This window comes from Rattus norvegicus, chromosome 1 (genome assembly GCF_036323735.1).
Source record: "Rattus norvegicus strain BN/NHsdMcwi chromosome 1, GRCr8, whole genome shotgun sequence".
NCBI classification, from domain to species: domain Eukaryota; kingdom Metazoa; phylum Chordata; class Mammalia; order Rodentia; family Muridae; genus Rattus; species Rattus norvegicus.
In genome coordinates, this window is record NC_086019.1 from 85,711,286 (window position 1) to 85,766,472 (window position 55,187).

At 47.8% G+C, this 55,187-nt stretch overlaps 4 protein-coding genes, 1 long non-coding RNA gene, 1 other non-coding gene and 2 pseudogenes across 7 annotated transcripts; 4 read left to right on the top strand and 4 right to left on the bottom strand.

Moving 5' to 3' along the window:
• Window positions 1–1,137: 1,137 nt before the first annotated feature.
• On the top strand, window positions 1,138–2,389 carry LOC134484887 (uncharacterized). The gene is made up of 2 exons (XR_010062687.1): window positions 1,138–1,257; window positions 2,061–2,389. It is a non-coding gene; the product is annotated as an uncharacterized LOC134484887 (long non-coding RNA).
• Window positions 2,390–3,095: 706 nt separating this feature from the next.
• On the top strand, window positions 3,096–7,065 carry Ass1-ps1 (argininosuccinate synthase 1, pseudogene 1; annotated as a pseudogene).
• A 9,280-nt stretch (window positions 7,066–16,345) lies between these two features.
• On the bottom strand, window positions 16,346–21,418 carry Selenow (selenoprotein W). The gene is made up of 6 exons (NM_013027.3): window positions 21,306–21,418; window positions 19,398–19,422; window positions 19,226–19,279; window positions 18,970–19,044; window positions 18,786–18,884; window positions 16,346–16,678 (listed from the first exon to the last, which is right to left on the bottom strand). The coding sequence occupies exons 1-5, from the start codon at window positions 21,332–21,334 to the stop codon at window positions 18,801–18,803; spliced, it is 267 nt and encodes an 88-aa protein (NP_037159.4). The 5' UTR covers window positions 21,335–21,418; the 3' UTR covers window positions 16,346–16,678; window positions 18,786–18,800.
• A 5,428-nt stretch (window positions 21,419–26,846) lies between these two features.
• Rps19l3 (ribosomal protein S19-like 3) lies at window positions 26,847–27,506 on the top strand. The gene has a single exon (XM_002728672.7). The coding sequence runs from the start codon at window positions 27,024–27,026 to the stop codon at window positions 27,459–27,461; it is 438 nt and encodes a 145-aa protein (XP_002728718.5). The 5' UTR covers window positions 26,847–27,023; the 3' UTR covers window positions 27,462–27,506.
• Window positions 27,507–33,453: 5,947 nt separating this feature from the next.
• On the top strand, window positions 33,454–33,980 carry LOC100364427 (ribosomal protein S12-like). The gene has a single exon (XM_039100817.2). It carries the CDS (start codon window positions 33,537–33,539, stop codon window positions 33,933–33,935), a length of 399 nt encoding a protein of 132 aa, XP_038956745.1. The 5' UTR covers window positions 33,454–33,536; the 3' UTR covers window positions 33,936–33,980.
• A 5,496-nt stretch (window positions 33,981–39,476) lies between these two features.
• On the bottom strand, window positions 39,477–40,181 carry Rpl9-ps30 (ribosomal protein L9, pseudogene 30; annotated as a pseudogene). Its single transcript, NR_176822.1, has one exon. The product of NR_176822.1 is annotated as a ribosomal protein L9, pseudogene 30 (transcript).
• A 5,804-nt stretch (window positions 40,182–45,985) lies between these two features.
• Nop53 (NOP53 ribosome biogenesis factor) lies at window positions 45,986–53,804 on the bottom strand. The gene is made up of 13 exons (NM_207591.2): window positions 53,550–53,804; window positions 52,990–53,054; window positions 51,023–51,131; window positions 50,395–50,594; window positions 49,974–50,044; window positions 48,297–48,392; window positions 47,870–47,974; window positions 47,602–47,796; window positions 47,230–47,405; window positions 47,050–47,116; window positions 46,478–46,554; window positions 46,306–46,362; window positions 45,986–46,042 (listed from the first exon to the last, which is right to left on the bottom strand). Exons 1-13 carry the CDS (start codon window positions 53,771–53,773, stop codon window positions 46,036–46,038), a joined length of 1,449 nt encoding a protein of 482 aa, NP_997474.1. The 5' UTR covers window positions 53,774–53,804; the 3' UTR covers window positions 45,986–46,035.
• Snord23 (small nucleolar RNA, C/D box 23) lies at window positions 46,900–47,008 on the bottom strand. The gene has a single exon (XR_005500209.1). It is a non-coding gene; the product is annotated as a small nucleolar RNA SNORD23 (small nucleolar RNA).
• Window positions 53,805–55,187: the final 1,383 nt, after the last annotated feature.

Below are 55,187 nucleotides of genomic sequence, written 5' to 3' on the forward strand. Positions count from 1 at the left end.
TCCCAGCTCAAAGTAGCTATTCAATAAAGACCTTGGAACCCTGGGAGGCAAAGCCTGCAGGGTTCAGAGGGCAGTGGCAGAAAGCAAATGAGTAGGAGGTGCTGTGGGTAGGAGGGGCCTAAATGGGTGGGCCCAGCATGGAAGTGGGATTTAAACTAAAATCCCCGAGTAGAGTCTCAAACTGAAGAACAGAACTTAAGTGTCCTGCAGTTATGGAAGTAACTGAGACAAAGACGAAGACAACGCCAAGTGTTGGTGAGTTTGGGCTTCAGGAAAATGTTTAGGTGCTGAATGATGGGCAGGGATGACTTCCTGGGACTTTGCATATCTGGTCTGGGTCTTTCAAAAGAGGACCAGCCTCTTGTAAAGGAACCTGGGCAGTAGAGTTTGATTAAGGACAGAAACGTGGATGGGCACTTGAATGTAGTGATTTGATCTCAACAAGGATGGGGTTATAGGCAGTCAGCTAAGGGGTAAAGAGGAGTGTAGGAATGTAGCCTTGGGTGACAGCCCAGTACCTGTGTGGTGGGTGAGTTTAACCAAATTACTATGTCTGGTTTTTCTTTTTTGTGATTTTTTTGAACTCCCATAACTCCTGGCCTCGCACAGGAGCGCTGAGAGTACAAGATCTAGGTACAACACCACAACAACTTGTAATTTTTGAAATAGCACCGCATTGATTACAAACTCCCCAGCCTCCTCTCTCAATTACAGCAGTGGCTACAGAGGCTTACCCTCTGTTGGTCAGTGCCTGGGCTAAAGAATGGACGGATCTTCCACAGGCCCCTTCAGTGTTTGGGTTCCACTGAGGGCTCTGAGAGCCTCAAGTGAGGAAGTGAGACCCTGAAGGGAAAGCTTCAAAAGACCATTCCCCACCCTTGTGATCAAGGTTTTAGGCTTTGAGCCATCATCCACCTAATTTAAAAAAAAAAAAAATGCTCGTGTGTGTGTGTGTGTGTGTGTGTGTGTGTGTGTGTGTGTGTGTGTGTAGGGTATGGTTTGGTTTCTAATTTCACATGGGTCCTTTGAATGCAGTTGAAGTGAGTGTGACAGGCATGCTCTTTAGAGACTCGCGGTCTAACACAGTTACCTGGGAGGAGAGGAAGAGTTGCTCTCAACTATTTTTTTTCCTCCTCAGTTCACACGGTTAATATATCTTCGTACATCTCGAGGCAGTTAAAGGAGCTACAAAAGGACCCTGAGGAGACTTTTGAGGCCTTGGATGATGCAATCCATCAGGCACGGGAAGCGATCATGGTGAGATTTCTCTTCCCAAACAAGATGGGTTGCACTCTTTCTCCAGTCCCAGAGACTTGCTGCATGGAGCTGGAGGCTCCTTGGGTGACCCCCATCCCTGTGCACCCAATATCATCAAGAGGGCTTAAACTACTGTGGTGACCCACATCTTTCTTATTAGAGGCAGACAGATCTCTGGAAGTTGAGAACAGCCTGCTCTATATAGCAAGTTACAGGTCAGCAAAGAGATGGAAAGTTGCACATAAGGAAGTCAAGGTTGTCACCTCCTGGCCTATATAATGTAATTGGGAGGTAGGCTGGGCTACTGTTTCTAAAAGAAAAAGAAAAATGAAAGTGGCGGTAGCACAGTGAAAAAAGCAAGTTGATATTTGAGACCAATCAGGCCTGGTCTACGGATTCCAAGTTCCAGGACAGCCAGGGGTACACAGAGAAACCCTATTTTGTTTCAAAACAAACAAAAAACCCCAGGAGCATTTGAAATGGAGATAGTTGTTTCAGGAGATCAAGATTATCCTGGGATCTGCAGCCAATGAAGGGTGGCCTGGGTCCATGGACCCTGTGTCCAAAACAAGCAACCCTGATTGTATGTAACCTTGGGAGTTCCAGACCTGAGCACCTGCCCAGACAACCCCCAACCCCTGCCCTAAATTACAAAACAAAAGCCTTAAGTAGGCAACCTCAGAATCCCTAGGTTACTGGCCTTGTCTTTAATGGTCTTTCCACTCCTTTCCCGAGCCTATGATCACAACCTGGACCAAGGTCCCATTTTGATATCTGTCTTCATGTTCTCTTTGTGTCTCCAGTGCTGGTTCTCCATGAGGGTGATTCGCAAGAGACAGACTATATCTACGACCCGGAAGAATTTCAAAATGTGCTGTTGCCGCTGTTCACAAAAAAGGTCCATCAGGCAGGACCCCAAGGAGTCCCCTCAAAATGACCCTGGACTCCCCGAAGCTTTGGAAGCCTTGAGGAATCTCAAGCTCTCTTCTGGGTACCAAAGCAGAGATGACACGTTATAGGGTTTCTGACCTTTCAACTTCCTTGTTGGGGTGTAGGGATCTATTGCTTGGGATTTGTGTCTTGTGTCTATGAAAGGTACATTCATTAATAATAAAGTTTGCATTCATAGAAACTAAAATGACTGCTTTTTTTTTTGGTTCTTTTTTTTTTTTTTTTTCGGAGCTGGGGACCGAACCCAGGCCTTTGCGCTTCCTAGGTAAGCGCTCTACCACTGAGCTAAATCCCCAGCCCCATGACTGCTTTAAAAAGAGAAAATTAGATCTTATTCCATAGCCCAGGAAGCAGTTTTTAATATCCTAGGATAGACTCAGAATGGGGATGTGTATCTTGAGGTTAGACATATTTTGGTTTCTGGTTTCACACCCTTGTGGATGGTTACCCTGGATGCCCTAAAACACTGGAAGCCTGAGGATAGCATACAGAAACAAGGTGTTGCCTGCCTTTAATCCCAGTATCCAGGAGGAGGAGGCAGGTGACTCTGAGTCCAAGGACAGCCTGACCTACAGGTTTTGAGTTCCAGGTCAGCCAGTGCAGTTATAGGGAGAAATCCTGCCTCTTCAAAAACCAAACAAATGAAAGTTTCCCTATGGCATTTCCACACATACTTTAGAGTGACCCAGACTCTAGAATTCTGCCCTGTCCCCTGCACAGACTCCCCTTTTCTCTTTCCCCTAATCAAATTTCAGATTGCATGGAGTCCAGTATCTTTTTTGTGCTCTGATCTTCTTTTTTTTTTCCTTTTTCGTAAACGTCTGGGTGTTTTGTACTGTTAGGTAGAGTAAAGCTTCTAATTATTATAAGTGCATATATGTGGAAGAATGCGTGGAAACCAAACAGTGAGGAAGGAACTGAAAAGAGGTAAGAATGGTGCAGGGTGAATCCCTAGGTGGGGCAGTCTCTGGATGGCCTTTGCTTCAGTCTCTGCTCCACACTTTGTCTCCATATTTCCTTCTTTGAGTATTTTGTTCCCCCTTCTAATAAGGACTGAAGCATCCACACTAGTTAGTCTTCTTGAGATTCATGTGGTCTGTGAATTGTATTGAGCTTGGATATTTGAGCTTTTGGACTAATATCCATTTTTCAGTGAGAGCATACTTACTGTGTGTGTTCTTTTGTGATTGGGTTACCTCTCAGGATATTTTCTAGTACCATCCATTTGCCTAAGAATTTCATGAAGTCATTGTTTTTAACAGCTGAGTAGTACTCCTTTGTGTAAATGTACCACATTTTCTGTATCCATCTGGGTTCTTTCCAGCTTCTGGCAATTATAAATAAGGTTGCTGGGCTGGAGAGATGGCTCAGTGGTTAAGAGGCCTGACTGCTCTTCCAGAGATCCTGAGTTCAAGTCCCAGCAACCACATGGTGGTTCACAACCATCTGTAATGAGATCCGATGCCCTCTCCTGGTGTGTCTGAAGACAGAGTGCCCACATACATGAAATAAATCTTTAAAGTTCAAAGCAACAGTTTTAAATGAATAAGGCTGCTATAAACATAGTGGAGCATGTGTCTTTGTTATATGTTGGCGCATCATTTGGGTATATGCCCAGGAGTGGTATAGCTGAGTCCTCAGGTAGTACTATGTCCAGTTTTCTGAGGAACCTCCAGACTGATTTCCAGAGTGGTTGTACCAGCTTGCAGTCCCACCAACAATGGAGGAGTGTTCTCTTTTTCCATATCCTCTCCAGCATCTGCTGTCACCTGAGTTTTTGATCTTATTCTGACTGGTGTGAGGTGAAATCCCATACACAGACACCAAACCCAGATACTATTGCAGATGCCAAGAAGTGTATGCTAACAGGAGCCTCATATAGCTGTCTCCTGAGAGACTTTGCCTGACAAATACAGAGGCAGATGCTCGAAGTCAACCATTGGACTGTGCACAGCTTCCTTAATGGAGTTAGAGAAAGGACTGAGGAGCTGAAGGTTTACAACTCAATAGGAAGAACAATACCAACCAACCAGACTCCCAGAACTCCCAGGGAATAAACCATCAACCGATGGGTACACATGGAAGGCTCCATGGCTCCAGCTGCATATGTAGCGGAGGACATCAATGAGAGGAGAGGCCCTTGGTCCTGGGAAGGCTGGATTCCCCAGTGTAGAGAAATGCCAGGATGGGGTGGGTGGGGGAGCTTCTCACAGAAGTAGGAGGAGGAAGGATGGAATAGGGGCTTTCCCGAGGGGAAATCGGAAAAGGGAATAACATTTGAAATACATTTGTCAGAGCCTCCTGGGTCCCCTGCAGTGTCTCACCCCCCTTGTCAGACCCTTCTCGGTCTCTTGCAGGGTTTGAGCCCTGCTGATGCACGTGGAGGCCTTTTGTTCCTAACAAAGGAGCAGGCCGGCCCGGTACCGACACACCTGGGCAATGGTCAATTTGTTCCTGTCTTTTGTCTGCCCAGTATTTTGTTTTTGAGATTGGGGTTGGTCTTCCTGGATTTCTCCCTAGTAAATTCAGGGCATGTAGGCGGTCTTTTGTTACCTAAGTCTCGAGCCGAGCCGGGGTTTCCCACTGTGCTTCCCAGACTTTTTCCACCTGGTCAACTTGGGGTATATATTCGGTGAATAAAGCTACAGGAGCCCCTTCCTTGCGTAACACGAATAACGTGTGTGTGTGTGTGTGTGTGTGTGTGTGTGTGTGTGTGTGTGTGTGTGTGTGTGTGTGTGTTCGTTCTTTAATGCAGGCTTTCGCCCGATTCTCGGTGCCCTGTCATCGGTGCAGGCATCGATATTTAATAAAAGAATGTTACAGGGGCTGGAGAGATGGCTCAGCAGTTAAGAGCTCTGACTGCTCTACCAAATGTCCTGAGTTCAATTCCCAGAAACTACATGGTGGCTCACAACCGTCTGTAATGAAATCTGATGCCCTCTGCTGGTGTGTCTGAAGACAGTTGCAGTGTACTCATACATAAATCTTTTTAAAAAAAAAAATGGTACAAGGGTTGGGCGTGGCTCAATGGTTAAGAGCCCTAGCTGCTCTTCCAGAGTACTCAGGTTCAAATCCCAGCACCTACATGGTGGCTTGCAACCACTCAGATGAACGGATGCCTTCACATGGAACATACACACACAGTCCCTTCTGAATAGCATACAGGGTAAACTGGGCCCTATGGTAGTTCTATATTTGTGAGAGAGCGCACATGCCACAGCAGCTTTCTGGAGGTCAGAAGATATCCTACAGTTTTCTCCTTTTAGTCAATATCTCTGGTTTGTCTATTTTTGAGTTGTTGGGTTCTCTTTGTAGCACTGTTGGGGCCCCGGAGCCCTCTCTGTGTGTCTCCCTCTGTTATCCCTAGTGACTATTCTTTAGTCTCTACAGCTGGTTTGTTCTGTTATCAGCCTCGTCTGTTTTAGCAAATACTCAATCCTCTTAAGCCACATGGCCTCAGCAAAACAGGACGCATTAGTGGGGATTTAGAAGAACCTATGACAGGCTGTGGAGAGGGTGGGGGCAGATACAATGTGACAAGGCTGCTTACTAAGGGTCTCCTGCTAGGGAAGATGGGGTGGGGTGGGAGTGGGGGAAACCATACAATTGTTGTGGAGACTTAGAGGACAAAGGGAGAAACCTGAGGTGTAGGAAACGTGTGTGTCTTTTTTGTTGAGTGTGGTGTTGAGACAGGTCTCTGTATAGACCAGGCTAGCCTGGAACTTAGCGATTTCCCCTGACTCTCCTGTATGAATACTGATATGAAAGTTTGGGGAGACTTCAAGGGTGTCTTTCTTTGTGTGTGTGTTGGGTGTGTGTGTGTGCACATGTAGATATCTTCAGAAGGCTGCATCCCTGGAGCTGAAGTTACACTCTTTTGTGTGGTCTACTGTGTGTCGCCTGCTAAAGGTTCTGGGAACTGAACTTGAGTCCTCTGGTGGTACATGTATACATACGCAGCTGCTGAGCTATCCCTCAGGTGCCAACCCCATCCCCGATTGTTTTTTCTTTTTTTAGAATGGTTCTCATACAGCTAGATGACCTGAACTTCTCGATCCTGCCTCCAGCACCCCAGTACTGGGATTCCATACTCCCACGGTGTAAAACCACCATGCAGGATTAGTAGACAGTCCTTACCTCTCTCACCATGCCCTGTGTAGCCCACAAACTGGTGGGAGCTATCCGGCTTGAGGGAGTCAAATATGTTTCTCATGAGACAGGAAAAGGGAACAATCAGATCTGCTTTGAGCTCACCTGCCACTCACTGCCCCACTCCCACTCTGGCCATTGCCCCTGGGGGATGCCGAAGTTTTACCACCCAGTTCAGGGCCACAATGATATATTCAAAGCAACATGGAATCATCCCCGTCATACCCACGTGCCCCTAAAGAATGGATGAGAACCCCAAGAACAAAGTACCTAGGATCCTTCCAAAGCTTCAAACAGCCCAGAGAGCCTTAAAATAGAATTTAAAAAAGGAGTCTCTGGGAAGGTAACCACATCATTAAAGCCCTTCATGTACCTGAACCCAGTTACAAGCAAGCACGAGTTGACATCATGGAGAACTGCTTCACTGGGATGAAATCCCAGTATAACTAAAAGACCCCAGCAGGGACCGTCCTTTAACCATCTCCTTTAGACATAGAGGCCTTTGCCATGGACCGGCCAGTGTGAGAAATGAAGCAGGACCTAGGCCTCAAATCCGCAGTTGTACACAGCTCTCTGGGTATTTGTCTGCCACTGCATTGCCAAGAACCAAAGTGGGCGGAAAGGAGGCTGTCTTCAAAGGCCAGGGGCAGCCAAGAGTCCTACTCTCTGTACAATGAAGAGCTGGAAATCAGGAACGAGCCTGGGTGATAATGACTCCACTGATGCCACTGGCTTTATCAACATCAACTACCTCAGGCTGAGGGATATACAGCAAGGCCTTCGAAGCAAGGTCACTGCCAAACAAGACTCTGACAGAGACGCCGGCCTCCTAGCTCTACAGCTCTCCCAGGCGTCAAGAACTAATTGTGGTAAATCGTGACTCATTCTCCCATCTTCTGGCTAAGGATGCTCACCACCACTACTACCTGGGAGTTCTTTGGTCCTTAGTCCCCTGTAGCCTGCTGAAGTGCTCACTGAGTAAAAGGGGAGCGTTGGGGGATGCCTGCAGAGAACAGTAAAATGACAATTTTTAAAAGTTACCTTAGTCTAAAACATGGAGGTAAGGAGCCTGCCAAGCCACTCGGGCTACATCTGAATTCAAGGCAATTACCTACCTCAGCCTCCATTGTGCTGGGATTACAGGCTGGCAACCCCAAACTTGGCTTCATAGAGCCATCCATCCTCCAACCCCCTTTCCTCATTAGCCTCTGGCAGGATGTCCAGATACCACATTTCCTTGGCCTTGACCCAGCCTCACTCATCACCTAGCTCAATCCTCTTAGAACCCTGCCAAGCCAGTGCAAAATCTCAGCCAGGTCACAGAACTGAAGGGGGCCTGGGGACACAGCAACAGATGGTGTGACAGCCATTCAGGAGTCACGTCCTCCTCTCCAGTCTTCCCAGCCTCTTTAAGGAGCTGTGAACAGTAGGTGGGCTCAGGCTCTCCTCTGCCCTCCACTCTGCCTGATGCAATTGCTCTCAAAGTGCTGCAGCGTATGTAGCGCGAGGACAGCTCAGTCTCCACATGGGTCCCCAGCAACCTGAGCAGAGTCTGTCCCCGAAGCTGCTGCCTAACTGGAATCCGGTCCCCAAAAGGGCGGCCTTGTCTGGCCTCAGTGAGACAGGGTGGGTGATACCCAGGGGACCATACCCTGTCAGAGGAAAGGGGAGGGGGGACGGGGACAGGGATTGTGGGAGAGGGAACAACAAAGGAAGGAAGGAAGGAAGGAAGGAAGGAAGGAAGGAAGGAAGGAAGGAAGGAAGGAAGGAAGGAAGGGCTGCAGAACATCTACACCAGTTTTCAACCCCTGGGTTGTGACCTCTTTGGGGTCGCAGATCAGACATTCTGCATATCAGATATTTCCATCATGATTTTCAACAGTAGCAAAATTTCAGTTATGAGGTAGCAAGGAAATAATTTTATGGTTTGGGGTTCACCACAGCATGAGGAACTGTATTAGAGAATCGCAGAATTGGGAAGGTTGAGAATTACGGGGCTATATACTCTGCCAGGTGTTTGATGAAGAGCCCATTTGTTTTTGTTTAAAGACAATGGGGACTAGGAAGGTTGTTCCAAGTATGAGGGCTTGCCCTGCAAGCACTGAGACCTAAGTTTGAATCCATAAGATCCATTTAAAATGTGGGGATAGTGGTGTGCGCCTGTAACCCTAGTACTAAGGAGGGGAGCAGAAGGAGGCTGGCCAGCCAGCCTAGCCAAAATGGTTGCTTCAGTGAAGAACTCTGTCTCAGAAGGTTGAGAACAGAGAAAGACACCAATATCCTACTCTGGCCTTTGCGTGTGCATGTGCACACACACACACACACAAATATATAGACATACAAATAAGACAGAGTGTATATATAGGAGGCAGATCTCAGTAAGTTCCAGGCCAGCCAAGACTACTTCAAAAACAAAAAAGCAAAACAACAACAAAGGTCTCATGTAGTCTCAAACTCACTAAAATTCTGTGTCCTAAATGCTGGGAACAGAGGCATGTACCACCATAATTTGCTTGTTCTTGCTTTATTCATTTATTTGTTTTATTTATTTATGGGCTTTGTTTTTTGTTTTTTATTTTTCAACTCAGGGTTACTCTATGTAGCCCTGACTGTCCTGGAACTCAGAGATCCACCTGCCTGCCTCTGCCCCTGCCCCTGCCCCTGCCCCTGCCCCTGCCCCTGCCCCTGCCCCTGCCCCTGCCCCTGCCCCTGCCCCTGCCCCTGCCCCTGCCCCTGCCCCTGCCTCCAGGTGCTGGGATTAAAGGCACGTGCCACAGCTTTTTGTCTGTCTGTTTGAGACAGGGTCTCTCTACATAGGTCTGGTTGTCCTGGAACTTGATATGCAGACAAGGATGGCCTTGAACAGAGATACACCTGCCTCAGCCATTTGCATGCTGGGATTAAAGGCGCTCGCCATTAGGCCTGGGCTTGCTTATGGTTTTTTGTTTGTTTGTTTGTTTTTGGTTTCGGTTTTTGGTTTTTGGGTTTTTTTTCTGTGAGTTCCTTTTAAAATCTTTTTTTTTTATCTTTATTAACTTGAGTATTTCTTATTAACACTTCGATTGTTATTCCCCTTCCCGATTTCTGGGCCAACATCCCCCTAGCCCCTCCCCTTCTATATGTGCTTCCCCTCCCCACCCTCCCCCCATTACCACCCTCCCCTCAACAATCACGTTCACTTTGCTTATGGTTTTTAAGATGGGTCTCATTATGTGTTCCTGGCTAGTGTGGAAGCTATATAAACCAGGTGACCTTGAATTTATAGAGATCTGACTGCCTCTATTCCCAGAGCTGAGATTAAAGGCATGTGCCACCATGCTCAGTTTAAAGTTGTTTATTTTTTTTAATTTTTAAACTTTCTAGGCACAATTGAGTGTAGTGGCATACACTTTTAATCCTAGCTCTCCAGGAGGCAGGCAGTAGGATCTTTAGTTTCCAGGGCTACATAACAAAGAAGACTGTCTATAGTTAAAGAACTAGACCCTGCCTCAAACCTCAAAACAAAACAAAACATAACCATTCAGGTAAAGATTTGTGCTTGAGGGTGGTTTTTTTTTTTAAATCCAAAATGTTTTTTCTACAAGTTTTTTCTTTTTTTAAGACACACACACACACACACACACACACACACACACACGTTATGTATATACACACATATACATATATACTGTAGCTGACTTCAGACACACCAGAAGAGGGCATCAGTTCCCATTACAGATGGTTGTGAGCCACCATGTGGTTGCTCAGAATTGAGCTCAGGACCTCTGGAAGAGCAGTCAGTTCTCTTAACCACTGAGCCATCTCCAGCCCTATATTTTGTTTTTCTTTTCTTTTCTTTTTTTCTTTTTTTCGGAGCTGGGGGCCGAACCCAGGGCCCTGCGCTTCCTAGGCAAGCGCTCTACCACTGAGCTAAATCCCCAACCCCATATTTTGGTTTTCTAATACAGAGCTTCACTGTCCGAGCTTGCTTGAACTCACTGTAACATAACCCAGGCTGGTCTCCCTGAGTGCTGTGAACTACTACACCTGGCTGATATAGATGCCCCCATCTCTGCCTCAAGGGTTTCGAAGGTGTGGCCAGCGGCACACCTTTAATCCCAGCTGTGAGTGTGAGGCCCGCCTGCTCTACAGAGCGAGTTCCAGGACAGCCAAGGTTACACAGAAAAACCGTGTCTCCAAAAAAAAAAAGAAGAAGAAGAAAGAAAGAAAGGAAAGAAAAGAAAGGAAGAGAAAGAGGGAGGGAGGGGAGGAGGGAGAGAGAGAGAGGGAAAGAGTGAGAGAGTGAGGGGGGGATATCACGATGGACCATTCCATCTGGCCTAAACGTTCTAGAGTATATCTACCAGTTGCAAAGCTACACTTTCCATGGGCATCTCAGAGCTAAAGCAAAAGGTTGTCACACTTAATCTGCTCAACGGCCTCAGAAATGTAACTTCCGGTAACTGCCTCCAGGGTATATTGTGTCCTTCTGAGCAGTCTGTTTTGGTTTGGTGTGACCTTGAACTTGGGATTCTTCCACTTCCGCCTCTGGTTTTCAGGATTTCACTATACGCGCCTGACTCCTCCAAGCCTTGGACTCTTCCTGTACCTCAGTCCCAGACAGTCCCAGGTCTTGCCGCTTAATTTTGGCTCAGAGTAAACCACTCCTTGCCCTCTTTGAAGTAGCAGCTGGGTTTTGAGCAGACAGGTTTTCCTCCGCCGCCGTGTTGTGCTGAGATTCCAACTTAGGGTATACACGTCTCTCTGCTAAGCGACCAACTGCAGTCTCCAGACAGCCTTTCCAGCGGATACTGCATAGAGTCTCCCTATTCTCCCGCCTTGGCCTCCGAGGTGCCGAGGTTACTCACGTGTGTAACCAGCTAGGCCCAGCTGCCAGCATCTTGATTTATACTTTCTAGTATTTTATCTTATGAACACAAATTGTTGATCATTGTGGCACACACCTTGAGTCCCAAGAGATTCAATCTAGAGACAGAGGCAGGCGGATCTCTGAGTTTGAGGCCAGCCGGTTGGTTTACATAGTTCCAGGACAGCCAGAGCTACATAGTTAAGACTCTGCCTATAAATAAATTAAATAAATAAATAAATAAATATTAAAAATAAAAATATTTAACAACAAAAATATTTATAATTTTATGTGTATGGGTGTCTTGCCTCCATGTATCTGTGTCCCCGCCAGCGGGGACCCAGTTATTCAGGGTCCCGAAGAGGCTTTCTACCTGTGGGCCAAATGGGGGTGAAGAGAAGAAGGAGACCAAGCAAAAGTTCTGTTGTCAAGGTCTCGTTTATTGGGGTGAACATTACAGCTTTTAAGGCTTTCAGATAGGGGGAGTGACCTTGGTGAAACACAAAGGAGAGGGAGATGAGGGTATAAGCAGTGATAGCTGGAGGCAAAGAGGTCAGGTGGTAGACGATGAGGTCAGGTGGTGGAGACACTGGGTGTTGACTCAGGAGATTACTAGTATCTGCTCGAGCTGAGGCATCCCTTGAATGTTATCTTCCTGTGCCGTAAATTCATGGGAGAGGCTTTTGTCCAACAATCTCAAGACTTTATGGCAGTCATCTTAGGGGTGAATATCTGTGGCCCAACAGCCCAGAGTCACCTAGACACTTTGAGCCATGCAGTCACAAAACGGCCAGGCCCAAATCCAATACGGCTCCCTACATATCTGTGCACTGGCAGAATTTTTATTTTTTCCTTTTATTGAAAATAGATTCTTGGACTGGAGAGACGGCTCAGCAGTTAAGAGCACTGACTGCTCTTCCAGAGGTCCTGAGTTCATTTCCTACCAACGACAACCATGTGGTGGCTCACAACCATCTGTCATGGGGATCCGATGCCCTCTTCTGGCGTGTCGAAGACAGTTACAATGTACTCATACACATAAATCTTTAAAAAAAAATACTAAAAGCTGGTAGCTATCATATATACACAGAAGACCTGTTGCAGATGCCCTGTGTTTGCAGCTCCGGCCTCAGTGAGTTTATATGTCCCTTTGTGCAGTAATACTCCACCCCACCCCACCCCACCCCAGAAAGTGGCTCTGGTTCACCAAACCGGCTCCTTGCGGATCTGGAGTCTCTGCTGCCCTCCAGTGGCCTGCAAAGCCCCTAGCTCTCCCCACAGCTGGTTCTCACTGTCTGGTCCCATTTAACAAATGGGACAATCCTCTAAGCCCATACTGGCCGCGGGGAGGAGAGGATGGGGGTGGGGGGACCGAGGGTCGGGGGAGGACAGAATTAGGTCTGGTGTGGGCAGATGTGTATCAGGCTACTGGAGAAGGAGAGTAGGGACTGGTAGCTTGCATAAAACACTTAGACCACCCGACAAACCCTGGGATCCGCTCAGAGACAAGAACAGATTCTATGGACTGGGCAGAAGACCAGGGAGCCCTTCGGGTTTGCTTTTTGCTTACATTTGACTTTTTATGTTTGCAGTGCTGAGGACAGAGCCCAGAGGTCTTTTTTTACAATATTTTTATTTATCGCTGGGAGGGCGGGAGGGGTGGGAAATGGGGCTCACAGGAGTCAGGGCACACATGGAGATCAGAGGACAACTTTGTGGTATCAGGTCAAGCTTTGCAGCAAGGGCTAAATTATCTTACCAACTCCCCCCCCCCCTTTTTTTTTAACTTGGGGAGGAAAAAGACTAAGTCTGAGCTGGAGAAATGGCTCCCCTATTAGGAGCACTGGCTATTCTTCCAGAGGAGTCTGGATTCAGTTCCCAGCACCCACATATCTGTTCACAACCATCTGTAACTCCAGTCCCGGGGGATCTGATACACTTTTCTGGCCTCAGCGGACACCAGCCATACATGTTACACAGGCAAAATGTTTATACCCATAATTTTTAAATTAAAAAAGGGTTAAATTTAGGATGTAGTTCAATGCTTCCCAAAAGAACTTTCTAGAATGATGGAAGTATTCTGCACCAGGCCAGATGGCTAGATCCCCAACACATTTTAGTCTGTTGAGACAGAGTGTTAGTCTGGAGCCTGATACCAGGTTTGAACATGAGGTCTTTGCCCTTTGGCTTCCGAAGTAGCTGGGATTACAAACCTGTACCAGGCAGCTTGAGGTAAAGCCTTTTCTAAGTGGAAAAGGGCAATCTGAACAGGTTATAGACTGTGTGATTCCTACTGCACTGCCTTCTGAAATAGGCAGACTGGAGAGGTAAGAGACTACTAGTTGCTGGGCTTGGTGGGACCAATGGCTACGGTGCAGTTTCCAAGCCTGACCACAAGTGGGCACTGTTTGTGTTTGGGGTTTGTGGGGTTTTTTTTTCCCATTATTCACTTTGCATCCCAGTATCTGTCCCCACAACTACATCTCCTCCCCCAAAACTCCTTCCCTTCTCCTGAGAACAGCCATGTCAGGCTCCTGTCTGCAAGCATAACAGAGTATCATTAATAGTGTCAGGGATTGGTGCTTGCCCATGGGATGGGTCTCAATTTGGGCCAGTCATCGGTGGGTCATTCCCTCTGTCTCTGCCCCATCTTTGTCCCTATATATCTTGTAAGCAGGACACATTTTGGGCAAAAGTTATCGTGGGTGGGTTGCTGTCCTTATCCCTCCACTGGGTGTCCTGGAGGTGGCCAGTTTGGACTCCATATCCCCCACTGCTAGGTGTCTCAGTCACCCCTACAGACTCCCTGCAGCCACCCCATTAGGTTTGTGTTCTGCTTTTCAAAGACCTTGTCTTGTGGAGTCAGGGCTGGTCAAATGGGTTCCAGGAACCAAGTTCAGCAGCAGTCACCTTCACACACAGCCATCTTGTCAGCTATCACCTTGGGTTTTGAGACATCTCTCACCCAGCCCAGGACTCAGCAACTCAGCTGGACTTGCTGACTCACAACACCCTAGAGATCTGCACCTCTCCATCAGAATTGGAGGTACTCGCGCCAACACCATGACAACTACCTTTTTACATGGGTGCTGGAGACCAAACGCAGGTCTTCATACTGCTGGGAAGCACGTCACCTCCTGAGCTCTGAGTCCTCTTTTTCTTCTCCAAATATGTGTGATCTGGGCCATTTCAGACACAAAATTTAAACTTTTCCAGTTCCCCTGTCCTTCCTGACCAGAGGAAGGACCAAGTCCCTCAATTCAGAAGAAAGTGGATTTTACAACTGTCCTCGTGTGACCTTTGCCATGGGAGAATGGCACTGTGGAGCCAGCAATTCAAGGTCTTGGTGCATACCAAAAGGACTGAACATGGGTGTTTAAACAAAACATACACATAGAGTCCCAATAGAAGAATGAATGAGAAAATAAATGGAGCAGGTATCTGTGTGACCATAACTATCAAGATTAATGATGTGCTGACAGGGGTAAGGTGACAGATACCTGAAGTCTGACCATTCAGGTAGAGGCAGAAGGATTAGACTTTAAGGTTGTCCTTGACAACATAGCAAATTCAAGGCCAGACAGTTGTCAGCTTGACAAAACTGAGAGTCCTCTGGGAGATGGGAATCTAGCTATGTCAATGGGGAATAACCTTTTTTTAAAAATTCTTCTCTAGGGCTGGAGAGATGGCTCAGCGGTTAAGAGCACCCGACTACTCTTCCAAAGGTCCTGAGTTCAATTCCCAGCAACCACATGGTGGCTCACAACCATCTGTAAAAATTCTTCTCTCATATAATACACCCCCAATGGCAGTTTCCCCTCCCTCCTCTCTTCCCAGTCCCTCTCCCCCACCTCCCTTTTCCCCCACAACCACTTCTGTTTCCACACAGAAAAGAGCAGGTCTTCTAAAAGTATCAACCAAACAGCCTAACAGGTTACAATAACACTAGGTACATATCTTTGTATCGAGGCTGGAAGAGGCAATCCAGTAGGTGGAAAAGGGTCCCAAAAGCAAGCAAAGATGAGAGACAGCTCCTGCTCCCACTGTTTGTGGAGTTCCACAAACCACACAACCGACATCAGACCCACACAAGCTCCCTGTCAGTTCAGTCTCTTGTGAGTCCCTATAAGCTCCATTCTATGGGTTTTTCTGTGGTGTCTTTGACCCCTCTGGCTCCTACAGGAATTACAATCTTTTAAAAAAAAATTATTTCGGGCTGGAGAGATGGTTAAGAGTACTGACTGCTCTTCCAAAGGTCCTGAGTTCAAATCCCAGCAACCACATGGTGGCTCACGACCATCTGTCATGGGATCTGATGTGTGTGAGACACACCTCTTCTGGTGTGTCTCAAGGCAGTAACAGTGTATTCACATATATAAAATAAATAATAAATCTTTAAAAAAATTATTTCATCAGGCTGGAGAAATGGCTCAGGAGTTAAGAGCTCTGACTGCTCTTCCAGAGGTCCTGAGTTCAATTCCCAGCAACCACATGGTGACTCACAACCATCTGTAATGGGCATCCGATGCCCTCTTTTGGTATGTCTAAAGATATACGGTGGTTTGCCTGCATATATGTGTACCATGTGCATGCCTAGTGCCCGAGAAGGCCAGAAGGTGTCAGATCCTCTGGAACTGGAGTTATAAATGGTTGTGGTTAATAAGGATTTAACCCAGGTCCTCTGGAAGAACAGCCAGTGCTCTTAACCACTGTGGATGGGACCATAGTCAGGAGATCTGGACTACAGGAGCTGAGCAGTAGCATGTGTTCTCCACTCTGTGTATTATAGTTTTTCTGTGTGCGTGTGTGCGTATGTGTGTGTGAGAGAGAGAGAAAGGTGGGGGGAGGAGAGAGGGCTCACACGCATGTGCGTTTGTGTACTCTCCAGAGTGCCAAAGCAGGCAACAGAGGTCAGCAGGGTTGCTTGTCTTATTCCGCCATGTGGTCTGTGGGTCTCAAGGACTGAACTCGGACTATGTCTTGGCAGTAAGTGCCTTCGCCTGCTGGGCCGTTTCACCCAGCTCCATCTCTCTGCTTTCTGCCTGCAGATACAATGTGACCAGCTTCTTCAAGACCCTGCTACCTTGAATTCCCCATCCAGGATTGTGACCCGAAACTGCAAGGCAAAATAAACTACATTTCCTCAGGTTGCCTTGGCCAACCTTTATTCAACCAGGAACACCTGGCGACACGGCTGCCCGTCTTCTTGCAGTCTTGAGGGGGAGACGGGAAACCAAAGCAGGAGGGAAGGTAGGAAACATGGGGGAATTCAGAGAGAGGTGAGGAAGAGGGCGGGAGGGCAGGGCGGGGTGCGTGCACAGGTAGATTCTGGGAAGGCACCCACACACAGAATCCATCTCTGGCCTGACTTGGTGGCCGCAGGAACATCGAAGAAAGACCACAGGTCTTTGAGACATTTCAGTCCTTCCTGTCATGAAGCGGCTGCCAAGAAAGGCCGGCCAGGAGCCTTCAGGACTGCAGAGAAATAGGGAGAACGGTCAGCTTGTGAGGCAGAGGAGGGGTTTTATAAAAGCAGAGGCTGAGCCAGCTGTGGTCGGCATCTATACTCCAGCAGTCATAACCACCCCAATTCAGCCTCTCAAATGCTCCTTCACAGAGGAGCCACCGTGTGGGGCTGAGCAGAAACTGTAGCTAGATCCCTCATGCTCACATGCTGAGAGCAGATATCTAGTTCACGGGAAATGGGACGTGATTCTAGGCCAAGGGATAGGAACTAATACCAAGGCCGAGAGACCGGAAGGAAGTATCTCCTAGATTGTGAAGTCAGAAAATAGAACTTAGCTCAGACTGGGCCACCTCGTACTGCCTGGTTGTAGAGGAGGCTGAGTTTAGAGCATATCTGCAACAACTAGCAAGAAAACAAACCCAAAGGAGACCCAGGGCTTCCCTCTGAGTTCAAGCTAATGCAACAGAACTGTCTCAAATTAAAAAAAAAAAAAAAAAAAAAAAAAAAAAAAATTAAGCTAGCTCAATAGTAGAGCCCCTGCCTAGAATCCCCCAGTGAGGGACTGGGGGCGTGGCTCAATAGTAGAGCCCCTGCCTAGAATCCCCCAGTGAGGGACTGAGGGCATGGCTCAGTGGTAGAGCCCCTGCCTAGAATCCCCCAGTGAGGGACTGGGGGCATGGCTCAATAGTAGAGCCCCTGCCTAGAATCCCCCAGTGAGGGGCTGGGGACGTGGCTCAGTGGTAGAGCCCCTGCCTAGAATCCCCCAGTGAGGGGCTGGGGGCGTGGCTCAGTGGTAGAGCCCCTGCCTAGAATCCCCCAGTGAGGGGCTGGGGGCGTGGCTCAGTGGTAGAGCCTCTGCCTAGAATCCCCCAGTGAGGAGCTGGGGGCGTGGCTCAGTGGTAGAGCCTCTGCCTAGAATCCTCCAGTGAGGGGCTGGGGGCATGGCTCAGTGGTAGAGCCCCTGCCTAGAATCCCCCAGTGAGGGGCTGGGGGCGTGGCTCAGTGGTAGAGCCTCTGCCTAGAATCCCCCAGTGAGGGGCTGGGGGCGTGGCTCAGTGGTAGGGCATGTGTAAGGCAGAAGAGTTCAATCCCAGTACTGATAAAATAAAACTGAGAATGTGCTGTGAAGAGGGAACAGGGGTGTATCCCAGAAGACACCAGGTTAGGCACAAGTCCTTGGCCTGCTTCCACATGGCCCCATGTCATGTCAAGGGGCAAAGGTGACCCAGGACCAGACTGCCAGGGCTCTTTAACAGCACTTTGCTGTTGAACTGGAGTTAGGAAGCACTGGGAACCACCATGTGGTGTTGGGAATTGAACCTAGGCAAGAGACACGGCTGTAGCTGGCATCACTCACTGTGGAGCCAAGCATAACGTTGAATTCTTGATCCTCCTGCCTCTGCCTTCTGTGTTGGGATCACAGGCCTTTCCCACCATGCCAATTTCTTTATGTGTATGAAGTGTTAGTCTGCATGTATGTCTGTGCACCATGTGTGTGCCGTGCCTTCAGAGGCCAGAAGGGGTTGTCAGCTCCTCTGGAGCGGGAGTTATAGATAATTATGAACCACCTTGTTAATCCCAGGAACTGACCCCATGTCCTCTGCAAGAGCAGCCAGTGCTCTTAACCACTGAGACATCTCTCCAGCCTTGTTCTTTTATTCAGACATGGTCTCGTGAGGTCTGGATGGCTTCTAACTCATGGCAATTCTTCTGCCTCAGCCTTGGAAATTCTCATTCCTGCCTTCCCTAAGGGCTGAGATTATAGGCCTAAGTCACTTTAGCCCTGTATTACTGTGTGTTGGAGTTGGAAATCTGAGCTTCCTGCATGGTAGGTGAGCGCTCCACCAGCTGAACCACAACCCACAGTCCTCAACCACAAGCCTGACTTCCTTTAGCATCTTCCATTCCTGAATCAAGAAGGGCTCTTAAGGCAAGCCCCATCCCCTCCCCAGTACCATTCTGCAACCTACTACCAGGTGTGACTCCCAGCCCTCCTAGGTCCAGGGACCCCTGGGATGTGGCCATCTCCCACTCTCCACTCAGAGAGTCCATACGCAGGGAAAGATACAACAACCCAAGGTGGCGCCCCCCCACCCCTCCAGCAGTCTCCCTTACCCCTGCCTCTAGGGCTCACTGGCACTGAGCCAAGGCGGCTTTGATGGCAGTCACCAGTTTCCGGAACTTGCTCTCTGTATCCACGTAGCCATCACCTCTCTGCGGAGGAGAGGGGAGAGTTGAACTAATCTCCACAAATGGACCAGCTCACACTGACCCCCTTTGAGGCAGGACTCTGATTTACCTTCTTGGAGTGAACCAACTTCCCGGCTACCGTCACTTCAAAGAACCCGGTGACCTGGGGAGTCCCCTCGCCACACTGAGGAAAGAAGGCATTAAGAGGGGGGTTAAGATGACCTCTTAGGAATACCTTCTCCATCACATCCCAGGGAGTCAAGAACGTAAGGACAGAGAGGATTGGCTTTAACCCATTCCCACTGCCTCCCAGTCCCAAGGGACAGACAAGGCACGGCGTGATCTGTGCCCATTCTAAGACTCACGATGTCCAGGCATCCGGGGAACTCATGTTCTAGCTTCTCCTTGAGCTGGAGATACTGGAAACAGGGTACAGGGTAGGGGTGGTGTTATCACAGCCGGGCCCAGCAAATGCTCCCGACGGTGTACCCACCCTGACCTACTTCAAGACACTCCTGAGAAGTGTCACTCACTCACCTTGGGCTTATAGCCTCAAGCTCCACTATCAGGTGAATCCAGGGTTGTCACAGTCCACGGGGCAGAGCATGGGTCACAGGTACCAAGGGAGGCAGGCAACAGCAGTGAGACAAAGGTGATAGATCCAGATGAGAATGCACAGGTGACTAAGACCCTCAAAGGAGGGGAAGGCAAGCTCATCACACAGAGAGATGTGTGCAACAATGCAGAGATACAAAGAAAGGGGGTTGGGGATTTAGCTCAGTGGTAGAGCGCTTGCCTAGCAGGAGCAAGGCCCTAGCAAGGCCCTGGGTTCGGTCCCCAGCTCCGGAAAAAAACAAAAAAAAAAAAAAAAAGAAACAAAGAAAGCCCACCCCAAACAAGAGAGCCAAGATGGCGGGGGTGTGGGGGGTGTGTGTGGCAAAGAGATCACAGGTTTCATAGAGATGACAATGGGGAAGGAAACAGAGGGAAGGAGATTAAGACAAATGCTGCCTCAGTAGAATTTCATCCACCCACTCCCTCCCTCGCCTGGCTGTCAGTCAGGAATCCTAACTTTCCCTGCCCCCACATCCCCTACCTCAGGCCATTTGTGCCTGGAATCTGGTACAGTGGCCTCGTGAGATCCTCAACATATTAAAGCATGCTTTTGAAGGACATCCTGATAACTGGGGATGATCAGACCCCTCGAGGGAGTTGCAGGGGGAGGGGGGAGACCACATGCAGCTAAGTGGACCAGGGAACCCAGATTCAAGTTACAGAGTTATCAGTTGTAAGACCTCAGGCTGGCCCTGCCTCATTTCCAGCCTCAGTTTCCTCCCTGTAAAATGGAGACAGAGTAGAGAGCCCTCAAGAGGCTTCAGGAATGTGGAATCACTTACTGAATGCCAGCTGAGTATCAGACGCAGATGGAGGAAAAGCCATCAAGAAATGCTGGCAAGCATGGAAAATGCTTGCCTTTAGCAGGGGCACAATTATAGCACTGTCAGGTAACTAACCAACATCATCACCCCTTCACACTACAGAAGGGGAAACTGAGGCCAGAAAAGGACAGGACTGGAGCTAACAGCACCAGTACCCACTGATCAGAGGCCAGTAAGAGTTTCTTGGTTTTGTTTTGCTTTTTGTATTGCTGGGAACCGAACCCCAGAACCTGGTGCATTTCAGGCAGACACTCTACCACTGAGCTACATCCTAACCCCTACAATCTATCCCACATTGCTTTTCCTTTTCGGGGCACAGGGTCTCACCTCATCACCCTGGTTGCCCCTAACAAGCAGACCAGGCTGGCCTGGAACTATCTACCTGCCTCTGCTTCCAAATGCTGGGATTAAAAGTGTGCACCACCACCACCACTCCGTGGCTCAATTCTCCCTTTTTTCATGTACACAGGGAGGCACGGCCGCTGCTAACTCACACTACAATCCAGGTACAGGACATCCCCAGACCTCCCAACAGCGCTTAAGAGTCAACCCCCAACCACGACATGTATCTTAGACTTCCCTAAATCAGGCCTTTAGCCTTCTCTAACCCAGTGCTGCTCAGAGAGGGGGAAGGGAAACAGACTGTCGAAGGTAAAGGTCCCCAGAGAAACCCGATGCTACCCTTCCCCTTCCCTCAGCGCTGTCACGTGTTCAAATAGGGACCCAAGCACCAGTTTCCACTTTCTCTGGCGAGATGCCTCTGATGGCAGATGCCAGGAATCTGGCTCAAGTCTCTGTTACCTCCGTCATCCCACCCGCTTGGAAATCCCTCCCTTTGGCTATGGAATACAGTCATCGTACTCGACCACCAGACCCTGGTAGATAGAGTGGGTGGGTGGGGGTGGGGAGTGGGATTTCTGGCACAAAGGATGGGGAGCAGAGAAGGGAGTCCCTGGCACAAAGAGCCGAAAGCAGGAAAAGGGGGAACTGTAGCACTGGGACTTACCAATACACGACTCGAACGGCTAGCGCCATTGCTGCACGTCGCATCCCCGCACAAAGCGAGGACCCGACCCACTAGCAGCAAGGACTTCAATCTCTGCGCGTGGGGCCGTGCGCACAGCCGAGTACCTCAAGAGTCGGAGCAAACCAAGTACGTGGGGGGAGCAGGGTGATGCGAAGACCGAGGTTCCAGAGCACGACGAAGGCTGTGGCCACCGACGCGACCCAAACCAAGACTCCCTACTGTTCTCTTTATATCCTGGGGTTGTCTCCACAGACGGCATCCCTGGGACCAGTAACTTGAGAGCCCCTCGCTGTCCCTTCTCTGTGCCGTAATGGTTCAGCCCGCAGGGCGGTGGCTCGAGGCAGATAATTGGTTGGAACTGAAATTCAGTTACCCGTGTCTGGGAGGGGCAGAGCAGGCACGCATCGGGAGACAATTGGGATGGATCTCTCCTCCCCAGACCTAATTGATTCAGAGTAAATGGACCTAAGTCTGAAAAACTGAAACTGCGAGTCCCAGTGTGCGCGTTAGGCCCAACAGTCTCATCACAGACAGACCCCCCCGGCGCACTCCCAAATCATGCAGCCCCTCTTTTTGCGCCTTCTCGCTGCCTTCCAGCAGAAAGGTCTATAGAAAGTCCTGGAATGGGGCTTGGGCTGTAGCGCAGTTGGCGCAGAGGACTTGCCTAGCATATTATAAAGTCCTAGGTTGGGTCCCTAGCACCCCATTATCTGGGGCCTGTGGTCCAAGCCTCTAATCCCAGCATTTGGGAAGAGGAGACTGAAGGATTGAGTTCAAGGTTATCCTTGCTACTTAGGGAGTTTGAAGCCAGTCTGGGCTACAAGAGCAGTTGTCTCAAAACAAAAAATCCAGGCGTTGCCTTTAATGCCAGCAGTCAAGAAATCTCTGTGGGTTCGAGGCCAATCTAGCCTATGTAGCGCGTTCCAGGACAGACAGGGCCAGGTCTACGTAGAGAGACCATATCAAGAAAGGAAAAAAGGGGGGTTGGGGATTTAGCTCAGTGGTAGAGCGCTTGCCTAGGAAGCGCAAGGCCCTGGGTTCGATCCCCAGCTCCGCAAAAAAAAAAAAAAAAAAAAAAAAAAAAAGGAAAAAAGGTAAAAGTGGACAAATGATTTAAGGGTTTAGGATTCCTGAGCCTGACTTTCTCCTTGAAAGCTGAACAGATTCGATAACAGGAGATATTCATTCACACAGAATTTAAGTATTGTTCTCTCTAGTTTCTTATCACCCTATGAACTCCATGGCACGCCCACCTACTCCCTCCATTCCCTCCACCTCCCCACTTCTACCAAGAATGGCTCACCAGCAGCAGAGGCGTTTATATGTCAACGCTCAACTAGGGACCAAATAAGGACATTTTCCCACTTAGCCCTCTGGTTCCCCGTCAGTACCCTACCCTGCAGGCAGATGATGGGCTGCAATTCTCCCACAGAAAAATGAAACTGGAATCATTTACTCCCTGCTTGACTTCACAGGGGTGAATTGGCAACTGAGGGATTCAGAGGCCTAAGAAGCAGTAAGAAATTTGTATTTCCCTAAATGGATGGTGCGTTCATGCACTTGGATTCCTGGAAAGAATTAGAGCCGGAATCTGCTGTGTGTGATGGGTAGGTCTCGGTGAAGATAACCAGGAACCTTCTGTGTCCTCACTGGGCGCCTCCAATAGGCTAAGCTCAGTGCCCCATCCTCTCTGTGTGCGGACTGAGGACCTGTGGCCACCGTCTGAAGAGGAACGATGAGCCAGTCTTGAACATGGAACAGAGCCTGAGTCAAGTGCTCCATGGCTCGAAACCCCAACCTTAGCATGACCCATCCCTGCTACTAGGTCCTGTACAGCCCCTCTGACTTTCTCCCAACACCCCAGTGACAGGGACCATTGAGATTCTAGTTAGGGACCTCAGCCACATCCTTGTCTCAAGGCCTTTGCACAGGCTGATTTAACCCTCTCACCCCGACTCCTGCTTTTCCTCCAAGGATCAGCTGCAACACGGAGGGAAAACAGTTCTTTCTGAAAAAGTCTGCTTTGTGTGCAACGCAAGCTGTACAGGTTTACTCGCCCTTACAAAGTGCCCTAGTCTTGCAGCTTACACCGCAGACACGCCCCGCAGACACGCCCCGCAGACACGCCCCGCAGACACGCCTCATCTCACGCTCCTGGACATCAGAAATCTGAGACCAAGTAAGCACAGAGCTGGTTACATTGAGGACTGAAGGGAAAACCGATCCACGGCTCTGGTGTCACTGCTGGTGGTCACTGGCCACTTTTGGAGCTACCTGACTTGTAGATGAATTAATTACTCACAGGCTAAAGAGATGGCTCAGGGTTAAGAGTACTGGCTACTCTTGTAGAGAATCTAGGTTCGGTTTGCAGCTCACACAGCAGCCCCCTGCAACTCCAGTTCCAAGGACTCTGATGCCCTTGTCTGGCCTCTAAGATTACTCACTGCACACACACACTGTGTACCTGAACTCCCCTAGTCAGCCAAGCACACACAACACACCACACACACACACACACACACACACACACACACACACACACACACACACACACACACCAAGTAGCTGCCTGTTTGCTTACAGAGAGCAAGGCTTTCTGTCTTTAAGATTTACTTTATGAGTGCTTGGTCTCCATGCACTCCAGAAAAGGGAATCAGATACCAATCTTTTTGCTTCCAAAATACTACACGGAATGTAGCATGTGTCTAGAGTACTCTGTGAGAGGTTTGAATTCAAGTCTGCATTACTGGTGCTCAGTCTGAGGTCTGTGGCACTTGCACCAAGGAGGTTGCCATGCCTGGATTGCTATCGAGCTGTGAAAGCATTGAATTCTGGTCTGGGGTCACGAGCCACCATGCAGGTGTTGGGAATTGAACTCAGGATCTCCAGGGGGTGGGGGAGAGCCAATGCACTTAACCACGGAGCCATCTCTTCCGCCCTAGCTTTAGACTCTACCTTCCCCCTTGGGTCAGCTGCTTCAATTTCCAGTCCGTCTGACCTGTTGTTCCTACTTTTAAGTTGTAATAAATCATCCTTGAGCTCTGAAATGAATAAACAAAACAGCAATATAAAAAATGTAGTTTTGGACTGAAGAGACAGCTCAGGGTTAACAGCACGGGCTGCTCCTGCAGAAGATCCAGGTTTGGTTCCCAGTACCCACACGTTGGCTCACAACCTCTTCTGGCTTTATGTGGGCATCAGGCATGCATGTGGTCCACATACAGACATGCAGAAAAATACTCCTACACATAAAATAAAAAATCCTTTTTTAAAAAGATAAATTCGTGACAAAATCCAACACCCCTTCATGATAAAAGTCCTGGAAAGAATAGGAATTCAAGGCCCATACCTAAACATAGTAAAAGCCATATACAGTAAACCAGTTGCTAACATTAAACTAAATGGAGAGAAACTTGAAGCAATCCCACTAAAATCAGGGACTAGACAAGGCTGCCCACTCTCTCCTACTTATTCAATATAGTTCTTAAAGTTCTAGCCAGAGCAATCAGACAACAAAAGGAGGTCAAGGGGATACAGATTGGTAAAGAAGAAGTCAAAATATCACTATTTGCAGATGATGTGATAGTATATTTAAGTGATCCCAAAAGTTCCACCAGAGAACTACTAAAGCTGATAAACACCTTCAGCAAAGTGGCTGGGTATAAAATTAACTCAAATAAATCAGTAGCCTTCCTCTACACAAAAGAGAAACAAGCCGAGAAAGAAATTAGGGACACGACACCCTTCATTATAGATCCAAATAATATAAAGTACCTCGGTGTGACTTTAACCAAGCAAGTAAAAGATCTGTACAATAAGAACTTCAAGACTCTGGGGGCTGGGGATTTAGCTCAGTGGTAGAGCGCTTACCTAGGAAGCCCAAGGCCCTGGGTTCGGTCCCCAGCTCCGAAAAAAAAAAAAAAAAAAAAAAAGAACTTCAAGACTGTGAAGAAAGAAATTGAAGAAGACCTCAGAAGATGGAAAGATCTCCCATGTTCATGGATTGGCAGGATTAATATAGTAAAAATGGCCATTCTACCAAAAGCGATCTACAGATTCAATGCAATCCCCATCCAAATACCAATCCAATTCTTCAAAGAGTTAGACAGAACAATTGGCAAATTCATCTGAATAACAAAAAACCCAGGATAGCTAAAACTATCCTCAACAATAAAAGGACTTCTGCGGGAATCACTATCCCTGAACTCAAGCAGTATTACAGAGCAATAGTGATAAAAAAAAACTGCATGGTATTGGTACAGAGACAGACAGATAGACCAATGGAACAGAACTGAATACCCAGAAATGAACCCACACACCTATGGGCACTTGATTTTTGACAAAGGAGCCAAAACCATCAAATGGAAAAAAGATAGCATTTTCAGCAAATGGTGCTGGTTCAACTGGAGGTCAGCATGTAGAAGAATGCAGATCGATCTATTCTTATCACCCTGTACAAAGCTTAAGTCCAAGGGGATCAAGGACCTCCACATCAAACCACATACACTCAAACTAATAGAAGAAAAACTAGGGAAGCATCTGGAACACATGGGCACTGGAAAAAATTTCCTGAACAAAACACCAATGGCTTATGCTCTAAGATCAAGAATCGACAAATGGGATCTCATAAAACTGCAAAGCTTCTGTAAGGCAAAGGACACTGTGGTTAGGACAAAACGGCAACCAACAGATTGGGAAAAGATCTTTACCAGTCCTACAACAGATAGAGGGCTTATATCCAAAATATACAAAGAACTCAAGAAGTTAGACCGCAGGGAGACAAATAACCCTATTAAAAAATGGGGTTCAGAGCTAAACAAAGAATTCACAGCTGAGGAATGCCGAATGGCTGAGAAACACCTAAAGAAATGTTCAACATCTTTAGTCATAAGGGAAATGCAAATCAAAACAACCCTGAGATTTCACCTCACACCAGTGAGAATGGCTAAGATCAAAAACTCAGATGACAGCAGATGCTAGCAAGGATGTGGAGAAAGAGGAACACTCCTCCATTGTTGGTGGGATTGCAGACTGGTACAACCATTCTGGAAATCAGTCTGGAGGTTCCTCAGAAAATTGGACATTGAACTGCCTGAGGACCCAGCTATACCTCTCTTGGGCATATACCCAAAAGATGCCCCAACATATAAAAAAGACACGTGCTCCACTATGTTCATTATTTATAATAGCCAGAAGCTGGAAAGAACCCAGATGCCCTTCAACAGAGGAATGGATACAGAAAATGTGGTACATCTACACAATGGAATATTACTCAGCTATCAAAAACAACGACTTTATGAAATTCGTAGGCAAATGGTTGGAACTGGAAAATATCATCCTGAGTGAGGTAACCCAATCACAGAAAAACACACATGGTATGCACTCATTGATAAGTGGCTATTAGCCCAAATGCTTGAATTACCCTAGATGCCTAGAACAAATGAAACTCAAGACGGATGATCAAAATGTGAATGCTTCACTCCTTCTTTAAAAGGGGAACAAGAGCTCTGGGTCGCGGCTGTGCGCGGGGCCACGGGGTCGGGCTATGTGGCCCCAAGAGCTCGTGCCGGGGACCTCCGGAAGCCCGGCGCGGGGTCGCTCCGCCCCCTGAAGCCTCGGCCACCTGCGAGCGGCAGGCCCGGACATGCCTGATCGCCACAGTCCGGGAGCCCGGAGGGTTAGGTGGGCAGCGGAGGGATGCCTAGAGTTACTGTAAAAGACGTTAACCAGCAGGAGTTCGTCAGAGCTCTGGCAGCCTTCCTCAAAAAGTCTGGGAAGCTGAAAGTCCCCGAATGGGTGGACACAGTCAAGTTGGCCAAACATAAAGAGCTTGCCCCATATGATGAGAACTGGCTCTACACACGAGCTGCTTCCACAGCACGGCACCTGTACCTCCGTGGTGGTGCAGGGGTTGGTTCCATGACCAAGATCTACGGAGGACGGCAGAGAAACGGTGTCAGGCCCAGCCACTTCAGCAGAGGCTCTAAGAGTGTGGCCCGCCGGGTCCTCCAAGCCCTGGAGGGGCTGAAAATGGTGGAAAAGGACCAAGATGGGGGCCGCAAGCTAACACCTCAGGGACAGAGAGATCTGGACAGGATCGCCGGACAGGTGGCAGCTGCCAACAAGAAGCATTAGAACAAAGGATGCTGGGTTAATAAATTGCCTCATTCATAAAAAAAAGGGGGGGGGGGACAAGAATACCCTTGGCAGGGAATAGAGAGGCAAAGATTAAAACAGACACAGAAGGAACACCCATTCAGAGCCTGCCCCACATGTGGCCCATACATATACAGCCACCCAATTAGACAAGATGGATGAAGCAAAGAAGTGCAGGCCGACAGGAGCCGGATGTAGTTCGCTCCTGAGAGACACAGCCAGAATACAGCAAATACAGAGGCGAATGCCAGCAGCAAACCACTGAACTGAGAACGGGACCCCCGTTGAAGAAAGAATCCCCGTTGAATCAGAGAAAGAACTGGAAGAGCTTGAAGGAGCTGGAGACCCCTTATGAACAATAATGCCAATCAACCAGAGCTTCCAGGGACTAAGCCACTACCTAAAGACTATACATGGACTGACCCTGGACTCTGACCTCATAGGTAGCAATGAATATCCTAGTAAGAGCACCAGTGGAAGGGGAAGCCCTTGGTCCTGCTAAGACTGAACCCTCAGTGAACGTGATTGTTGGGGGGAGGGTGGCAATGGGGGGAGGATGGGGAGGGGAACACCCATAAAGAACAGGAGGGGGAGAGATTAGGGGGATGTTTGCCCGGAAACCGGGAAAGGGAATAACACTCGAAATGTAAATAAGAAACACTCAAGTTAATAAAAAATTTTTTTTAAAAAAAAGATAAATTCGGGGGTTGGAGATTTAGCTCAGTGGTAGAGCGCTTGCCTAGCAAGCACAAGGCCCTGGGTTCGGTCCCCAGCTCCAAAAAAAAAAAAAAGATAAATTCCCCCATTCAAAACAAAAAAAACAAAAACAGTGTGGCTCTTCCTGCTTGGAACCTGCCAGGGACCAGCTGGGAATGAAGTTTAGAAAGTTGAGTGCTTGATGCACAGCTTGGTCTCCATGTGGGTCCCCCAACAACTGGAGCAGGGGCTGTCTCGACAGCTGTTGCCCGTCTGTGGGATCTGTTGCCCTAACTGGGCTGCCTTGTCTGGCCTTAGTGGGAGAGGATGTGCCTAGCCCTGCAGAGACCTGATGTACCAGGGTGTGTGTGGAGGCGACACCCAGGGGTCCACCCTCTCAGAGAAGAAGGGGAGGGACAATGGGGGGGGGGCAGTGATCCAGAAGTAAAGTGAATAAAATAAATCAATTAATGGGCAAAAGAGTGATTGTCTGATATGTTTCAAGTCATGGGTTCAAAGCCCAGTGCCAAGAGGGGAGGGATAGAAAGTTCTCGTATTCATTTTGACACATGTGTGTGGTCTGTGTATGGATGCACGAGAGTGTGGAGGCCAAAGGTTGACACTGAGCCTTCCTCACTTACTCAGTACATCACACACCGAAGCAGGGTCTCTGGCTAAACCCAAGGCTTTTTGTTTCAGTTAGTTTAGTAGTCAGCTTGTTCTGGGGTCCCGTGCCCACCTCCTGAGTGCTGAGATTACAAGCAGGTCTCCATGCCTATTCTAGTCTTCACACTTCCACGAAAATCCCTGAATCACTTTTCTCCCCCAGCCCAGGGATTCTCCCCCACCCGCAAGATAGGGTTTCTTTGTGGAGCACTGGCTGTCCTAGAACTTGTTCTCGCTCACTCTGCAGACCAAGCTGGCCTCCAAGTCACAGATATTTGCCTGCCTCTGCCTCTGGAGTGCTGGGATTAAAAGCATGCACCACCATCAGCCAGCAGGAAATTCTTTAAAGTATGTGATGGTTTGTATATGCTCAACCTAGAGATGTGTTTTCTAAGAGTGCAAAGAAGCTGTGTTCCAGAGATAACCAAGGTTGTACCTCGTAATACAGCTATACTTGGTAATGTGTAAGAGTCACCCAGGTGGTACTGGTTTTGAAGGAATGAAGGCGTCATGAAGAACAGCTGAGGCTTGGCACTGTGAGAGGCCATGGAAGGCTAATGAAGGTGCAGCCTCAGTTGTAGTTGACAGCCTAGGACTGAAGGGGTCATGCAAAGGATCTGAGGCTTGGCACCATGAAGAGAGCCTGTAAGAGGCTATTGGTGAAGCCTAGTTGCAGCAGAAGACCCCAGGGTACTGGAGATGCCAGTACCATGGATGATCACCAAGAACAGCAGCAGCAGTGGAGTGGATCAACCTGAGCTTAGAGTACTATAGAGGGCAGAGCTGGAGACATGATAGCCCTTTGAAGGAGCCCAGAAGATCATGTGTGGAACCCAGATATTGAAACAAGAAATTGTAACATTGAAGTTGCCTTGGAGACCCCAAGATGTTAAAGATGCCAGAGCCATGAACTATCTGCTGAGGAAAACTGCTAACAGAGAGTGGAACCAGCCCAGGAGAAAGAAGTTTGTTGCAGTTAACAAAGATGAAAAAAGAGGGTTGGGGATTTAGCTCAGTGGTAGAGCACTTGCCTAGCAAGTGCAAGGCCCTGGGTTCGGTCCCCAGCTCCAAAAAAAAGATGAAAAAAGAGTAGAGATCTGAAAACCACTTTGACATCAGCCATAGAGATGCAGAGTTTGCAATTTGCCCAGCTGGTTTCCTGTCTTGCTTTGGGAATTACAGTCAAGTGATTGGATGAATCTCAGAAGAGATTTTAAACTTTGGGCTTTTAACATTGTTCAGATTGCTATAGACTATGGGGACTTTGGAAGTTGGACTAAATGTATTTTTCATTATGCTATGTTTAGATATGGCCTCCATAGACTCATGTGTTTGGACAAGCCTACGGGGGCCAGGGAGTGGAATATGATGGTTTGTATATGCTCGGCCCAGGGAGTGGCATGACTAGAGGGTGTGGCCCTGTTGGAGTAGGTGTCTCACTGTGGCTGTGGACTAGAAGACCTCACCCTAGCTGTCTGGAAGCCAGTATTCTAGTAGCCTTCAGATGAAGATGTAGAACTCTCAGCTCCCCCTGCAACATGCCTTCATGGATGCTGTTATGTTACTGCCTTGATGATAATGAACTGAACCTCTGAGCCTGTAAGCCAGGCCCAATTAAATGCCCTTATAAGAGTTACCTTGGTGGGTTGGGGATTTAGCTCAGTGGTAGAGCGCTTGCCTAGGAAGCACAAGGCCCTGGGTTCGGTCCCCAGCTCCGAAAAAAAAAAGAACCAAAAAAAAAAAAAAAAAAAAAAAAAGAGTTACCTAGGTCACAGTGCCTGTTCACAGCAGTAAAAGCCTTAACTAAGACAAAATGACTCAAAAAAAAAAAACAAAAACAAAAACAAAAAACAAAAAAAAACAGATCTGAAGGGACCCAATCAAAAGCTCCCTGCACCCAAATCCCATGGGAGGGAGAGCTAAACCTTCAGAGGGGCAGACACGCCTGGGTAGCCAGAGGAGACTACACTCTGCCCACATTTCTTTTCTTTTTTTTTTTAAGTTTTATTTATTTTATGTATACGAGTACACTGTAGCTTTCTTCAGACACACCAGATCTCATTACAGATGGTTGTGAGCCACCATGTGGTTGCTGGGAATTGAACCCAGGACCTCTGGAAGAGCAGTCAGTGCTCTTAACCGCTGAGCCATCTCTCCAGCCCCCTCTGCCCACATTTCTGACTCCAGAGGAAAACACCAAACGCTGTCTGGGACCCTGGTGCACGGGGGCCCAGGAAAAGGCGGCACAGGCCCTCCTGGTTGCCACCCTCACGGAGAACTTAAAAGCAGCCGCAGGACCACAGGAAAGACCAACTTTTCTGCTCCAAGCAACCTGCCTGGTGAACTCAGGACTCAGGCACACAGGAACAGCTGAAGACCATTAGACAGGAAACACTACACGCCTGAAAGCAGAACACTCTGTTCCCATAACTGGCTGAAAGAAAACAGGAAAACAGGTCTACAGCACTCCTGACACATAGGCCTATATGACAGTCTAGCCACTGTCAGAAATAGCAGAACAAGGTAACACCAGAGACAACCTGATGGCGAGAGGCAAGCACAGGAACCCAAGCAACAGAAACCAAGACTACATGGCATCATCAGAGCCCAATTCTCCCACCAAAGCAAACACTGAATATCCAAACACACCAGAAAAGCAAGATCTAGATTTAAAATCACATTTGATCATGATGATGGAGGACTTCAAGAAAGACATAAAGAACTCCCTTAGAGAAACGGAGGAAAACATAAATAAACAAGTAGAAGCCTATAGAGAGGCACCACATAAATCCTTGAAAGAATTCCAGGAAAACACAATCAAACAGGTGAAGGAATTAAAATGGAAATAGAAGCAATAAAGAAAGCACAAAGGGAAACAACCCTGGATATAGAAAACCAAAGGAAGAGACAAGGAGCCGTAGATACAAGCATCACCAACAGAATACAAGAGATGGAAGAGAGAATCTCAGGAGCAGAAGATTCCATAGAAATCATCGACACAACTGTCAAAGATAATGTAAAATGGAAAAAGCTACTGGTCCAAAACATACAGGAAATCCAGGACTCAATGAGAAGATCAAACCTAAGTATAATAGTTATAGAAGAGAGTGAAGACTCCCAGCTCAAAGGACCAGTAAATATCTTCAACAAAATCATAGAAGAAAACTTCCCTAACCTAAAGAAAGAGATGCCCATAAACATACAATAAGCCTACAGAACTCCAAATAGATTGGACCAGAAAAGAAACTCCTCCCGTCACATAATAGTCAGAACACCAAATGCACAAAACAAAGAAAGAATATTAAAAGCAGTAAGGTCAAAAGGTCAAGTAACATATAAAGGCAGACCTATCAGAATCACCCTAGACTTCTCACCAGAGACTATGAAAGCCAGAAGATCCTGGACAGATGTCATACAGACCCTAAGAGAACACAAATGCCAGCCCAGGTTACTGTATCCTGCAAAACTCTCAATTAACATAGATGGAGAAACCAAGACATTCCATGACAAAACCAAATTTACACAATATCTTTCTACAAATCCAGCACTACAAAGGATAATAAATGGTAAAGCCCAACATAAGGAGGCAAGCTACACCCTAGAAAAAGCAAGAAACTAATCGTCTTGGCAACAAAACAAAGAGAAACAATGCACACAAACATAATCACACATCCAAATATGAATATAACAGCAAGCAATAATCACTATTCATTAATATCTCTCAATATCAATGGTCTCAACCCCCCAATACAAAGACATAGATTAACAAAGTGGATACGCAATGAGGACCCTGCATTCTGCTGCCTACAGGAAACACACCTCAGAGACAAAGACAGACACTACCTCAGAGTGAAAGGCTGGAAAAGAACTTTCCAAGCATATGGTCGGAAGAAGCCAGCTGGAGTAGCCATTCTAATATCAAATAAAATCAATTTTCAACTAAAAGTCATCAAAAAAGATAAGGAAGGACACTTCATATTCATCAAAGGAAAAATCCACCAAGATGAACTCTCAATCCTAAATATCTATGCTCCAAATACAAGGGCACCTACATACATAAAACAAACCTTACTAAAGCTCAAAGCACACATTGCACCTCATACAATAATAGTAGGAGATTTCAACACCCCACACTCATCAATGGACAGATCATGGAAACAGAAATTAAAGAGAGACATAGACAGACTAAGAGAAGTCATGAACCAAATGGACTTAACAGATATTTATAGAACATTCTATCCTAAAGCAAAAGGATATACATTCTTCTCACCACCTCATGGTACTTTCTCCAAAATTGACCATATAATTGGTCATAAAACAGGCCTCAATAGATACAGAAAGATAGAAATAATCCCATGTGTCTTATCAGACCACCACGGGCTAAAGCTGGTCTTCAACAACAATAAGGGAAGAACGCCCATATATATTTGGAAGTTGAACAATGCTCTACTTAATGATAACCTGGTCAAGGAAGAAATAAAGAAAGAAATTAAAGACTTCTTAGAATTTAATGAAAATGAAGATACAACATACCGAAACTTACGGGACACAATGAAAGTTGTGCTAAGAGGAAAATTCATGGCTCTGAGTGCCTTCAGAAAGAAACAGGCTTTTTCCCCTGCCGCCGCCAAGTTCCTCGGAGGCGGAAGCTCGGGTGCGTTCAAGATTCGGCGTCACCCGTAATCCACCGCCATGGCCGAGGAAGGCATAGCTGCTGGAGGTGTAATGGACGTCAACACTGCTCTACAAGAGGTGCTGAAGACCGCCCTCATCCACGATGGCCTAGCACGTGGCATACGCGAAGCTGCCAACGCCTTAGACAAGCGCCAAGCCCATCTCTGCGTGCTTGCATCCAACTGTGATGAGCCCATGTATGTCAAGCTGGTGGAGGCGCTCTGTGCCGAGCACCAGATCAACCTGATAAAGGTTGATGACAACAAGAAACTAGGGGAATGGGTAGGCCTCTGTAAAATCGATCGAGAGGGGAAGCCACGGAAAGTGGTTGGTTGCAGTTGCGTTGTAGTTAAGGACTATGGCAAAGAATCTCAGGCCAAGGATGTCATCGAGGAGTACTTCAAATGCAAGAAATGAATAAATAAAATTTTGGCTCATTAAAAAAAAAAAGAAAGAAAGAAACAGGAGAGAGCATATGTCAGCATTTAAACAACCCCATAACTCCTAAAGAAATAGAAGCAGTCATTAAAGGTCTCCCAACCAAAAAGAGACCTGGTCCAGGTGGTTTCGGTGCAGAATTCTACCAGATCTTCATAGAAGACCTCATACCAATACTATCCAAACTATTCCACAAAATTGAAACAGATGGAACACTACCGAATTCCTTCTATGAAGCCACAATTACTCTTATACATAAACCACACAAAGACCCAACAAAGAAAGAGAACCTCAGACCAATTTCCCTTATGAATATCTACACAAAAATACTCAATAAAATTCTGGCAAACCAAATCCAAGAGCACATCAAAACAGTCATCTACCATGATCAAGTAGGCTTCATCCCAGGCATGCAGGGATGGTTTAATATATGGAAAACCATCAACGTAATCCATTATATCATTAGATGCTGAGAAAGCATTTGACAAAATTCAACACCCCTTCATGATAAAAGTCCTGGAAAGAATAGGAATTCAAGGCCCATACCTAAATATAGTAAAAGCTATATACAGCAAACCAGTAGCTAACATTAAACTAAATGGTGAGAAACTTGAAGCAATCCCACTAAAATCAGGGACTAGACAAGGCTGCCCACTCTCTCCCTACTTATTCAATATAGTTCTTGAAGTTCTAGCCAGAGCAATCAGACAATAAAAGGAGTTCAAAAGGACACAGATTGGAAAAGAAGTCAAAATATCACTATTTGCAGATGATATCATAGTGTATTTAAGTGATCCCAAAAGTTCCACCAGAGAACTACTAAACCTGATAACACTTTCAGCAAAGTGGCTGGGTATAAAATTAACTCAAATAAATCAGTAGCCTTCCTCTACACAAAAGTTCATGCATGCACTCAAACACACACATAAATGAAAATAAAGATAACATTTTTAAAGTTCCAAACTTAGAATATTGGTGCCTAGCACCTGAGTGCCAGTCAACTACCACTGCCTCCACACCCTTCCCCCATCCCCATCCCCAGACCCCTGGAAAGTGGTAGTCATCCAAAGAGACCTACAAAGGGTTTTGTTTTTATTTTTGTTTTCCAGTCGTGCTAAGAGTGGAAAACTGAGCCCCGTGCAAGCAGGGCAAGTACTGTTAACACTGAGCTACAGCCCTAGCCACACCACACATTTAGTTTATTTTTCGAGAGAAGGTTTCTCTGTGTAGCCCTGGCTGTCCTGGAACTTGCTCTGTAGACCAGGCTGCTCTCTAGCTCACAGATCCAACACCTGCCTCTGCCTACCGAGTGCTGGGATTAAAGATGTGAGCAAACACTGCGCCCCCACCCCAGGCTCAGATTGGCTTGCTGCGGCATGCTGGAACTAAAATGGACCTCTGTTCTGGAATGGGATCCCTGTTGAAGAAATTAGAGAAAGGACTGAAAGAGCTTGAAGGGGCTTAAGACCCCATATGAAGAACAGTGCCAACCAACCAGAGTCTCCAGGGACTAAGCCACTACTCAAAGAGTATACATGGACTGACCCTGGGCTCCTACCTCATAGGTAGCAATGAATAGCCTAGTAAGAGCACCAGTGGCAGAGGAAGCCCTTGGTCCTGCCAAGACTTAAGCCCAGTGAACGTGATTGTTGGGGGGAGGGTGGTAATGGGGGGAGGATGGGGAGGGGAGCACCCAAAGAGAAGGGGAGGCGGAAGGGTTAGGGGGATGTGGCCGGGACACCGGGAAAGGGAATAAGAATCGAAATGTAAATAAGAAATACTCAAGTTAATAAAGATGAAGAAAACAATTTTAAATTTTGTAAAGTTACATTCTTTGAGCAGTATAACCTCCTAAGCCTCAAAATCATATACATAGGGGCTAGGAGATGACTCATTGGGTAAAGTGCTTACTACATATAAACATGAGGGTCCCAGTGCTGACACAAGGCTAAGCTTGTTGTGGTACCTGTAATCTCAGCACTGAAGAGGCAGGACAAGCAGAAAGCCCTGGAGCTAGCTGGCCACCCAGCCCAAGCAAATCCAGAACCCTAGGTTCAATAAGAGACCCTGCCTCAAAAAAAGACACTGGGGGGGGGGGGCTTGCAAAGAGTATAGTGGCAGGGTGCTTGCCCAGGACGCATCTGGTCCTGGGTTCAACCCTGAGAACCACCAAAAATCAAAACAAGAAATATGGTGGAGAGTAACTGAGGTAGACACCTGACATTGACCTCTGACCTATACACACAAAACATAGACAGACGTACACACATATGCATATACACTCAATGAATACACACACACACATCATATAATAGATGTTATTAAAGATATTTTGTTCTCTTCTTTTTTCTATTTTTTAAGATTCATTATTTTATGTGTATATATTTATTTATTTATTTTATGTATATAGGTGCACTGTCACTCTCTTCAGACAGGCCAGAAGAGGGCATCCTGCTCCATCTCTTCCTTTTTCTATTCATCCATCCATTCATTCATTTTGGTTTTTCTTTTTCTTTTTTTTTTCTTTTTTTTTTCTGTTTTTTTTTTTTTTTCGGAGCTGGGGACTGAACCCAGGGCCTTGCGCTTGCTAGGCAAGTGCTCTACCACTGAGCTAAATCCCCAACCCTCATTTTGGTTTTTCAAGACAGGGTTTCTCTGTGTAGCCCTGGCTGTCCTGGAACTCTCTCTGTAGACCAGGCTGGCCTTGAACTCACAGAGATGTTTGCCTCTGCCTCCCAAATCCTGGGATTAAAGGCGTGCGCCACCACCCCCCCATTTTTGGTTTTGTTTTGTTTTGTTTCTATTTTTTTCCAAGATCTTTAAAATTTTATTTTAAGTGTATGGGTTGGGTTTTGTTTTGTGTTTTGCCTGCATATATGTGTATGCACCGTGGGCATGCCTTGTGCCCAGGGACCAGAAGAGGCCACAGGATCTGTTAGGACTGGAGTTACAGACAATTGTAACAGCATCCTCTGGGGTGCTGGGATCAAACCCAGTTTCTCTGGAAGACTGGCAAGTGCTCGTAACCACTGAGCCGTCTCTCCAGACCAGTTTTTCTAATTTTTTTAAATATTTGTTTGTTTGTTTATATGTATATGAATACACTGTCACTCTCTTCAGTCACACCAGAAAAGGGCATCAGATCTTATTACAGATGGTTGTGAGCCACCATGTGAGTGCTGGGATTTGAACTCAGGACCTCTGGAAGAGCAGTCAGTGTTCTTAACCGCTGAGCCATCTCTCCAGTCACAGTTTTTCTATTTTTTTTTAAAAACAGGATCTCATAAGCTGGGCATGGTGGCACACATCTTTAATCTCAGCACTCAAAGAGGCAGGCAGAAATCTGTGAGTGAGCTCCAGGCCAGTCTGGGCTATGCAGTGAAATCCAGTTTCAATAAATCAAAAAACAGGGGCTGAAGAGCTGGCTCAGTGGTTAAGAGCACTTGCTTCTCTTTCAGAGGACCTGAGTTCAGTTCTTAGCACCCATGTCAGTCAGTTCTCAACTTCCTGTAACTCTGGATCCAAGAGATCTAACCTCCTCAGACACCTGCATATATGTAGCATACACGCGCATTACGTATATATAAATATAGTCAAAATAGTTAAAAAAAACAAACAAAAACATAGAAATAGATATAGAGTCTCACTGCATATGCCGGGAAGGCATGGGTCTACGCCATATGTAGCCAGGCTAGCCTCAAACAGAGATCCACAGGCCTCAGCCTTTCCTGAGTACTAGGACTAACGGTGTGCCTGGTCCTCACACAGCCACCAGAGGGCGCCAGATCATACTGGTCACAGCTTGCTCTCTCTCACCTGATTAAGTCTTCGAGGAAGGGTCAACAATTTCTTCAGGATCTGGTCCCTTATCTCTGATTGTCATCTGCTACCTGTCCCCTCTCACCCAGCTGAGGCCACATGGGATTCTTGCTTTTGCAGAAACACACCCAATGCATTCGGGCCTCAGTTCTCTCCCTCCCTTCACCTCTTCTCCTCTCCTCTCACCCCACTCAAATCAGATCTCATGTAACCTAGCCTGGCCTTGAACTCACTATGTAGCCAACGATGACCTCGAAGTTCGCCTCTCCCTGCTTCTATCTCCAGGTTCTGAGACTGCAGATGTTTGTCACCACACCCAATCTATGCAACATCATCCCCTTTTTCTTTCCCTTAAAAAATTTATTTATTTGTTTGTTTGCTTATTTGTTTATTTATTATATGCACTGTAGCTGTCCTCAGACACACCAGAAGAGGGCATCAGCCCTCACTACAGATGGTTGTGAGCCACCATGTAGTTGTTGGGAATTGAACTCAGGGCCTCTGGAAGAGCAGTCAGTGCTCTTAACCACTGAGCCATCTCTCCAACCATACCTCCTTTTTCCTTAGTTGAAATAAATTGCTGAACTTACTGCTACTATGATAATGATTTTGGTTCTTCTCAAAACAGGGTTTCTCTGTGTGGTCCTGGAAGTCACTCTGTAGACAAGGCTGGCCTCAAACTCTGATTCTGCCGCCTGACTGCTGGGATTAAGGGGGTACACCCACTGCCCAGCGCTGAATTTATTTTTATTTTATGTGTATATTTTGCCTGCATTTACATGTGTATTACATAACTGCAGAGCCAGTAGTGGCCAGAAGAGGGCAGTGGATTACCTGAGACTGGAATTACAGATGGCTGTGAGCCACAATATGGGTGTTGGGAATTGAACCAGGGTTCTCTGGAAGAGCAGCCAGTGTTCTTCTTCTTCTTCTTTTTAATATTTTATTTATTTATTATATATGAGCACACTGTAGCTGTCGTCAGACACACCAGAAGAGGGCATCAAATCTCATTACAGATGGTTGTGAGCCACCATGTGGTTGCTGGGATTTGAACTCAGGACCTCGGGAAGAGCAGTCGGTGCTCTTAACCACTGAGCCATCTCTCCAGCCCGCAGCCAGTGTTCTTAAACAGAGTCATCTCTCCAGCCCCTTTATTAGGGCTCAAACAGCAAGATCAGAGGCTGGATTGATGGTCCATAATTGGGAGGGCTTGCTGCCCTTCCAAAGAACTGGAGTTTTGTTCTCAGCAACCAAGTCAGCGCTCAAGACCCTTGTAACTCCAGCTCTGGGGATCTAACGCCCTCTTCTGGCACGCGCGCGTGTGTGTGTGCGCGCGCCCGCGCGCGCACACACACACACACACACACACACACACACACACACACACACACACATCAGGGGTTTGCTGTATGGCCCAGGCTAGACCATGAACTCCTCAGCTCACCTGTATATATAACATTCCTGTATCTAATGCATCTGCAACAGACTTAACTGCTGAACTGTGGGAAGATTTTTTAACAACTTATTTTTATTTTTATGTGCATTGGTGTTTTGCCTGAGTGTATGTCTGTGAGGGTGTTGATCTTGTAGTTAACAGACTGTTGGGAGCTGCTATATGGGTACTGCGTCCTCTGGAAGAGCAGTCAGTGCTCTTAACTGCTGAGCCATCTCTTTCTAGTCCCTGTATGGTACGGAAGCTTTTTTTTTTTTTTTTCAATATATAAGTCTTTTATTGTTTCCACAGAGCCCAAACTGTACTTGTTATCAGGATCTTGTTTCTGAAGCTAGGAAACTGAGGTCTCATTCGTCAGGCTGCTGGACGGTTCCCTTCTCAGAAACATAGATGCCATCCAAAAACTTCCTGATATCCTTGTTTTTAACTGTTGTGGCTTGCTGAATCAGAGCCGCTGAATTTGAAACAAGTTCAATATCATTTCCTTCAAGGATTAACTCATCCTTCTGGGCTTGAGAGACAGAACAAGCAACACCTGTCCTCATCCGAACCCTCCGGATGTATTTTTCACCCAAGAAATTTCGGATTTCAACCAGAGACCCATTCTCCTGAATAACGACGTTGATAGGGAAGTGAGCATACACAGACCTCATCTTGTAACGGAAGCCCAGTGTCACACCCTTGATCATGTTCTGAACATGACTGCAGATGGTTCTGACAGTGGCCAGTTCCTTCCTGTTACCCCACCACTTGTCAACACGGAGCCTTTTCTTTTTCTTTCCAAGAAGACTCAGCTCTACATTGATGTGATTGAAGTCCCTCCTCAGAGTTCCTCTGGGGCCCTTCACAATGACTGTGCGCCCCTTCAGAGTGATGTCGACATTTTCTGGAATGTCGACAGTCTGATTGCTGAGAATGGTCTTCATTCTCGCAGTAGATGGGGCAAAGAGAGCGGTACGGAAGCTTTTAAGGAAGCTTCTGCCTACTCTGGGAAGAGACCATCCCACCAGTCCCAAGGGAGGGAAATTCTAAACTAATACTGCCAATTCAGATGCCAATGGCAGGTCTTGTTCCATACTTTTGATTTCTCTTCTGCTAAAAATAAACTCTGGCCCTTACTCCACCTGTGCTCCAGTGTTTTCAGAAACAGAGCAGAGTCAATGACTGTGGTTATTGGGGTCAAAGGAAATGTGGGAGTAGGCATCTCCCCACACATAACTTCTGCCTCTGTGGATTGACCCATTCTGAACATTCTGTCCTACAAATGGGGTCTTAAGAAACTTCACATTTGGTTTTTCACTCAGCAAAGCCGTTTTAAAATGTATGGTGTCAATCTCAATGGTGGGCCTGCAAGATGGCTCAGCAGGTAAAGGTGCTTGCTGCCAAACTTGCTGCTGACGGCTTGAGTTCAAACCCTGGAATTCACATAGTGGAAGACGAGAACTGGCTCCTGCAATAGCTGTCCTGTGACACCTATACGTGCCCATGACAAACAAAAAAGTAAAATTCCCTTCTGGGTGTGTCTGTGAGGAGTTTCTAGAAAGGATTAGGTTCCAAGGGCTCTGATCCCATGCATCACTGGCATCTCAATGGGTTCATGATGTGACTGATATCTAGGAGGTGAAGAAGTTAGGGGTGGGGCCCAGCTAGAGAAACCATCATCAGGGTTGTCCTCAACATACATCTTGTCCTGGTTCCTTCAATTGCTCATTCTCTCTGCTTCTGGGTCACCTTGCCTGAACTATTCTCTTCAGCCGTGCCCTTCCCACCATGATGGACTGACCTAGCCTCTAAACCTATGAACGAAAGCAAACATTTCAAGGATGGAAAATAGTTCAGCAGTTTAGAGAAATTGCTGTTTTTCCAGAAAACACATGTTCAATTCCCAGCACCTGGATCTACCAACGAGCCATGCCCCCAGCCCCTCACTGGAGGATTCTGGGCAGGGCCTCTACCACTGAGCTAGACCCCCAGCCCCTATGTTCTAGCTGGGACTCTAGGAGTCAACTAACTCGTTCTCCCTATAGTCTATACTGACTTTCCCCAAGAGGTTAGCAAGTCATCTACCTGTCTCTTCAGAAGGTAGCTATTATAAATCTTCCTTTTTTAGTTTATGCCTGGTTGCCAAAGAAGTCAAGAATTGTTTCTGGCTGGGCATAGTGGCATATGCCTTCAATCTCAGCACTCAAGAGCCATAGGCAGTAAGACCTTGGGGCAACCAGGACCAAGAATTTCTTCCTGTGACTACAATCCGCTGTATTTCTACACAGCTGACTCCAGTCTTCAGACTATTTTCCTCCAAGGGTGTTTGTGATTTTGTTTGTAGCAGCTCTTAGTGGTGGATTTGAATTCTGTCAGGAACGTTACAGTCCTCTTAGAATGTAGATAGGATCTTGTCAGGCAGAACTGATCAGTGGTTTTAAATCTCTGTGCATTTTCTTTTTTAAAAATGACCTTTGGAAAGGTTTTTCCAGGACAAGAACATCGTGATAATAAAAAAATAGCAAGCAAGCACTATAAAATAAATAGGCGAAGGGGAGACTCCCACACATTCCCCATAAAGCCTTATCCTGAAGGCTATTCTTGTCACTTCTTCCTCTCTCCCCTCCTAGAAAGGAATGTTCTACAGAGTAGAGAACAGTGCTTTATGTGTGCACTGGGACAGATGGCAGGGGCAGGAGAGGTAGGAAAGTTGCTGGAGTACATAAAGAACATCTTTTAAGTGACACTTTCCAAGTATCTAAGGAGTCTTGAGTCAGCCTCTGACACAAAACATCCATAATGACCGACCAGGAATCTAGGAACTCAATGGAGGCAGGGTGGAAGCTCAGGGCCAGAGGAGGCCACTGGGGCACCACCATATGGGTGATGGCATGGTTTGGATGTGGTAGTCTCTGTCACCAGGTCACTGAGCCTGCAGCCTGGCCATGGCCCCTCAAGGCGAACTCAGGAAATTCAGTGAGGCTGCAGGAAATGTGTGTTCCACATGCAGTAAAATGGCCCATGCTCCATCTGGCATTACCATCAGAGCAACCTGGGAGGGAGGGAGCCTGGTTACCAACTCACAGGCTGTTCCCCACCCCCACCCCGCACAGGCTGTCAACCCATGTTCCAATTCCAAATCTGGATGTGTGACCTCCTTGAAGGTGACTTAGCCTTTCTGTGTTTCCAGTACAGTATAGGATACTGCCCATCTGAATGACTGCGTGCTAAAGTGAATAAGACAGGGCCATTTTTCTCCAGCCCTGTTTGCAGACTGCTGATACGGGGTGGAGAGGGGGTGCTGGGGGAGAGATAAACAAAGAGTCCTTTTCCCAGGCTGATCTCACTCCTGGGGGCCGTGAGGAAACTGGGGAATCTGGGAGAAAGCTTAAAGCCTAGTACTGTGAGAATGGGAGGAAGTGTGTGCTGGCCAGGGGTTTTTGTGTTCTGCGTGAGACTGACCGTACACTCTGGCATGCAGTCAACAAACTCTGTGCCAAGCTGCTGGGGCAGTGGGACACCAGCAAATTCTTTATCATTTTCCCCCAAGTGACTCCAATATTTTTATACTGAACATTTTTTTTCCCTGTTAAAACAAAAATCTCAAAGCTGTGGCTGTTGGGAGTGTGTTCACTTAAGTTTTGGGTTCAGACCCCATCATCTTTCATAAAGCAAGGCACAGTAATGTATGACTGTAATCCCCGCACTCAGGAGATGGAGGCAAAAGGATCAGAAGTTCAAGGCCCTCCACTGTGACCAGGAGATTCAAGAATAACCTGGACTACTTGAGACCCCCGCCTCTTTTAGACTAGAGACAATTTGGAGGTTGAGAACGTTTGTTGATCTTAGAAAAGATCAGAGTTCAGTTCCAGTGACTGACAAATGCCTGTACCTCCTTCAGGATAGCTCAAGGCCCTTCTCTTTGGCAACATACAAACGAAAGAGTGGAGAGATGGCTCACTAGTTAAGAGCACTGGCTATTCTTCAAGAGAACCCAGTTTTGATTCACAGCACATGATGTCTGGCAACCACATGTAACTCCAGCTCCAGGGTCCTCCTGAGTTAAAGGAGAACTAATGTTCTGGAGATACTGGCCATTGGGAAGTTCTGGCTAGATTCTCTTATCCTTCACCCTAATGAGAAATCCCACTGCGTCAAGTAGCAGACCCTAAAGACGCACAGGGCAGTGCTGCTTTCTGAATGGGGACTTTCTGGGTTGCTTTACCTGTAGCTTGAAGGTCAGACACTTGACATATTGATTCTGGTTCCAAACCCCTTCCATTCTAGAGCAGGAGACAGGGGTCATATGGTGCCATGAAGCATTTGCAGGGAACCGATTATGAGTGCTTCAGCAATGGGACCCCACATGGCAAGGTTCTTAGACCCCTTCCCACTTGCCAAGTACCCATGGTGAATTTTAGTGGTCACCACACTTATTACCTAGACCACATGGGCTACAAGCGCTCCTTGCTTTTGCTATGCTGTTCATACAGCAGTATTTAATTTCACTGTCAGTCACGGGCAAGGCCGCAATCATGCAGGCTGAAAGCCCTGTAGATGATTGTTTTTCTCAGTTCTCTTTCAAGGAGTAAAACCCTCCTCTCTCCCTCTATTGATCCTCCACATGTGGTATTTTGGGACATGTCATACTGAGTAAGCCTTTGGCAGTGTGGAGAGCAATGGGTCCTGCTTGCATAATTCTTCTGAGGAAGCTATGTCTGATCAACAGACTTAAAAAATGGTTCTTGGAGAGATGGTACCAGAAACCATTATGTGCTATCATCAGGAAAGGTTGCTGGGTACAATGAACACATCTGCAATTTAAAACGTGTTATGACAGAGGAGCACTATTTCATGATGGACACCCACAGATGGTTAAACTGTCTCTCACCTGGTCTAACTGTGTAACTGCATTTGCCACCAGCTGGGTACGTGCTCATGCCCACAGGTGCGCCTGGCTGCACACTTCTCTTTGCTTGCTGAAATTAGCAGGGACGGGGCTTTTACAGTTCTGATGTTATTTCTTGGAATAAAATAACTAATGATGTCACTGTTCAAGCAAGCAGGCTTGTGAGTCAATGAAGACAGCACAAACTATTCAGGGCCACTTGCTTAACTATCAACAGGTGATCGCTGTCTTCACTTTCACTGTCCTCAGGTTCTAGAACCCCACCAGCCTGGTGGCTGGCAATTTGGAGGGTTTCTGGGAATGAGGGTGAATATGATCAAAATACACTGTATACATGTATGAAAACCTCAATAAATTAAAATACCTTATATATAAAAGCTTGATGAGCCAGGCAAGACCTATTTATTGTTCAAGCACTCGGCAGCCTGAGGCACAAGGAACCTGCCTGAAGACCCCAACCACCAGGGTAGGCATACAGCTCTGAGTATGTAAGCTGGAGAACCAGGAGTGCCAGGCCAGCCGGGCCTCACTGCAGGAGACCCTGTCTCAAACATAAAATGACAACAAATTGGAATGTCAAGCTTGATTAGTACATTCTCTTCAAATGAAGGTTTAGGGCTGGAGAGACAGCTCAGTGTCTAAGCACTGGCTGCTTTTCCAGGGTACCACCTTCTGGCCTTGTAGGCACCAGACATGAGGTGCACAGACATCCAAGCAGGCAACACACATGATGCACACAAACCTTTAAAAACAAAAATACTTAGGGCCAGCTGTGGTGGCATACCATCTTTGACTCCAGAAGAGACAAGCTGATCTCCATGAGTCTGAAGCCAGCCTGGTTCTACACAATGTGTGTCATAGCAAAAATAAAACCAAAAACTTAAAAAATTATTTGTGTGTGCATGTGTGTGCCTGAGTATGTATTTATGCACAGATATACCAGGCCAGAAGCCATTGGATCCCGAAAACCTAACTTTACACTGAGAGTACAGAGTGGGGACTGAACCCAGGTCCTCTGCCAAAGCAGCAAACACACTTGACTACTGAACCGTCTCTCCAGCTCCATTTTTTTCCCCTTTAAGAATGTAAACTTGGTTTTTTTGTCAGAGGTGTTTCTAAACATGAAATGAAGAGGGACCCCAGTCCCCTAAAAAGCTTGGACTGATCTTGGAAACTTATTGGAATGGAGTCACCTAGCTTTTCTGCTTCATGAAGGTCTTACAGATTCCAGTCTCAAGAGTGTGACAAATGGACCTACTGGTTATAGACACTGTTCTGAGATTAGTGAAACTTAAAACTGAATCAATTATAAATACTAGCAAGGCGTGGTGATGCTCAACTGCAATCCCAGAATTGGGAAGAGGAAGCAGGTGGATCAGTTAGAGTGGCCCTCAGCTACATGAGACCCCACCCAAACAAAAACTACAAAAATAATGGAAGTTCAGAAGAGAAGCAGAATGCCAAGAGTGACAGACGCTACCAGGGAAAGGGACTAGAGAGTATTAGGAAGGTCTACAATTTACAATACAACAGAGATTATGGAAGACAACAGTGAGATCTGAAACGCGCAAAGATCCAAAGGAACTAAAGAAGAAAATGATTATCCACAGAAAGTGGGGGTAGCTCAATAAAGTAGTCATGACTTCAGCAGTAGAGCTCTGCCTAGAATCCCCCAGTGAGGGGCAAGGGTTCAGCGGTACAGTGCCTGTAGAGCTTTGGTCTCCACATATTCAGCACTGATGGCAGGCTGTGGTGGAGAGGAGCTGTGTTATCTAAGTCCTGGGCAGCAGAGGAGGGTCAGAAATGGGGTGGGTAGACTTTAGGGGAGAGGACACTGCTTGTAAGAAAATAACAAGACCCCAGGGTTGGTCACAGCACTTTATTGAGGGGCAGAGGCTCCAACATCTGCACAGCTACAACCTGAGGACAGAGAGTAGAGCTGAGATGGATGAGTGGAGGGGTGCATCCCACAGCCTTTCTCACTTAATACCCCTTCTGATTTGAGACTACATCCCCTCTTTACCTCTAACTATAGATTCCTGGGCCCCCACTGGTTGACCAGTCATGGGGTTTGGGAAGGGCCTGACACTGGCAGCTTTCAAAAGGGAGGAAGGCTATGTTGGGCAAGGTAGACCACAGCTCTCAGAATGACAGTCAGCCACATGCCAGTGAGCCTCACTTACTGAATCTCGCGGAAAGCCCGCTTCTCCACCAGCTTCACTTTGTATTTGCGCTTGAACCTGGAGAAGGGGAAAATGTGGTGAGCATCCCTTTTCTCAGGGTGGGTTGGAGGGTGGGAGGGAGCGTGGAAGTGTCTCAATCCCCTCCTGCCCTTCCCACTGTGGCAGATCTTACTTGGCTCGTTCCCGGGGCTCAATCATATTTCTCTTCTGGAAGCTTTTGAACCTGTCTCGGAGAATGTTACCTTCTGGCTGTGGGACAGAGGGACGGAGAGACTTTAGCAGGATCCTAGATAGCACTGGGGTTCAGACAGCTCAGGATCTTCCTACAGCCTACAAGGAGTATCCCAAATACATCCTGCTGAGCTCCAGGGGACTCTATTCTGTACCGAAGTCAACACGTGCTATCCTAGCTAGGCTCAGAGAACAGAGGCTACAGCTACAAAAAGTGAGAACCCCAAAGCCAGGCTAGGTCCCGGGTGTGCACAGCTTGAGGAGACCCACTAGGGACTGACACAGATAGGCTGTGACAAAAGGCCTTCTAAGGGTCAGAGTCTTACACCAGCACCTGCCCTACCCACCTCACCCCCGACCCTGTGCCCTCAGTCCCCAGGCAATGGCCCAACTGGCCCAGCCCAGGGCAGCCATGGTGTCGCCCACAGCCCAAGAGGGCACGGGGAGCAAGGATGGTTATCATCACCGGGCACAGGGTCCCCCATAGCACCCTGCCACCCTCATATCAAGTACCTTCAGTTTCCTGAGTGAGTCAGATAGCTCAGAGCTGAGCTGCACATCAATGTCAGGGGCCTGGTACCTGCAGAACACAGGGTTGAAGACACTCAAGAGATTTGGCTCTCACAGAGCCAGGAAAGGAACACGTTATAGCCTACAGACCTCCATTTCCTGGAGCCCTACCCTGTGCCTTACTTGAGCCGTCCCAGCCTTCGGGGTTTGTCAGCCTCTGCCAGTCGCCGTATGCGCCGCTGCTCCTTCCGGCGTGCCAGCTCTGCCAGCCTCCGGGCCACCTGGGCCTTGATCCCACGTAGCCTGAAGAGTTCTTGGTGCTGAAGCCGGGCTGCCCTCAGTGCAGCCTGCTGCACCCGCTGTGGACAGAGGGTAAGAACTCAGCCCAGGGCCTTTCTCACCCAGGGCCCCACAAAGCCATTCCTGTCCTTTGATGGCACTGGTATCAGGTCATTCAACAGCTGTTTGCCTTGTCATCCACCTCTGTCTGAGGGCCCTGGGAGGTGATGCTGAGTGCCCTGTGTGGCCATAAGGGCCGCAGAGTAGGGTGCTCACCAGCTTGCGAGCAGCCTTCTCCCGCCGCCGCTGCTGCTCTGTCTTCTTCTCCATCCTCTTCTCAGGACCAGCAGCACCAGTGGGTGAGGTCTCAGTGGCCCCATCGTCAGCCTCTGGCTGCTCAGCACAGCCTGGCCCATCCTCATCCTCAGACTCTTCGAGCAGGCCCTCACACATCTCCCGAAACACGGACTCCTAGAGAGCAGGGTGGTCAGCAAGTGAGGGGAAGTGGGGTTATAGGCCGTGACAAGTGGTGGATGGGGCTTACCTGGGTAGCAGCTTGCTCTGCAGTGGGCAGGGCCAGCTGTCGCTCCAGCTTTTCTGCCTCTTTCTCACGCTGCAGCTCCACCTCATGGGCCTCTAGAAGCAAGGCCTGGGCAAAGGTGAGAGTTCAGGGTGAACCTAGCATCAGGGATGCCCCTCTGATCCTACCCCATGCCTGAGTGCTAGCACTGGTCCAGCTCATGGCTCCACCCTCTCTACAAACCAGTGGAGATAGCTGAGCCATTCTCACCCTCATACCAGGCCAGGTTCTCGTTAGATGGTCTGGTCCCTGAGCAGACAACTTCCAGGGAAGGAAACAGGTGGGGGCTCAGGTTGGGGAAGAAGGGACTATGGGGGAGGGCAAATGGGGACAAGGACTCTAGACCATGAAACCTGCACCAAGTTAGGTCAAGAACCCACTGCACACCAACCTGGTGATCTTCAAAGGTTGGGTTGTAGGAGGCTCCCGCAGGAATCACTTCCACCGCAGGCACCTGGGAAGGCTTGATGTGGAGTCGTGGTGGCCGCTGGAAGAAGACAAGAGCAGGGAGGCAGGATGAACTCCATGAACCATAAGTGTACCACTAAAATGCCTACACTGAAGCCCCAAAGCCAGCATGAGACTGTTAAGAGATGGGGCTTTCTGACAAGGTAGAACTCAAGAGAACTGAGTCTTAATAAAGCCTTCACCCTACACCCTTTTCTGCACTCAGCCTTCCACCACGGGAGGCACCGATACCAGGTCCTTCCCCATGGAGCAAAGGTCCCCATTACCTGCCCATCAGCCTGTCTCAGTTTTATTGTGGAGATATAAAGGACCAGGAGCCAAACACAGGAGCTCTCCCATCTGGGGTGTAGGGACTCAGGACTCATGAGGCCAGGATGGAGGCTACAAGCTAGCCAGCCAATCTATAGGCTCACACCCTGCACAAGGGACACCTGTCCTGGGACTGAGCAATCTCTTCATAGGAAGTGCTTTGCAGCCCTCTCCTACAACAGGCCAAAAGACCAGTGAGGGAAATAGGGCAGCATTTGCTTTTTCTTTTTTCAGTCTGTTTTGTTTTTTTTTTCCCCCCAAAAGGGGGTTTCTCTGTACAGCCCTGGCTATCCTGGACCTCACTCTGTAGGCTAGGCCTTTTGTTCTTGCCTCCTGAGTGCTGGAATTAAAGGGGGTAAATCACCACTGCTTGGCTTGTGGGAAGTGCAACATTTGCAAACACATGTGACATGCTGGGTCTAAAAGGTCTATATGCCCTGGCACACTGCCACATCAGCTGTGCTGTAGGCCTTCTACTGTCACAGCAAAGTATGGGTGATAATTCTGATACCTACATGGTCCAAAAGTCCCCAGGAGGCATGAGGAACAGATCTTCACATCAGAACTCTCAGGTGACCAGCGTGCCCTCTACTTCAAGCTCTCGTGCCCACCCCATCTAGTCTTTTTCCTGATAAAGGCCTTATACTAACTGGTTTCCTAGTAGTTCAAACTTCCCCAACCTGGTCCCCTGAGTTCTGAGACTACTGTCTTAGGACTTTGCTCCCCACACACACGTGCTGACTCAGGGCCCACTGCATACCCTCAGCTGCACGGGTCTCTGGCCCTGCTCTGCCTCGTAGCTTCTGTGCCTGAAGCCCCTCTGCCTATGGCTGGCTTGTTTCTCCAGGTCTCTAGTCCCAGGGGCTTTTCTCCAGTGCTGGCTTCTGGCCTCCCTGAAGTCTGTCTCCTAACCTCTCAATTCCTGGAGACACACAACACACGAATGTGAAGGCCAACATTTCTTCCAGTCTCACAGGGAGAACACATCACCCCAAAAGTGCTAAGATTCCATAGCACCTGCCCTCCAGCAGCCAGCATTTAGAGCTCAAGATGATGGCCACAAACCAACCTCCAACCCACAGTGCCAGCGGAGGGCATTGGGCTGTTTTCAGGCACTTGTTCTTTAACCCACGGTTTTCCAACTGTCATAGACAGGCTGTCAAGCTATACTCTACAGTTTGAGGAAGGAGGTGGGTTATCATAGGAGCTAGGACAGGGACACACGGAGAGAGGCATGGGGACCATGGAAGAGTCGCCCTCCCTATCCCACTGCCTGCCTATGCAAACTTACCCTCACACCTTTCTTCTTGGTCTGCTCCAGAAAAAATGCATCCTGACCGATCAAAGGCTTATCCAGAGGATCTGCAGGGGAAGGAGAGCAACTGCCGAGAACTTTCTAGCAGAGAAGGGGGTTTGTCCCCAGGAACCCTACCAGTCCCTCCACACTGCTAAAAATGACAATGAAATCCAGGCAAGGGAAGATGATCAGACCTCCAGGGTCTCAAACTACATCCAGACAGGACTTCATAAGTGAGGAAGACTGAAGAATGAGGGGGGAGCCCCATAGATGGCACTGAAGACCTCAAGTCTCCCTGCTGGAAGTCTGCCAACATCTGCAGGGCATGCCCTTGGGTGCCACATTGTTGGACAGTGTACAATATGGACAACTGCCCACATCACTCATGCCCATCTGCGAGAGCAGAATCACTCACTGTTTGGGTTCCAGAGGTCATAGAAGGGCCGCTCAATGATATCCTGGGGCCCAGGTTTGGCCTTTGGTGCAGGAGGGTTAAGAAGCCGGGCCTGTGCCTTGCGCACATCCCTGGGCAGCTCTCCCTGCTTTGCCAGTTTCTCCCATAGCTCCTCCTTTCGCCTGAGCTTTTTGGCATTGGGGACCTGGTGTGCAAGGATGCTGGGTAAGGAAAGAGTGGCAACCGGTAAGACAACAGCTGGGTGTGATGAGACCCTCCCCGCTGGGCTGTTCTTGCTGCTCAGCAGCCTTCCTCCTGCCTACCTCAGCATAGCCTTGTCAACCAGCTCAGCACAGGACCTCATACCCACCAATGCAGTTAGATCTGAGCATTCACAACACCACATCCTCCCAGACTCCACCTCAGGGCAGCTGGGCCTACTAGCCTGTCCTCTCCTAGGCTGACACTAGACCTATTTCACCTAGGTCCAGCACCTTCTCTACCCCACAGCCGTATTCAGGCTGCCCTGCTGCCTTAACACCAGGACTGAATCCTCTAAGACACTCTCCAGAGTCCCAGCTACACTCTAGTCTGCTTTCACCACGCCCTCATCCTACAGTCTTCAGGGACTAGGGCTGGAAGGACTCACTCTTTGGGAGCAGGGATCTTAGAATGATTCTCAAGGGCAAGGTCAACCCGTAGGGGTTTCTGGAGATGCTTTGACTTCTTCTGGACCCAGGTCCTCTTCTTGCGTGGTTCTGCAGCAGGGGAAGACACTTTATCTTAGGCCTCCTTCCTCCCTTTGTAAACCAATCCCCAACGTCAGGTCAACCAGGGCCTAATGGCCTGCAACCTAGGTTATTCAGCACAGAGCCTAAGGTTCCCAGACTGATCTTGTACACCTACAAGGGAAGATCCTACAGGTAGAACCCAGAGTCCCAGATCTGACCTACCATGGCCTAGGCCAGCAAGAGACAGGCCTTGTGATGGGGACTATGTCCCCACACACCTATCTGGAAGGAGAGGATCTCAGAACTAACAGGGCAGGCACACAGGGGTACTGAGACGCAAGCTGTGGCCATCTCTTGGCACTCTGCTTTCTGCTCTCCAGAGCCCATCAGGAGAACATCAGATACTGCAGAACACCCTGAGGAGGCCGGGTACGGTGGTGCACACCGGTAACACTGAAGCTCTGGAGACTGAGGCAAGGGGATCAAGCCTTTGGCCAGCCTGAGCTAAACAAACAGAACCTAATTCCAAAAAATGAAGAGAGCATGGGAGTATCGGAGGAACACACATAAGGCCCTGGGTTCCACCCAGCACTGCAAATAAGAGCAGCATCAACAAATCATGGAAGACCGAGCGCCAAATGGTAAGACTGTGCAGTGACAAGGTGCTGGCCACCAAGCCTGGCAACCTGAGGTTAATCCCAGGAACATGAGGGAAGAACTGACCCCTACATGTCCTCATGCCAGGACACATCCTAGAACACGAACACACACACACACACACACACACACACACAATTAAATGACTGTAAAGGGGTTGGGGATTTAGCTCAGTGGTAGAGCGCTTGCCTAGCAAGCGCAAGGCCCTGGGTTCGGTCCCCAGCTCCGAAAAAAAGAAAAAAAAAATGACTGTAAAAACAAAAAGTGAGGGGCTGGTGAGGTGGCTCAGCGGTTAAGAGCACTGACTGCTCTTCCAGAGGTCCTGAGTTCAATTCCCAGCAACCACATGGTGGCTCACAATCATCTGTAATGAGATCTGATGCCCTCTTCTGGTGTGTCTGAAGACAATGATAGTGTACTCACATACATAAAATAAATAAATCTAACAGGGCCCTTTGACTCGTGCTGTGCACACGAAGGTGCCTGGCTGTTGAGATGCTGCCAGCTTGCTCTGAAAAGCCATTGGCTGTCCTGCAGGACCAGGCATGGGCTTGTTTTCAGTACCTGTTGAACCAGGCTGCCCATTTTCAGTGTTTTTCTGCCACACTGGTGAAAACCTGATTACTCATCAGAGCAATCCCTAACTTGCCCTTGTCCTCGTGCCCCAGCAGGTCCAAACCCAAGTTCTAGCGGAATAAAGCCATCTTGCCAAGACATGTCTCCTTCCTACTGACTACACATCCTCTTGTTCTCTTTGTTTTGTGACAAGGGCTCACTGTGTAGTCCTGGCTGTCCTGGAGCTCACTCTGTAGACCAGGCTGGCCTCAAACTCAGAGAACTTAAAAGTTGTGGGTCACCAAGCTTGCTGTCATGCTCTTTGGGGTGGGGGAAAAAAGCTAAAGGATACAGCTCAATAAAACCAAACAAAAACGAACACTTTTCTTAGCTATCCCAAGCTTGCTCCCCATCCATTCAAAGCAATCCTTTATACTAAAGATGGTCCCTTCTAGCCTTCTGTGGTAGAGCACACCTTTATTTCCTGCACTCAGGAGGCAGGCAAGCAGATCTAAGTTTGAGGCCAATATGGTATAAATAAATAGTAAGACTGTTTCCAAAATAAGAAGGAAAAAAAAAACTTGCTTTGCCTTAAATTACATCATCAATGCAGATCACACGGGATGCAAGACTCGTGGTTACCAGCACACAACTTCACAAAAGTACTCCTCACCTTTTTTCTTGAGTCCAGTGTCCACGAAGAAGAGCTGTTCATTTGGGGCCTCTGCCAACAAGCCACTGAAGGATAAAAACGCAGACTATTTGCTAAAGTAATGCTGGAAAGATAACAGACCCTCCTAAAATGGAGTCTTAACTTTTGGGGCCCATCCCAACGCCTCCTCAAACTATGGGGTCCTCAGGCTACATCTGGAGCTTTCACATGATTCAAAATGTACCACGATGGGGGGAGCGCGTACTTAATTCTCATTCACTTGTAATTCAAACTCTGTGGTAAAGGCTTTAACCCCGGCACTCAGGAGGCAGAGGAAACTGAGTTCGGAGCCAGCCTTGTCTACATACCGAGTGCCAGGCCGTCCAGAGCTACCTAGTGAGGCCCTGTTTCAAATTTAAAAAAAAAACTAGAAGAAATTTTAAACTTTGTCGGGATTTCTGGATGCTTATTTGTTAAAGACGGTAATAGTAAGTCTTCCACACCGAGCCTGAACTCCCGGTCCATCATGCACCAGGCCGCAAACAACCAGACCGAGCCACCGGAAGTCCCGCCCCACGTACCCGGTCGTGCGCTCTTGTAGCCGTACATCTTCCAGGAACTGGTCTACCTCTAGCCCCAGCGGCTCCTCAGCGAGCCTCCTCCAGCCGCGCTTCTTGTTTCTGGGGCCCCGCCGCCGCCGCCTCAGAGCGGGATCCACCGAGGTGGGCCGCAGCCCCAGAAAGTTAGAGTCCGCCTGGCTTTTCGAGCCGCGCTTATCACCGCCTCTGTTACTACCCGCAGCCATCTTCTTAAAGGAAGAGCGTAGTCGCTCAAACTCCGATATCCGGTTTGGAACGTGCGCAATTCAGTGACGTATATACGACGCACTTCCCGTTTGCGACCATCTTAGTAAAGTGTAGTTTTACATCTTAGCAAAGGAAAAATCATCTCTCTCAGTCTTTTTTTTGTTGTTGTTGTTTTTCAAGACAGGATTTCTCTGTGAGCCCTGGCTGTCTGTTAACTCACTCTGTAGACCAGGCTGACCTCGAACTCAGATCTGCATGCCTCTGCACCAGCAATGAGCGAAGAGCTAGTTACTAGATTAGAGGCAACTGACCAATGCCTACGCCATTGAAGGATACCCATCCCTTCTTCCCAAATAGTAACTGCCATGGGGGTGGAGTCCAGTCAATTTTTTCTTTTTCTTTCTTTCTTTCTTTCTTTTTTTTTTTTTTTTTTTTTTGATTTTTTTTTTTTCCGGAGCTGGGGACCGAACCCAGGGCCTTGCGCTTGCTAGGCAAGTGCTCTACCACTGAGCTAAATCCCCAACCCCAGTCAATTTTTCTTTAACTCTTTTTTTTTTTTTATTAAAGAAGATGATGGGCATGGGGCTGCCAAGATACCTCAATAGGTAAAGGGAGCTGCTGCCAAACCTCAGATTAATCCCCAAAACCCATATGATGGAAAGAAAGAGCCAAGATCTGCAAGCAGTTTGTTCTCAACCTTCACAGGGTATGCTGTGGCATACATGCCTACACAGAGTTATGAAATATAATGTGGCAAGGGGATATTTTTGGAGGGCCCGGCTAAGGTGTACCCCTGAGAAGTTACACCACAAAACAGATCTGGTGTATAGGTTTATTGGGGGAGGCAAGGGAAGTGTAGACTTGGGGAAGTGACAGAGGCAGACAAGTGGACACGTATACAGGTAGACGGATGGGGAGCAGTGCCATGAGGGCAGAGCAGGGGGAGCAGAGAATGAGAGAGAGGGAAAGTTGGCAGTGGAGAACAGAGAGAGCGAGTTGGGGTGGCAGGTGGGTCCTATCTACTGCAAACCTGGTATATCTGGCTGCCATAGGTCATGATGTAAGCACTTGCTGGATCCCTGAGAGCAGGCCGGTGGCATTGCCTGTATACCACACACACACACACACACACACACACACACACACTAAAAGGGAAAAAAAAATCTGGGTAGTGCTGTTCATGACTAACCCTATCTACCTTCTCAAGAGGCACTGAGGCAGGAGGATGGCAAGTTCATGGGACAGCAGAATGAGTTCAGGGTAGAGAGACTGTCTTAAAATGAAAAGCAAGGGTTGGGGAATGGCTCAATGAGTAAGAGAGCTTTCTGGACAAACAATAAGGACCTGAATTTGAGTCCCCGAAGCTTAACAAAAAAAGCCTGAGTACTTGACCTGGAGAGAATATTTCAGCTG

What these genes read in the sequence shown, in the direction of transcription:
- Rps19l3 (XM_002728672.7), top strand. Translation starts at nt 27,024, where the DNA reads ATGCCTAGAGTTACTGTAAAAGACGTTAACCAGCAGGAGTTCGTCAGA.
- LOC100364427 (XM_039100817.2), top strand. Translation starts at nt 33,537, where the DNA reads ATGGCCGAGGAAGGCATAGCTGCTGGAGGTGTAATGGACGTCAACACT.
- Nop53 (NM_207591.2), bottom strand. Translation starts at nt 53,773, where the DNA reads ATGGCTGCGGGTAGTAACAGAGGCGGTGATAAGCGCGGCTCGAAAAGC. An exon ending in CACTGGACTCAAGAAAAAAG is followed by an intron (nt 51,132 to 52,989) that starts GTGAGGAGTACT and finishes CCCCTGCTGCAG; the next exon opens with AACCACGCAAGAAGAGGACC. An exon ending in AGAAGGCTGCTCGCAAGCTG is followed by an intron (nt 47,406 to 47,601) that starts GTGAGCACCCTA and finishes CTCTGTCCACAG; the next exon opens with CGGGTGCAGCAGGCTGCACT.